The sequence below is a fragment of the Lacerta agilis genome, chromosome 9 (assembly GCF_009819535.1).
Source record: "Lacerta agilis isolate rLacAgi1 chromosome 9, rLacAgi1.pri, whole genome shotgun sequence".
NCBI classification, from domain to species: Eukaryota; Metazoa; Chordata; class Lepidosauria; order Squamata; family Lacertidae; genus Lacerta; species Lacerta agilis.
The window spans coordinates 35,653,463-35,725,551 of NC_046320.1; the positions used below are offsets into that span (position 1 = coordinate 35,653,463).

The 72,089-nt window shown below is 42.6% G+C and overlaps 1 protein-coding gene across 1 annotated transcript; it reads right to left on the reverse strand.

Moving 5' to 3' along the window:
- Positions 1 to 12,908: 12,908 nt before the first annotated feature.
- On the reverse strand, positions 12,909 to 59,608 carry FHDC1 (FH2 domain containing 1). The gene is made up of 12 exons (XM_033159863.1): positions 59,507 to 59,608; positions 45,654 to 46,279; positions 35,835 to 35,896; positions 35,132 to 35,234; positions 28,021 to 28,106; positions 27,832 to 27,932; positions 24,937 to 25,007; positions 24,706 to 24,813; positions 23,685 to 23,755; positions 21,871 to 21,988; positions 18,829 to 18,993; positions 12,909 to 15,345 (listed from the first exon to the last, which is right to left on the reverse strand). Exons 2-12 carry the CDS (start codon positions 46,125 to 46,127, stop codon positions 13,321 to 13,323), a joined length of 3,384 nt encoding a protein of 1,127 aa, XP_033015754.1. The 5' UTR covers positions 46,128 to 46,279; positions 59,507 to 59,608; the 3' UTR covers positions 12,909 to 13,320.
- Positions 59,609 to 72,089: the final 12,481 nt, after the last annotated feature.

Below are 72,089 nucleotides of genomic sequence, written 5' to 3' on the forward strand. Positions count from 1 at the left end.
TCACTGTTGTGCCCCCCAACCCAAGTGATTGACATTGAATGACATCTGAACACAGTGTAGCCATCATGGCCAAGCAGCCATTGACACATTTATCCTCCATGAATTTGTCTATCCCCATTTCAAGCTGTGTACCGCACCCTGTGGCACTGCGGCAGTGAATTCTATCTATTGATTATGTGATAAAGATAAAAGGGACTTATCCATTACTATCACTACAAGGATCTCTCAGGCTTGCAGCAATGTGTGTGTGCAGAGGTCCTTTGATTCATTTCATTCACAAAAAGGCAAACTCCCAAGATTCCAGGCAGTAGGGAGCAGGACAATTAAACCACTTCATGCTTATAATATAGACATCAGAGAGCAAGATTGATTCAAAGTGGGGAGAAGAGTATTGAGAAATTACAGCTCATAACTGATGGCTTCCCGAGTCCTTTCACTTGAGATTGATCCGGATAGCTCAAGGCTACGTGTGTTAACAGCATTCTTAATGAGGGGAAGGGAAAATTAAAGCTTGCTCATTTAAAAAACAAAGCCATGCATTAATGCTTTGGTCAATACCTACTAATTATAGAACTCCTGGCTGTGACTTCTGAAGAGAGAGAAATCATTCCCCATAATGTTCAAAAAGACAAAGTCAGAAGGATAGTGAGAGTGTGTGCAGAGCATGTTTGCTCTCTGCAGAGAAAGGAAGGGAGACAAATAGGGGACTTGGCTATCTAGATAAACAGCCACAGGTGAGGATTCCAATCTGACAGCTGTTACGTTCCACTTATTCCAAATTCTGCCGTATTGGTTGGTATCAGATCACTTTTTTTTAATGTTACTGTTTGCAAAAGATTTGATAACCACATACTATGGACAGCTGCCTGCAGGAATATGTGGATTCCTTGAGAAACTCCCAGAGCAGGTGAGGTGTAAGATGCATTCATTGTGCCTAAGTGGACAGATTGACACAAGCCTCATGTGCTAATTAGCCTTTGAGCACCTGAAGATGGGAGGAAATAACCTTGCTGCAGGCAATATTATGCAGGGGTAGGGAAATCCATACTCTTCCTTAAAGGTAAAGCTAAAGGGACCCCTGACAGTTAAGTCCAGTCGTGAACGACTCTGGGGTTGCAGCGCTCATATCACTTTACAGGCCAAGGGGGCCCGACGTTTGTCTGCAGACAGTTTTTCCGGGTCATATGGCCAGCATGACTAAGCCACTTCTGGCAAAACCAGAGCAGATATGGTTTACTTTCCCGCCGGAGTGGTACCTGTTAATCTACTTGCACTATTTTTTTTTTTAATTTTTGACATGCTTTCGAACTGCTAGGTTGGCAGGAGCTGGGACCGAGCAACAGGAGCTCACTCCATCGTGGGGATTCAAACCACCAACCTTTTGATCAGCAAGCCTAAGGCCCAGTGGTTTAGACCACAGTGCCACCCGCATCCCATACTCTTCCTTACTTATATTTATATTACACACACACACACTTTTACCCATGATTCTAATGCAGCAAGCCCATTAGGCCATGCAAGCAGCAAAAGTGACCTTTAAAGTGAATCTCTGATTACTGAATACATGTACTCTCACACTGTTGATGCAACATTTGTCCGTCTTGGGTCACCACACCTACTCTGTAAGAGTAGAGCAAGGGAGGTGAAGGAATGTGGGAGACAATAAGCTGGCTAGTCCAGATCATCCTGCAAATTTCATGGCCAATCTTATCAGGAAGCAAAAGCTACTTACATTTAGGAGCTGTTGCAAAGATCTGTTCAAGAATGGAGGAAGGTGTGATGTATGCCAACTTGAATGGCTTTAAAAGAAGAGTTTGGATTTGATATCCCGCTTTTCACTACCCAAAGGAGTCTCAAAGCGGCTAACATTCTCCTTTCCCTTCCTCCCCCACAACAAACACTCTGTGAGGTGAGTGGGGCTGAGAGACTTCAGAGAAGTGTGACTAGCCCAAGGTCACCCAGCAGCTGCATGTGGAGGAGTGCAGACACGAACCCGGTTCCCCAGATAACGAGTCTACCGCTCTTAACCACTACACTACACTGGCTCCCTACGCCACAAAGAGGATTCTACAAATTAATGGAAAATAAGGGAATCAATGAATGGCTTTGCTCTATTTCCATTGGGAGTCAGTGTGGTGTAGTGGTTACAGCAGTGTTTCCCGAACTTGGGTCTCTAGCTGTTTTTGGACTACAACTCTCAACATCCCTAACTAGCAGGACCAGTGGTCAAGGTTGATGGGAATTGCAGTCCAAAAACAGCTGGAGACCCAAGTTTGGGAAACACTGGGTGAGTGTGTTGGACTAGGATCTGGGAGATCAGGGTTCAAATCCATGAAGTGGATGACCTTGGGTCCGTCACTGTCTCACAGCCTAGTCTACTGCAGGGTTGTTGTGGGGATTGAATGAGGGAACAGAGAATCATGTGCATCACCTTTGGCTCCTTAGAGAAAAAGGTGCAATACAAATGCAATCAATCAATCAATCAATCAATCAATCAATCGACAGAAGCAATATGCCTCTGAACGTTGGTTGCTGGGAACCATAAGTGGAGAGAGTGCTGTTGCATCCCAGTCCTGACGATGGGCTTCCCATAGGCATCTGGTTGACCACTGGAGAAGAGGATGCTGGACTAGCTAAACCTTTGGCCTGATCCTTCAGGATCTTCTCATGGTCTTGTGTGTGAATAACCTTAAGGATGGATGAGGAAACCCCCGATTTGTGAAAATGTTCAGCTAAGAAGAGTCAGATTACATGGGATGAGGGAGATCCAGCACCAGACTTTCTCTCTTTTCTATAATTAAAAGCAACCATGAAAGGAGTGGCCGACATCCAACTGGATGGGGACTGCAGCCCTGGGGGAGACCTCCCTTCTCTTTTACCACTTTAACTCCTTCCCTAATACAGTGGTGCCTTGCAAGATGAAATTAATTCGTTCCGCGAGTGCTGTCATATAGCGGAAATTTCGTCTTGCGAAGCACGGTCGAAGGAAGCGCGGTTTTATGGGGGGAAATCGCAAAACGTTTTCGTTTTGTGAGTCGCAGCCATAGGGAAATTCGTCTTGCAAGTCACCCTTTCGTTAGCGAATGCCTTTCGTCTAGCGAGTTTTTCGTCTAGCGAGGCATGCGTCTTGTGAGGTACCACTGTAATAGCTGTGGAGGGTGGAAAAGACAGGCCGTCACTTTTCTATGTTATTACTTACATGACTTTATTTAAAAGATTTTTAGCTTACAGAACCCATGATGTTGCATAATGGTCACCCCAGGCGTTCAGCACAAAAATCCCTCGTCAATTTATGTTCTCCTCTCCTGGCACACTGTATGATTATATTATCTAATAACATTTTGTATCCACTCCTCCTCATATGGAGGCTTCCTATTTTCTTGCTTCTTTTACAACATTTTTTTTTTCCTGGCAGCCATTAACTTATTTCCCCAGCAGTGTCTTTTATGATACCTCCCTGCAATACACATCAGGCTCAAGAGCCGATCAAATGCAGCCCTCCAGGTCTCTCCCCCACCAACCCTGCTTTGCACCTTCCCTCACAGTTTTTGCTAGGTTCAGAGGCGCCAACCTGAGCAGATGATTGGGGTGGGGAAGTTATGACATATGCATGATGTGTGTGTGATGCAGGGATGCTGGGAGGAGCCAGGGGTGGAGCCAAACACAGAAGTAGGATGGCTTCAGTAGCTGGTGGTTCCTCATCTCTAGTGCTCAGAGGGGGGATTGGTTTTTTAAAAAAAGGACTTGAAAAGGCAAATTGAGAGGGTAAAATCTTTCCAGAATGCTTGGGAATTATTCAAAACTTCAATAATAGCAGCTCATCTAGAATTTATGATTAGGAAAGGTACCCCCAGGGCCAAGAGGATGCCAGCAAGGTTAAGGAGCAGAGTCAAAGAAGTTATGAGAGGAAAGAAGGCTTTCTTTAGAAAATGGGAGACTTGTCCAAATGCAGGGAACAAAAAGGGAGACAAACTCAGGCAAAATATATGCAACCAAAATATATGCAACCAGAGATGCTTATTATTATATCATATATATATGATAATATATATATGAGACACAGGTGGCACTGTGGTCTAAACCACAGAGCCTAGGGCTTGCTGATCAGAAGGTCGGCGGTTCGAATCCCTGTGACGGGGTGAGCTCCCGTTGCTCGAACCCTGCTCCTGCCAACCTAGCAGTTCGAAAGCACATCAAAGTGCAAGTAGATAAATAGGAACCGCTCCAGCAGGGAGGTAAATGGTGTTTCCGTGCGCTGCTCTGTTTTTGCCAGAAGTGGCTTAGTCATGATGGCCACATGACCCGGAAGCTGTATGCCAGCTCCCTCGGCCAGTAAACCGAGATGAGCACCACAACCCCAAAGTTGTCTGTGACTGGACCTAATGGTCAGGGGACCCTTTACCTTTACTTTAACCATTGTTCAGCATGATGGCAGAAAAGCAATGAAGTGGCAGCTTTAAGCTTTATACACTGTTCCATAAGGTAGTCTGGTATTTTCCCCAGCTTCTCTTCCCTCATATGTTTAGAAGGCTAAGGTCAGTATCATATATTCGAAACTGGAGGATCTTGTGTTCCAGGTTAACAACTCAAGTGTACCAGCTTTGATACCATCAGGTGGCTTGGCTTTGGGGCAGAAAAATGAGAATGAGGATATGAAAAGGCAGCCACACTGTAATGAAGTAGTAATAAACATTACAATCTAGAGATGTGGACTGGATGACAGTTATGTTCAGAATTTAAAATTACCAAACTGCACTATTGTGATGTTTTGTTTTTGGGTTGGGGGGAAGAAAGAAGCCATCGGAGCAAAAAACCCTTTGCAACTTGAACAAAGAAAATATAAGTTACAGCAGGGCTTGTTAGGGAAGGATGGAAAAAAGAGACAATAAAGGGGATGGGAGTGGGAGGAAATTGCCCTGGACATAGTTAAAGGGAGGGTCGGAATTAGAGAAAAACCAAAATATCAGACGGGTAAGGGAAACACAAATCGCACGTGCAAACATTTTAAAAATACTGCAACTTAAAGATTATACACACACACCCCACAACTTTATATAGAATCATTAACAACCTATGCATTGGGGAAATTCTGTAATCAAACACACACAAAAGAAACCTAAACCCAGCAAAAACATTCCTCTTCTCTCAGGCCTTGGTTAATTAAACAATCCATGGTCTTTTAACCTGGGGAGGGTCTGTTGTTTTTGTTTTATTATTATGGTATGTATTTTTACGTTTTTATACTGTAAAGCACCCTGTGATCTTCAGATGAAGGGCAGTATAGAAAATAATTATAATAAATGAGCCCTGTGGTATGTGAAGCATTTTCGCACCATTATTGTTGTTGTTGTTGTTATTTGCAGAACCTTAAATGGGGTCTGCAAAAAAGTTATTTACAAGTGCTGTACATATGAGTAAGCAAAGCTGCAGTAATTCTTGGAATAAATTCTGTTTAAAAGGCCTTGATAGTATGTACATGCCGTGGAATGAATTTTCATCACTCATTTGTAATGTTGTTTCAGCTCCTGATAAGACATTCAAAGCACTTCTTAGAGCCTCAAGTCAGCGGCAGCAACAGAGAGAAGAGGTGAGGAAAAAGGCCATCGTTACCTTGAAGCAGAAAACTTAAAACGTAATCTGAAAGATGACCATCTAGACCCTTCTCAAAGGCCCGACACAGGAAGAAATTCCTCAACATCCCTATGCAGATTTTTGCACTGCTCACGGGCTCTAATGCTTTAGGAAGTTGCTCCTAATATTGAACCTGAATCTGTTCTGTGACATCTTAATTCCATTCACATACAGCCAGCTGGCTAAACAAGTTGTACCAGGTAAAGCATTAGATGTAATCTTTGTTATTCGGGGGGGGGGGGCACTTAAAGTGGATTTTGGTTCCTGGGATTCAGATGAGAGAATGCAATGAACTAAAACCATGCTGCATTAGCTGTGTCATGAAGCGATCACCTAGCCATGTTGGATCTCAGTGCAGTAACCTTGTAGGGAGAATAATAATGTTATTACAATCTAAAATTTGTGTGTGGGAGAAATAAAAATCTCTGTGACACACGTGGGAGGCGTAAATAAAATAATTGGCTGAGTGCCTGGATTCAAAACACAGGGCTAAATGCACCTTTCAGCAGGGGAGAGCCCCAGTAGCAGAGTTTAAATTCACAAAGTCAAGCAGCATGGTGAAGCGTTAGGAATGTACGCTGTTAAACCTTTTGCATATCCCGTTTAGTCTGTCCCTCTTGCAAAGAGCAGACTACACACTGCTACTTACAAAACAAAAGGTCAGATTCATGTGTTTATACAAGCAGCAGCAAGGAGAACACAGACACAATGCAGTACTCTTGGGTAGAACATACAGAATAATAGGTTCAAACACATGCTCTAAGGTTGGAGGTTGCTTAGGCAAGTTCTCCTTGATCAGTTACTGGTACAGGAAAAAGATGAATGGAGAACAAGAAAAAGCTTCACTTTCTGCCTTGTTGGAGAAAGCGAGGAGTTGACCTAACTAAGTCTAAGAACACAACTCTGATTTTAACCCCTTCATACACTAACTAGCACTTATGTATCGTTATGTCTGAATGCAATTCCCCCCTCCCAAACAAACAAACAAAAAACGGCACAGGAGATGGAAGCATTCCCTCCCATCACAAAATTGCCTTTTTAAATTTATACTTTTTATTGAATCTGGTAACTTCTAAACTGCAATGCACTCTACATGGGGCTGTCCTTGAAGAGAACTCAGAAGCTTCAACTGGTCCAAAATGCAGTAGCCAAATTAATGACTGGGGTTCCATTTATAACTCATACTGCCCCCTAAACAGCTGCACTGGCTGCTAGACCAAATTCAAAATTCTCACATTAGTTTTTAAAGCCCTAAAGCACTTAGGTATCAATATCTGAAGGACTTCCTCCTTCCCCAGAGTCTCTTAGGTCTTAAGATTAGCAGAGGGGCCCTCTTGGTTGTTCCACTGCCCTCAGAAATTCATGGGTGGTGACCCAAGAGAGGCCCAGGAGAATTTGTGGCAGAAATTCCCTCCACACAGAGGTGTGTCTGGCACCTTTATTATGTACCGTAGTCAGTTTCTATCATATGCTGAAGACACACCTCTTTGGTCTTTGACACTAGCAATACGCATTTTAAGACGCATCCTATTCTCTTGACTGCAATTTGTTTTGAACTTATTTTAATATGGTATTTTTAATACTGTAACCCACCCTAATGATGTGATATAAACGTTTTTGCCACCAGGAAGATACTGTATAGCTATTTGTATCTGTCATGTATCTGCTAAGGTTAGTGCTCCTTCCCACTCCTCCTTACCCAAGCAGACACCCATATTTTCCCTGCAACACAGGAGCGGCTTCAATAGTTCTTACTATGAAGAGGAAATCCCTGTGCAAATTTCCCCATTTCCTCAGCATGGGGTGAGTGCAAGAGCCATATTCTGCAACAGGATTTAATAACAAACTAATATACACTTGTTTTAGCTAACAGGTGGGTCAACATAAAGCACACATGACAATTTTATTTTATTTTAATAGAATACCACACACTCACCTTGAAAGCTCTAGGGGCTTATTTCTGCTGCTTTCTATGATAAAACTCCACAGCCATGAGAGTAGAGAACCAAACCCAGTTGCAGCTATTCTACCACCAGTTTTTTTGTTTTTGAAATGGTCAACCCTTAGCTGCAATTATATTAATCTGCTTAAAGTGGTCTAGTGTTTTGCTTCTGTTTCCAATCTGCTGCAGCTGGGATTTGTGCACCAGGACAACAAGCTATTTGAATTAAAGAGAGACTCTTTTTAAAGGTCACTTTTGCTGCTTGCATGGCCTAATGGGCTTGCTGCATTAGAACCATGGGTAAAACACCCCACCCCCTGTTCAAACTGATTCTGCATCTGCAAGAACCCTCCCAACATGAAGTCACTATGCTAATGGTCATCTTTGCATTGAAATCCACAATCCAAATCACATGGAAGGAGTAACAAAGAGAAGGAAGTTATCCTGTTGTGGGGGGGGGGAGGATTTTTGCAGTTCCTTTGCTAGTTTCTCAGGGTCAATGGATGTGGGGGTGGGTTTGAAATGATCTTTGAGACACTGTCAGCAAGACCAACAGCTTGATAATGAAATGTTAAGAGTGCTGCAGCTGTTTGGGGGGATGTATTTTTAAAGCATGCCTTAATCTCACAGAAGATTGCCCATGGTTATGGAAGGGCCAACTTTTGTTTAAAACACACACGCTCATCTGTACACAACTGGCATTTTTTGTTAATGCTGTCGATTGCCTTTTTTAGCCCCAGCTGGAAATTGTTCCAAGGCAATTCATCCAGTTGTAGAATATAAGCCAATAGATTTCATGACAGGTAGAAAAGCAGCATTTATAATCACATAGGAATACAAAATCCAGAATTGAATAGGTCCACATGACAGGGATGTCTGAAGGTATTCAGGCCATATAGCGGCTCAAACACATGTACATCTCCTGAGAAAAGGAACTGGCAATGAGTATCCGCTTTATATAAACCCTCAATATTGGTTATCCCCAGATATGAGAGAGAGGATACGAGACCAAATAAAAATAGTACTAGGTGTGATAGACATGGTTAATATTCTCTTGGTTGGCTGGGAAAGGCTTTAACTTTGGCTGCATTGTCCAGGGTTCGTGATCTTTCATTGTTGTCCTTTCTGTATCACGGCCGGATACTGTAGTCCTTCCACATGTAGACCTTTCACCTCAAGTCCTTTGTTACAGGTTTTGCTGCTGTTTAATATAGAATAGCTTTGGGCTTCTTGGCATACAGGCACTATCAACAGGGAGGCGGCTTTCCACCCAACGTTATTTTAAAACCACCCACCCCTTTTTAAAATGACAATTGGCAGTTAACATATCACACTTTTGCAGCTGTGCCTTTTAATCGAAATAAATAAGAGCCATGCCTTTAAAGAGTTACCCACTCAGGTGTGTTCAGATTCTCCAGTTAGCAAGGCTCAGCTGCTTCTAGTATCTTGCTAAGTCTCTACCTGACACACGCACCATACGTTTCAAAAGCATATGGCTTCCCCCCAAAGAATTCTGGGACGGACGGACTGTAGAGCTGCAGTTCCCAGCACCCTTAACAAACTGCAGTTCACGTGATTCTTTGGAGAAAGCCATGTGCTTTATGCTGTGGAAATAACCAGCCAACGGCTACACTCTTAAAAAAAAAAAGATTTTGTGGCTCCATTGACTGTTTTGATAACCTCATTCAAACAAAATAGAAAATTCTTTCCAGTAGCACCTTAAGAGACCAACTGAGTTTGTTCTTGGTATGAGCTTTCGTGTGCATGCATTTCATACCAAGAACAAACTCAGTTGGTCTCTAAGGTGCTACTGGAAAGAATTTTCTATTTTGTTTAGACTATGGCAGACCAACACGGCTACCCACCTGTAACTCATTCAAACATTCTTCCCCCATTCGGGAGGGTGGAAAGAAGAGACGCATTCCCTGATCCTCGGGGTCTAAGTGCTGCCCCCAACAAGAGGAGAGCTCTGGGATGTACCTGTTGTAATATTCCATTCCACCTTAAGAGTAGATATGTGACTGGTGCTTGTTACATGTCTATGTAAGCTCTCTGTGCTTCTGGAACCTCAGGGACATGAAAGAGACTGAATGTGTTCATCTCTTTGTCCTGCTGTTTGTTTAATAAAATGCTTGTTAAAACGTTCATTTCAGCCTCTGTTCTGCCACTTCTGCTGTGAAATGGAATCTGAAGGCATGCCTAGCTTTCTGAAGGCTAAGCCCCTGATTTCTGCTGCTGCTCCAGGGACCAGAACTTGACTGGCAGTTTTTGGCCAGTGGTGAGTGAGCCAACTGAGGGGGCATGCCAGTTGCTCTGGTCTCCCTGGAAAATTACCAACAACAGTACCTAGGTGTTAGCTAGGTTGGCACCCATCAAGGGCTCAGGCCTAGGGTGTGTGTGTGTGTGTAAAAATTACACTTCTCCACTCTGACCTTGAAGCTTACTAGGCTACTACAACACAGAGAGATCCATTTTTTTCTACGCTCTGCTGCCAATCCTTGACAGCAAAACAAGGACACGAATTCCTTCCCCAATCTGGTGCCCTCCAGAAATGTCTTGGACTACAACTCCCATAAGTCTCTGCCAGAACTCATGGTATCTATATGCTACTTTAGGACCAGAGGCTTCAGGACTCTGAATACCTGTTGCTGGGGAGCAACAACGGGAGAGGACTAATGCCTGTTATTAAACGTCCCGTGGGGGCAAGTTGTGAGACTGACCCCCCCAGGTAGGGACGAAGCCTGCGTGCCCTCCTGGCTACTCGAATCCAGGGGCACATTGATAATATGCGATTGTTCCCCAGAGTGAAGAACAACACACACAAGCCATTAAGGCTAAAAACTACTTTATTGCAGATAAAATGCAGAGTATGTCTCTGCTTCCCAGCTCATTAAGTCAGAGCTGTGCATTAGTGTGTCCGGCATCTCTGAACCAGAAATGAAAGTAAGGTACAATAGTACAGTACAAAAACATCACATGTGTGAGAAAGCTGGCAGGACTAGTGGCTTTCTCACAGGATGAAAACAGACACATAGTCATGTGAGCCTCGCTGCTGAGGCTTTTGCAGCTCGGCTTGTAATAATATCATAACAATGCCCTCATGTTGAGTTTGTGGACCTCCTATATGCAGCTGGTTGGCTGAGGCATGGACTAGGATCTAATGCAATAGGGTTCCTTCTGTGTTCCTAGGATGAGGGTGATTGGCATTCAAGATCCATTTCCAGCACACCTCCTTTAGTTTCAGAAGGGCTTAACCATTGAAAAGAAACATGTTCTCAATCCAGCATTTTAGACCTTATTCAAAATGTATTCATTCCCTTTCAGGGACACCAAATTAAGCATGATCTTCTCCAATGTGAGCCTCAAACATTAATCAAAATTACAATGGAATAATGGAAGCATATAGCACAAACCCCCATAAATGGGAACTTTATTAAACTAACAAGATAAACTCAGAAATGTATAAATGGTCCATTAAATACATTCAGTTCATTTTTACAGATACTTCTTATATAGAAATTTACTTACAGTTTCCGAACATGTAACATTTAAATTATTTTCTCTTTTCAAGCTTACTACCATCAAAAGGTAATAAAAAAATCCAACACCTGCTTTTGCAGATGAGTACACAAAAAGATACAGGTAGCGCCAAATGGACAGATTACTGCATTTAAACCATGGAGGGAGGAGTACCCAAAAAGCTTATTACACCAACAAGGATTCCTTCCAAGCACCATAGAATCATAGAGTTGGAAGAGACCACAAGAGCCATCCAGTCCAACCCCCTGCCAAGCAGGAAACACCATAAAGAGGGAGCCCAAGTCAACTATCACACTGAGATGGCGTCTTGTTTGAGAGGGCCCAATAGCACCCTTGGTGACATTCTGGCATACTTTCTGAGGAGTTCCTGAAAACTATTTCTATAATGGGACAAAGAAATAAAAATAAAAATGTAAGGCCATTAACTGAAATTGTAGAATTGGTTGGTTGAGTCAAGTTTAGCATGGTGCCTCTCTGCTGATGAAAGAGCCTGAGCCAATGGAGGCTCCATGAACCGAAATGGAGGGAGTTTATTTTAGCAAATCTCTCCTTTCTCCTGCAGACACCTACCACATCGCTCCCCCACTCCCTTGAGCTGATGTGAGTTGGACAGGGGGCTGCAGAAGGAAGGGAGAATTGTCTTCCTTCTGCTAGTGGAAGCATCTGCTGAGGGACTCAACCCTCAAGATTCAATTGTCACATCAGTGCAAGTGTCCTGTTGCGACTGATTACACTTAGTATTAGGTGAAGGAAGGAAGAAAAAGCGGGGAGTGCTAATGGGGAGGAATGACCAGCTCAATGTCATCTGTCCAACTATTTCCATTGCATGGGTATTTTTCATAATAAAAAAAAGGTTTTCATAGATGACTTGGATGGCAACTATTTAAGTACATAGGCTGAGCAGCAACAGCCAGTTTCCCCACCTACATATATTTATCTGGAAAGGGACCAAAGGGAAGGCAGAACTCGTAGCGACAAGTTTTTCCTCATTCTCTGTATCTTAGTTTGACCTGATGTCATTTTTTATTTTTATTTGCAGTGAGCTATAGTCTTTTTTATATATAAAAACAAAGCTTATCAAAAAGTGAAGTTTAAAAAGTAGTGTTAAAATCTGCACTAGGAGCAAAATAAGCTTCATTTACAAAAAAAATAGGGGGGGGGGTCTTTTTGTCACGCAAAAAAGGAACTTGCATGTTTTATGCCAACTGGTCATTTTGATAAAAGAAAATAGGCAGCAGGGAAATCAAAAGCTCTTCCCACCAAGAGCCATAGCAGCATTATTAAGTCACCTGACAGTAGTTAAAAACGAATGGAAATGAGAATTGGCAGGAAAAGTGCTCTGCTAGAGGTTGTAGCCCTCGTAGTATTTGTGATATGTAATATAAATATGGCACTTTTGTATATGCCAAAAGCTGGCAAGTTTGCATGTTAACTGACACAAAGCAAGTCACCTGTAGCCATTTCCCCCCAGCTACTACTTGTGGTTTCTGAAAGTCACAACCTTCAGGCTAATCCTACTAATTCCAGCACCAGTCATTCCATTGACTATTCTATTTGTACATGCAATGCAGTTTTGACACACACATGGAGAATAAACCTTCTGCCCAGCAGAGTTTCCCCTCCTTCCTACAGACACACATACAATTTAAGACATGCTGCAAATCCCTCAGATGATATTACAACCAACATCCCTCCCCACCAAACACAGCAATATCCTGTTTGATCCTATTGTAGGCCAGAGGTTCTTTGTGTCCAATTTCCAGCAATGGACCCAGCAACAGACACTTTTTTTCCCTTGGACCCAATGAATTAAAGCGATCCACATCTGCTTTCCATACTTTCCCCAAAAAGAATTCAGGACGGCATTTTCAGAAATGCAGTGTTCATACAACTGGCCATAATCCCTAGCTCTGTTTTCCTTTCCTTTACATTAAACAGATGCATTCCTTTAGCGTGTAAAATTCATATAGAGGTACTATCTTCCAAAAGCAAAGGAACTTTATTACAGCAATTCCATCACAGTAATGGTCAATACATTCAGTCCAGACATACAGCAGGATCCACACAATGTACCTTTAGTTTGCATTTGGTATTATTAATACGTTAACGTTAATGTTTGGGGTATTTCACACAACAGGAAAATGCAGTGTTTAAAAGAGCTGGTTTTCACATTCTGTATTGCCAAACACTACACACACCCTTTATTTTCAAAAGTGATTCAGCAGTTTCCCTATTGTAGTCTGATTTCCATCTTTACATTTGAGGGATGTTGATTTTTCCATTATCATTTGTTCCTTTAGCACGGGCTCCGCTTTAACACTTAGAAGGTCACCATTGTCAGTGTTCCTTTTGATAAACCTAGCACTGTTTGCTCGCTTGAGTGTGCCTCCACCACTTTCCCTCGGATAAGAATCGTCAGAGGCTGTTGTCATCTTCATCCTAGGAAGCCTCTGAGACAGAGACCTTGTGAGGGCTGGAGCTTTGGAAGGGGCTGGCAAATCCACCTTGGCGCATTTTGAGGAAGAGGCCACTGTATTCCTTGCAAAGCTCGGAACTGGAGCTGGTGTCTTGGGGACAGGGGCCGTTGTGCTTTTGCTGGCTTCTGTAGGGGATGGGGGTTTGGTCAAAGAGCGGCACATCTTTGTTTCGTCATTCTTCGACTTGGGGACGTACCTGACTGGTTTCGAACTTGGCTTTTTGAAGGAGCCCTTGTGCTGGAGTGGCTCTCTCTCAAAATGACCGCTACTTGAAGCTGCCGTCCCCCTCTGGAATTTTGGCTCCTCTACAGATGTGCTCTGCTTGTACTGAGGTTTTGGCGCTGCATCTATGGAGTTCCCCCGGATGGAGTTGCGACGCGAGAGTCGTGCTTCGGGTGCACCCATGTCTCGGGGTGCTGGCTTAGGATCTGGCTTTTTGGTACAGCTCGGGGGTGCTGCTTTAGTTGATCTGGAAATGGGCACGACTTTTCTCATGCTTGCATTCTCCGAAGAATTCAGCGTTCTGACTGATGGTCTGGGGTGGTTGAGAGGACCACTGCCAGGTTTTGCAGCACTTGAAGATTTATCTTTCAGGGAATTCCTCTTTGGCCCCGCTGCGTCTTTGCTTCTCACAGGTTTTTCCTTTGGCAGACCTGACTTGCTGCCAGAGTCATCCTTATCAGCAGAAAGCGAGTTCAGGCCCAAAACGGCATCACCACCAGCCTGAAGATCATTCCTAAAAGGGGCAATAGCACCGTCTTTGCTGTTCACTTTGTTGTTACCCCCAAGCCTTGGATCATTTCCTTCTGGCAGATCGAACATCAAAGAACAGTCAGAAGTCTCAGATGTATGGAACATTGGTCCATGTGCCTGAATTCCTGAAACACTACCATCTGAGGATGTGGGGCTATCATTGCCTGGTTCCAGAGTTTCAGGGGAATGACCTGCTACTTTGGCTGCATGGTCAGCTTTAGATTTTCTGAAGGCTGGTATAGGAGGAGCTACTATGCCAGGAGTGTATAAGCTTGAGTCACCCAGAGTCTCCAAACCTCTCACATCAGCCTCAAAATGAACTGAAGATAGGCCCTCCACATCATCTGGTTCATGGGGGTCAAGCTTCAGCAGCCCTGGAACTTGTTCATCTTCTTCAAGGGACAAGTCCCAGGGGGCTGCATCTGTGGCTTTCGTACAAGGCACATCAAATCTATACTTGTCATTGCCAGCACTCTCTTGGTCGCTGTAGAGATTAGCATGGGCAGTGCTATCGTCCTCAAGGCCTACCATGTGATCAGAATGAGATGGGGGCAACTGGAAGTAGCTGCACTCCACGTCTTCTTCCGGTGCCTGGTGCAAGTGCAAGTTGGTTAAACCAAGATCTCCAGGCTCTCTAGATTCAGTCCAGGCTACGCTGGGTCTTGCTTGACCTGCATGCTCACGAGGAAGGCTGTTGAATTTGTTTGGATCCTCACCCTTTGAAATCTCCAGGAAACTCAACAGCTCTCTGTCTGCAGTGACTCCCAGGGAATGCCGGGAACGCCTGGTGCTGACATTTCTGTAAGAAGGACTTTGCGGTCTCTGCTGCAAGAAGGGCAGAAATTCTTCAAGTCCTCTCTTTGTCAACACCCCAACATCATTTTCACTGCTGCTCCTGCCAAAAGCTCCAAGATCCCCGGCAACCCATGATCGGCGTTTTAGCTCCAACTCCTTTAATCGCTGTTGCTGTTGAAGTTCTTGGGCCTCCCTTTCCTTGTTTTCCTGTTTAGAAAGAGAGAAGGGGCAGGGGGAAAGAATTCAAAAATTATAAATTTAACATTTTTACATTTTTCATGTTCTTCCCTGTCATTTGAGTTTGGTTCTTGAGTACAAATTACTATGACAACAATTTTCTGCTTAGGTACCAGTTAAAGCAGGAAAACATTCCCTCCCCCAATGGCATCTATTTAGGCCTGGCTGGTGAAGACGTTATGACATAATTGCTTTTTATGCTCAGGTTCATTATCCTGCAGCTTTCTCTGCAATTCAACTTAATTTGAATATTGTTCTGAATCCTAGTTAAATGGTACTGCTTAAGTAAGCCTCCAATTATAAAAACAAAACCATAATGTAGGTCAATGTAATAATGTAATTTACAAGTAAATGTAATAAAATTCTTGGTCAGGTTAAAACTTTCACAAACATAGTATATTGAATGCAGAAGGATACATTCTTAGATATTTATTACTTCTACTCTCAAAGTGCTCTCTCAAATAAGAAGTTGTTTATTTAAAGGGCAAAGGTGCCTATGACATGATTTTTCTTGCTCTTTCTTGAACAGGAAACTCTAAACCTTTGCTCATACATGATTGTATGCAACCTAAAAGCACTAAAGCAAACTAAACATTTTGTGGTTTTGGAAGACTTACAAGTAGAGCATGTGAAGCTGTCTCATACCTGGTCAGACTGCGCGTCTTTTTAGACAAGGGATGCAGCTCCTTTCCCAGGCACACACTTCCATGGGAGAAGGGGATGTTTAAAATTCCCCACTGTGATCTCCTCCTTCCCTCCAGGTCAACTGATTAGGAAGCTGCTGAGCAGTGGCAAATAGAGAGCTGCTCCTTTCAGAAATGTGATTTTGAGGTACCAGCTCCCAAAAGAATAGCAAGGAAAGCCTCTGCTTCCTAAAGCTATAGTAGCTGAAGAGGGAGGCAACTGGAGCATTGCAAACATCAGAAGAGACAGGGCATGTCCAATATCCTCCAAGGCTTGCAATACTCTGCCTATTTCCCACTTCAGCTACTGGTTGAAGGGGTGGTTCCCAAGAACGGCAATTTTTCAGTACCATTTGGACAATCACTGAGGAGAGGCTGCTGGAGTGAGCTAAATAGCATATGGGCCAGATACATCCTGCCAGTTTCTCACTTATTGTCTCATCCGAGGCTTCTTCCAGACTGTTGCTATTTTAAGGTCTGGTTCAATCACATACCAGAAAATTCAGGTTGCACAATTCAGATTGATTGGGTGCTCCTGCACAGCAATCCCACTCCCTTCCCCCTCCCTAAAATATGACTTCTTGCTGTAAGGACCTTGATGGGGAAATGCAAGAAAAGTGTGGGATAATGCTTGAAGTGACATCCTCTAACCTTCCCACAATCAAATCAGAATGAGTGCTCAATATGTAGCCAATGCCTTCAAATCTCCCTACTAACAAATTAGGATGAACAGTTAAGAAGATCACTCTGGAAGTGACTTGAGTGGCAGTAGCTCTCCAGGTTTTAAGGGAGAGATCTTTCCTGTCACCATCTACCCTATTTTTTATTTTAAACTGGAGGCATCAGTCATTGAATGTGGGAAGCATGTCCGCGACTGGACCTAATGGTCAGGGGACCCTTTACCTTTAAACTCTCCTCACCATATGAATGATATGCCCCCATCCAAGCTTCAACAATTGATTAGTTTAGGGCTATGATTGCAAAACAGTATGTCCCCCCACATGGTTAAATTCAATTTCTGAGCAAGCTCAGAATTTGGTAAGGAAAGTCGAATTCAGTATAAGGTTTCTAGGCCATGTGACAATAGGTTTGAAAGCATGTGGACATTGCCTGACGAAAATTCTGAAGACAGAGACTGGCTAAGCAGGAATCCAGGTCAGTTCTTCAGTACCAAATATAACTACTACTACTACTTACTACTACTACTACTACTACTACTACTTTAGTTATACCCCACCCATCTGGCTGGGTTTCCCCAGCCACTCTGGGCAGCTTACAGCCAAATATGTTTTGCTCACACAACTAGTACAAATGTGTAAACTGACCCAACAGATAAAGGATTTTCCGTTTTCTATGCAAATCTATAAATCAAGGAATAATGGTTAGGTTTGGGTTTAGCCTCTTGAGCATCCTTGGATCTATTGCAATACTGTTGCAGCCAGCACTTCTGCCACAGGCGGATTTAGGGGAGTGTGAGCAGTTTGCCTGCAGTAGGTGTCGACATGAGAGGGTGCCACAACAACAATGGACAATGGAAGGCAAGAGGTGGGGGGGCACCAGATTTTGGTGTCACACAGGATGCTGCTGAAATCTTAAAACCCAAAGTCCACCACAGCTTCTGCGGATGGGGTTTGTTAGGTGACTTCTGCCCAATGGGAGGTGTTCAATGCTAGTCCTACAGAGTAGACCAACTGAAGTTAATAAACATAGAATTGTAGAATCATGATTAACCTGGCTCCATTCATTTCAATGGGTGTACTCTGCAAAAGACTAGCATTCAATTCCACCCAGAGGCTTACCAAAGGCATACAAGAAGGACCATGGAGGAGTAGGAATTGCAACCCAGGTTTCCTACTGCCATATGTTCCAAACATAAAATTGCACACGCCATTTTACGTTTTTATTTAAGTACTCTCTTCATCCAGTTAGCAGCATTTTTATTCTGAGAAGCAACACCTGCTGCAAAAATAAAAAAATGTACACCGAGTGCACCTGCTTACACTGCTGTTCAACAGTTCAAGGCCACAGATGCATGACCTTTTGGATCAAAAGGAGCCAAATGCTCTTCAGTATACATACAGTATATGACTCCAGGCACTTTGCCTATTGTCGTTTTAAAAAAGCTCCAGTGTTTGCGTGCCTCAGGCACAGAGGCCAATCATGTGGCCACCTGCAGTTTTATCTCTAGACAATGGCTGGTGGTGTCTTTGCTCCCACCCTAAAAAACTGGGTTACAGCAGAATTCCACCCAAACACAAGACAATGGACCTGATAATGCCCTTTCCCCCTCCCCCATTAAAGACAATAAAAACCAAGAAAAGGCATTGTGGGAATTTGCTTGCAGAGATCTAGAGATGAAGGGCACTATACAAATTTAATAAGTAAATAAATTAAAATAATCCCAAACTGTGCCCAGCAAACAATGAAATTTAAATAGCTACAGTACAGCTTAATAAAATCTTTTCTGTAACAAAATGCTTGGTTTGAGGTTGGAAGAAGGCATTGTTGCAACAACTGTCCTACAACACACACAACTTTGTTCCATTATATCATATGAAGGATTACCACTATTAAAATCATCCAACAGTAATGCAGCTTAGTTACAGAAAAGTCAATGGATATTTCAGGTAATATTCAACAAAGCTTTACTCAGAATAAATTCTTTAAAATAAATCGGCATGATTAAGTTAGATTGGTTAATTTCAAAATGCCAAGTACAACTTAGCTGAATACTACCCTCACAGTTTTTTTTTAGAGATGTTCTTCTTACCTTAACGGCTTTGCTGAACCTAAGACAAAAATCCCTAAATATCTGAAAACACTCTTCCAGTTTCATGGTTTCTTTATCTTCGCATAAGAAGTCCATAAGGGCGTGTGTTTCCTTCAGCAGGTCTCGTTTCCAGCGCTCCAGCTCTTTTATCTCTTTTACAGCAAACTTAAGATAAAACCAAAATACAAATTAGGTCCAAACAGAGACTGACCAATTTTAGCATCTGTTAAAGTCTAGGATTAATGTTAACTGGCTAGAGACTACAGGACTATAGTGTTTGGAGCTGTTTGGCTGAAGCTTTGCTGCCCTAGATGAACATATATACCTTTTCTTCCAGTGGCCGAACAGGTTTTTTGAAACCTTCAAGACCAGTTTATTAGAAGCAATAGTGAATAAACAAATAAAAAAGATCAGAAGAAAAATATTCACTGAGCATATTCAGCACAGTGTCCGGAGTGCAGCGGAGCACATAAAACGCTGGAAACTCCTTCCTTGCAAGGTGGTGGTGAGTGAGCTCAAACTCTTGCTCTCTGGTTGTATTTATGATATCCATTTTGGAAAATGATATTTATGTCCTGTATTTTGCCCAACCTGTCATTTATTTTGCCCAACCAAAGGTGGCAACCCTACTTGCCACAAGCATTTGGTTGGTCATTGTGAGAACAGGATGCTAGACTGATCCAGCAAGCTTATATTATGTTTTTAAATGCACACTACAATTCCATCACAACACATTTTTAGACAGCTTGTAAGAACTCAGCCTTATACCTGCCTTTTAAACATCGTGAGAATTTGCCTATAGGAACACTTGGTTTGAAACTCAAATCCAGATTGAGATTTGACAAACACTGTTCAAGCAATATTTGCTTCATCAAGATAAGATGTTGCAGCCATGGATTTTAAGAAGATTAACTTGTTGTTTTCCTATCCCCCTTTGTTCATAACAAGCATGCACACGGGTACTTGCAAAAACCTTAACTCATCTAATAAAAGAGCATTATTTAACATTGAAGAAGCCAGTGCCAGAAATGTATTAATCTTTTGTTTTCTCGGTGGTTTCCCTTTCAAAGCAAGAAATCAAATGGGGAGCCCAAGGGTTTGCAAATGGGGAGTATGTAAGTGTTGCCTTCAGAAAGGTAGATAATCTTCACTTTGTCAGCCATCCAAAAAAGAAAAAAAGTGTCACTCAACAAGGCATTTATTAAGATAAGCTAAAGGAGCGACATGGAAAATTGGCTCCACCCTTCATATTAGTAGCTTATTCACAAGGATGGGAGAAGCCAAATTTTAAATCAGGTTACTCACCCACCATTTTTAGGAAGTATTATATAAGGTGAACCTTGTAAAATGCAGAGTGAGTCATTTGGAATTACTCCTGATGTTTAAAGCAAAAAACATGGATGCTAAAGAGATTCCAAACATGGCCTAATACTGCAAATTTAGTAGCAATGGGGCAGAATACAATTGTTCAGACACGGTAACAAAATGCTGAGCAGAGCATGGGAACCTATATAGTGGCAACTATAGGAAATGTGCAGCACAGAATCTAAAGTTCTCCGGAGCAATAAACAAATTGCACCTGAATATCTAAAGTGTGAACACAAAAACAGGTTATGAAATTACTGTTTGAACTGGGTTTGTAGACCATGCTTTTGTTACATCTGCTCCAAGCAAACCAGGGCTAGGGCAGCATTCCAGATTCTCCCATCTGCCTGCCAGCAAGCAACGTGACAAGCAGGTCTTGCTCTATAAGCATACCCACCGGGGAATGAGCTTTGCTTAGCAAGCTGAGCCATGATTTCATGCATACTCAGAATCTTAAACCAGGGGTAAGGCAAGAAACCAGAATTAAGCTCTATCTCTTGCACCCAGCCATTGAGAGCAAGATTTGCAGGTCCCCACCCTCAGCTACAGTTGAAGGGTTTTTGGAAAAAATGTGGCTGCTTCTGTTTGGTGCGAAGCCAACCCTTTCTACAGTTTTAGGAGCTATTGCTAGAAAACAGTACGAGCAAATGCTGCTTCCTACAGATGTTTTCAGCCACTCATAAAATAACCTCATTGATTAAAAAAAAAAAAAACAAAAACAAAAACATGGTACTTCACTTTCCTGTAATTCAGAAATCAAAGTTCCATAGAAAGAGAATGATGCAAATTATTTTAAAAAATTGGGAGCTATAAACCAATCAAATCTGATGTGTTAGACACATACCGGTATTCTCTGAGACACTGCCACTGGTGAAGTGTTACTCCAATTACTATTGTACTCATGTACAGAGACAAATGAGACTGTTTCTCATCTCCTCTAACGTCTCCATCAAGCATTTCACAAGAAGCAAACAGGTCTATGGGAAGGGGTCAGGAAGGGGTCAGAAAGCAGCCAGAATCTTTAAGTTTTCCTACATAACTGGGAGAGCTACAAACTTGTTCCTCTTTACAAAAAGCTGGGGTTCTCAGGATGTTACTGGATACCCAGGAAAGCCAAGTTGTGCAATTCACTGGATGACATCAGCATCTTCCCTGCAGACTACCAGTATTTAAACTGAAGCTTTTGTGGAATTGTTTGCAATGGATATCCAAACATATCAAATTAAAATAAAGCTACCCTCTCCAAAAAAACAACAAACGAACCAGCAAACCCAGAGATAAAGGCAGCACATAGGAGGGGTGTCTGCTAGAGGGAAAAAATGATTTTAAAATCTTTACTTCTTCACAAGCGAAATATAAATCAATAATTTAGTTCAGAAGCATTACTGAAATACAGTTTAGGGCCACCTAATTTAAGATGCAATGTGTCCTTGCTCTTCAAAGTAGCAGAGAAAATTGCAACTCTTGATGGCAGTTGCCTAAGCCTGATTGCCCCCACATTCAGCATTCTTCTCTGTAAAAAGGCTCTCTTGAAATGCTTACCAGAAGTATGAAACATTGTGGCAGGGCACTCCTAGACTAAATATTACAGCCTGTTAAGGACATCAGTGAAATTCATCAAGGGTGCAGAATATGGACATAAGAAGGAACTGAAGTGGCAGAAATCTCCCAACAAACCTGGAGGAAGCCTTCCATCTGGTGAAACAGTTCAGAGTCCCGACGAATATTATCCTTAAGAGACTTTGTTTTGACTGAGAGTGAATGGAGCTCTGCTTCTAAACTTTCAAGAGATATTCTGCAAGGAAAGAGTTGTAATTGAAAGCAATTTTAGAGAGAAGAGCTACCCACCAATAAGTGCTGACTACCTAGCTAATTAAAAACACACATATGACAGCAAGTGTTATAACACAACGAGGTGAACAAACTGGACCTGCCAGTTTAGCAGATCTTCCCACAGTAGAAGATATGACCTAATAATTTCCCCTCCCATTATTTTCAGTGATCAAGGTTTTATGCCAAAGCAATTTCATAAAGAAGTTTCAGTAATGGACTCTGACCAAAGGGCAAAATATTTCCCCAGACTACCTGTCACAAAATTAAAAGAGCCTGGGATTCCCAAGTCACAGATCTTGGGCACGCAAGCAGTCATAACAGTGGTGGAACATCTGCAATATTACAACTCCTGTTCTGTGCAGCCCTGTCCATTCTTGGTACATCATCACAGAAACTTAACTAATTTTTAAGGCAGGGGCTGAGTGCACAATGTTTTTTTCTTGAGGGCAATATTCCCTTGGGAATAATCTGTCAGGAGACACAGACCAATGGTGGGAAGAACCAGAGAGTAAAGTGTTATGGATGAACTAATCCAGAATCTGCTTTCATTTTCACCTTAGATTAGAATCCCAACCCTATTTAGCAGCAAGCTTCTTTTTTTGATGGGTAATTTCGGATATACAGAGTGGTTTTTTAGTGCTGTGTAACAGACCAATACAGCTACTGTTCTGATAGGCAAGTGGAAGTTAATTCTTTTCTAACATTAGCATTTTTTGCACACCCATGGCAGAAGCATACCAATATGCTCTCAAACAGCTTGACTGGTGGGGTAGGGTGGGAGTGTTTTTTTTCCCCAACCAGAGAAAAATTAAAAGACGGAAACAAAATGTTAATTAAATAGAGTATTGCTCCTTGTTGTAAACCTACACAGAAAGCGAGAAAACACTTTAGGAAGCCAGGAAAAATAAGGGAGGAATTCTAATGGGATGGAAGAATGTGACAGCTTAGTAGGCATGGTTGCATGTGGCCTCGGGGGGGTCACAGGTTGCCTATCATGTTCTTTAAGAAGCTCTAGTCACTTGTCTCATCACCCCCCCGTAACAGAGCTTCCCATCTGGTGATGAGAGAAGAAAAGGAACGGGCAACATGTATGTTTTCTTAACAGCCACATTATAACTCACTATCAATTAAAAAGAGAACCAATTGTTCTCAGTTCATTAGTTCCCTGCAAATTGATATCAGCTCTCAGTTTTTTTTAAAAAAAATAAACAACTGCACTATTTCTGCTCAACCTTATATAACTTGACTTTGAATTTTGGTTTTCTGCTTGCAGGATTTTTTAAAGGATTTGTCACCAAACCACAGGGATAATTCTTCCCCAAAACAGTTACCCTACCCAGGACAGTTGAGGGAAGTTGTTAAATCACCAAATAATCCCCTGTAATACCAATACTTAACTCTTAATCAGTTGTTCTATCAACAAAATTATGTGGAGACCAATAACCTTGAACAAGTTAGCCCTTAAAGATAAACTCAGAAAACCTCTAAACCTGAAGGCATGCTTCAGGCATCGTTCTATCCACAGTGAAAATGAAACCACAGAGTCTATAGTAAACACTTGTTAAGATCTCAGTTTTCACGCCAAAACTTTGTGCATGTATTGAAGTGCTTCACAAAGAAAGAAGTTCCCAGTCAACGTTCTCAGTTTTCTTGCTTACCTGGCTGCTTCTTGAACGTGCTGTAGTTTGTCTGAAAAGGCTAGAAGAACTCTATCCTTCTTTTGGGCTTCCTAAAACAAACAAGATGACCCCATAAAATTCCACTCCCATTCTGAAACCTACAGAACATAAACTTAAGAGGTCTTTTTGGAAGTGCAGCTGAAGAGGTTTCTGTTTTAAACCTGCTGTGTTTGTTTTAGAAGACTCTCTTTTAGAAGGCTAGGAAGGATCTAATTAAACAAGGTAAGAAAGACATTTTCTATTTTAGAGAGCCTGAGAATTAGTAATCCTTCAGTGAATTCAACCCAGGTGCACTAAGGAGAGCTATTAGGCAAAAGCAGTGTACTAATGCCATGTATGCAATCTAATACAATATTTCCTGCTTAATCTCCACCTAATATCCTCTCTTTTCTCTGTCCCCCTCCCCCGGCGCCTTCAGATTAGCTGTTAAACCTATTTGCACAGGGATATTCACAAAGTCACAGAAACTAATGCTAAGACTTAGAGCAAACTAGGCAAAGATTAACTATAATCACCATCAAGGTTAAACTAATTGCAAATTGACCATTATATACATGTAAGGAAAATCTCAATCTATGCAGTCAGTTTCAAAAGAAATAAGAGGGCATTGCCCTCCTCTTAAATCTTATGAGAATCACATACACCTGTGAAGTATTATCAGCAAGTAATCCATCAGATCAGGTAGCTTCTTCACAAACAACAATTTAAGATTGGCATAGCTAGGTAGACAGGACAATCTAGAACTGGGAATTTTAAATATAATATCCAGAAAGTGCTTGTTCCAAGACTTCTAACTGCATGCTTACTCTGCATGCTTACTCTGCACATTTCAGCATTGCAACCATAAATTAATGAAACCTGTGAAGAGCTTAACAATAACCATAAAAATTAAATGCCGCTCTTAAATTCTGTGGCATGCATGCCCCCCCAGCCTATCAATCACCTCCCCCTGCTGCTTTTCTGCAGCCTGCTATCTTGGAAATGATTGTTATTTACATACCAAAGCAACAAAATGAAGCAGATTCATCCCAGGCTTGTTTGCTTTTGTATCTGCCAACTTGAGTAATGAGGATAGCTTAAAGCCAACTGCATTGCCAGCATATCCTCCCTAAGGAGTGGAGGGAGGGGGGTTATGGAAAAGACAGACAGAAGAGGTACAAGATGTCAATCTGCAATACTGTAAATTCTGATCCTCTCCCCCAATGCCCCAAAATGAAGCTTGTCCACTTACTGCATTCATAATATTCCCAGCCTGAAGGACCAAGTGCAATATGGAATGTAACTCTTCACAGCACATTAGCTCTGCAAAAAAACAACAACATAAGGTTCTGAAACCATGGGCTGTTTTCAAATGGCATCCAAGAAAGATTTTATTGCTCCAGAAAAATTGCAGTCAAACTAGGCATTATTTTTTTTGGAGGGCGATTAAAGGAAAGTTCCCAGGCAAGGTAAGGGAAAAGGCAAAAACCCTACTGCCAAGCCTCACCCTGACTGGAACACTGAGTATTTGGGAATCAACTCTGCAAAGAGTCTGACCAGATTGCCTGTTCACTTAACAGTGATGTACAAACCAGCACTACAGCCTGGTATGGTGCTTGACATTATTTATGGGATAGTTAAGTCAGCAGAGCATGAGACTCTTAATCCCAAGGTCGTGGGTTCGAGACCCATGTTGGGCAAAAGATTACAACATTGCAGGGCTTTGGGCTAGATGGCTCACATGGTCTCTTTCAGCTCTACAGTTCTAGGATTCTATTCCTAACTGTTAAATGTTTTAAGTCACTCGCTTACCAATAAAAGAAGAGCAAGTAATCTAATAAACCTGAAGAGGCAGAATATACCCTGTTTCTCCTAAAATAAGACATAGCCATAAAATAAGCCATAGCAGGATTTCTATGCATTTGCAAAATATAAGCCGTTCCCCAAAAATAAGCCATACCCCGAAAATAAGCCATAGTGACGTGGTACCGCCCATTAAAACAGCCTGGAGAGGCGTGGCTATGCAGCGTACCGATGCGACACGGTTAAAATAAGACATCCCCTGAAAATAAGCCATACTGTGTTTTGTTGAGCGAAAAAAAATATAAGACGGTGTCTTATTTTAGGAGAAACACGGTAGATGCAGTTTTGACTATTTAGTATCACCAAGGCTGTCAGACAATGGGCAACTAACCTGTAACCCTCCAAATGTTGCTGGACTACAACTCTCACCAGCCCAAACTAGCATGGTCAACAATCAGGGAGCATGAGAGATGTACCGGTAATCCATCATCATCTTGGGGAGTCATAGTTCTTTCAATATACTGATTAACCTAGTGTGCAGCATTGGAAGCCAACACATTGTCAGCCTACAAGCACTTTTTATTCCTCAACTTATTAATTTGCACATTTCTGAAAGAGGCCACTATTGTTCTTGTTCAATAGATGTGACCTAAAGGCCAAAAGGTTTTCCTGTAACCAATGCTTATGTACCCAGGCCACAATTAAATTCATATATTATAAGGAGCATGTGGGAGGAAGCAAGAAAATGAAACAGGAACTTGGAATGGTCTGTTTGAGAAATGCTGCAGTTTCTGGGTCAGTTCATGAACTGCAAAATGCTAATTTGGATGTATGAAGTGTTTAGACAGAGCTACAAATATAGTATGATTTATTTTTATTAGATCCCACCCTTCCTCTAGGGAGAGCCTAGGAAAGTTAACCATCATAATAAACACTACAAAACAGTTTTTTAAAAAATCACAAACCACTGACCAGCAAGAAATAAAACATATCAGAAACAGCAAGATGTAGTACCGGAATAATTAACCTATATGCAATTCTTAACATATTGAAATAGTGTACATTATCTATGTACAGCCAAGTCCCTGCTGATGCTTCCCTCCTCATTTTTAAGCGCTTACTATAAAGCCATTAGTGGGACGCAGGTGGCGTTGTGGGTTAAACCACAGAGCCTAGGGCTTGCTGATCAGAAGGTCAGCGGTTCGAATCCCCGTGACGGGGTGAGCTCCCGTTGCTCGGTCCCTGCTCCTGCCAACCTAGCAATTCGAAAGCACGTCAAAGTGCAAGTAGATAAATAGGTACTGCTCCGGCGGGAAGGTAAACAGCATTTCCGTGCACTGCTCTGGTTCGCCAGAAGCGGCTTAATCATGCTGGCCACATGACCCGGAAGCTGTAAGCTGGCTCCCTCGGCCAATAAAGCGAGATGAGCACCGCAACCCCAGAGTCGTCCATGACTGGACCTAATGGTCAGGGGCCCCTTTACCTTTATAAAGCCATTACTCCTTAATGCCAGAACACTTCTCTGTGCACTTGGCAAGTAGCTAGCGATCAATGACCTTATAGCTCTTAAAAGCAGATTCAAGCCTGAGTGGGCACACCTGCCAACCTGGAATGCCGATGAGAAATGCAGTGTAGGAACTGGAGTGATGGTAAGGAGAACTTCTCAAGGCTTTATTGGCTTCATTCATATAGGATACTAACCTATGGTTTATTTTAACTGTGGTTTGCAGTTTTGTAGATGAGCAAGTAACCGTGGCTTGTTTTGCCTAATTGTAACTGCTCTGTAGCCAGGTGGGCATCTAGGGCAGGGCATGAAAATGAACCAGGGTTATGCCAGGAATGCAAAATCAGGTGCGATGAGAAACCATGGTGAAATACAAGATGAAATTTGTAAACCAACTTCAAACCATGGTCTTTGATTTGATCACAACCTGATTCAAGGTGGATCACAATGACAGGACTACAACCACAGAAATATAAAGTGGGGGGAAATGGACATGCGTTTTGGCTCTATGAGGGTCCCAGATGAAGATTACCAGAATGGATGCCACTATTCCCCAAATGAGAAAATACTGCAAGTTATTTCATATACAGGAAAGGGAATATCATCAGTACAAGTGGGAAAATGACTTCAATAATGTGGCCTTGTGATCATAGTTAAGAATTGTGAGACACATATCAAACTGATAACACACACGCACCCTTGTGGAATGTGTCAGAGCTGGCTAGCTTCCTTTAAATAGATAATAGGTACCTGAAATTCCAGATCTCATCTCCCTAGTTAAGTTGATTAACCTGCTAAGAAAAACAAGTGCCTAATGCATGCTGCAGCATGTTTAATTACCCTTTGTAGCCATTCTTATAATTGTCATGTCTTTCTGAAGAGAAGTACAAGATGGGGAGAATTCTTTTTTTAACACCATGGCTTCGAGTCGCAGTGAATAGCTGAAAAACAAACAAATTAAGATTTAGAACTGGTATACAAGCGAGAGAGAATTTATAGTGAATAGAAAAGGGCTTAGCGTTTCCTTACTTTGGCACCTGGATTAGTAGGTACATAAAAGAATCTGCTTGACACAGTTTTGATAGGTCTCCATTGAAATCCTTTAATTTCTTTACCTAGGAATGGGGGGAGGGAGACAAGAGGTTGATAAGAATCAAATTGGTCACTGGTCAAACTAATGTTGGGTTTTTTTGTGTGTGTGCCAAACTAATGTTAAAGAATGAACTGAGATTTAAGAGCTCACCATATTAAAAATTGCTTTTGGTGCTAGGACTAGATCTTATGGCAGATAGCTACATCAAAAACAAACCCATGCATATATTACCAAGTAACATCAGGTTTGCCATTGTCCTTTAGGTTTCTCTTCCCCAGATTCACCTGTCTGTCTACTATTTTTATTTGCAGGAGCAGGATATTTCAGCACAACATCGTCTCATTCATTTTCTGCCACTAACATTTATTGCGCGGGAGAGATAGGACACTGGGCTGCTGTTTCCAACAAGGGTCCTTTGTCTGCTGTAAGATCTAGTTCAAGCCCAAGACACTTTGTTGGGTTTTTTTGTTTCTGTTTCTTGCTTTCTTTTTGGCAAAGCTTGATAGCACACATCTAGAAAGTATGCCACCATGCTCAAAATGTTACATTTCCTAAAACAAGCTTACACTTTCTTTTGCCTCCACATTTATTTATTTAAATGTTTTTATACTACCTTTCATAGCAAGGCACTTCACCAGGCATAGGCAAACTCAGCCCTCCAGATGTTTTGGGGCTACAACTCCCATCATCCCTAGCTAACAGGACCAGTGGTCAGGGATGATGGGAGTTGTAGTCCCAAAACATCTGGAGAGCTGAGTTTGCCTATGCCTGCACTTCACAAAGGAAAGACAGGACAAAGGCTTCCCAGGACCCACACTGTTGCCAACTGATGACAGGAACTTTGCAGAGCCCCTCTCCCCACATGCCAACTGCTGAGCTGTGGTGCCCCATTTGCTCCTTATCAGGGAAAAATGGAATTGTGAGTTATGAGCCCTTGAGTTGCTGTGTGCTCAGGCAGGGTGTATGTGTAGCCCTTGTCTGGAGACTGTATCACAGCAAACCTTCCCAGCTGCTCCTACCTAGCTCTTGGTGTGTCTGGCTCCCTGCAGGGCTGAACTGCGTCTGATAAACCTACTCTTCTTTCAACCATACTTTTTTTGAAAATGTAATTGTGAAGAAAGCTGGACTCTAGAAAAACAACCTAGTTCTCTCCGTGGTTAGAACTAACAAGGTGGCAAAGAGTTGTTTAAAATATTCTTAATATTCTTAATATTTTAAATCTCATGGCAGTGTACAATAAAAAAACACATTAAAACAACCATAAAATAAAAAAAATACAGAACAAATGAACAACACTGAATCCAGTTAATTATCTGGAAATTCTTGGCAAAAACCAACATTTTCAGCAGGTAATGAAATATAAAAATGATAGGAGCCTGGTACATCCCCCCCCCACTAAATTTAACTGTCACTCACACATGCCTCTGTTTCAAACATGGGCTCGAGTCAGACTTTTGCCTGCATGCAAAATATTGCTTTGGGGCAGCAGAAAGCATCAATGAATAAGTGCATTGCTAGGAAAAGCTGAGGTTTCCACAAGCATAAATGTGTTCATTTGACTGCTTATCATTGAAATGTTCTGTCTGACAGGTATCAGGCATGCAGAGGACCACAAGATCAATCTCCATGTTGTCACAAAACTGGCATAAGGCACACACACCTGGCAGTTAATAGTACTGAGCACTACAAGATAGCACAAGACAGCCTGCCAACACATTATGACTGAAATTATCAAAAACAAGTTGTGTCTCATTTCTCCCTCCCTCCCTCCCTTCATTTTTCCTTTAGGGGGACAATTTCACACAAATTTCACACATTCTTGGCCTTTACTCAGACAAGGATATGGTATCTACATTACTTTTGGAAAACGTGAGCCTACATACTTTACAATTTGTGGGTAGGTTAATAGAACATGAAGAGGAAAATAGTTTACTTAAAAAAACAACAACTAACTTTTACACACTTCTAAACTTGCAACACCTAAAGCAAACCTGTAAGAATTTTTAAAACCTCTTAAAAAAGTTAATAATTGCTTTGCTGCACAGATAATTGAATCACTCCTACTTATTATGCAAATTAATGATAGTGATATCTGTTATGTATTTGTTTAGTGCTCCTTGAATCCTTCATAGACATTGACTGTGGAAGCTGTGGGTGTACAGATGGCTTCAGCACTCATAAGGTACTTTTTAAAAAGGCACTCATGCTGAAGACAAGGGTAGGCAAAATACAAATTCAACGTTAACTGGCTATGCATTATCAGGGCAGGTATATTTCATAAGGCATGATGTTAATAGGCTAGTCTGGGCGGAAATGGAGGTGGACAGCTTCTCTCATCCCATCGTACCCTCACCCTTTTGCATACCTGGTTCTGAATTCTAAAACTAGAAGTGAGAGACATGGCAAGAAGTTGCACCCTTTACTGTATGAATCCATAAACTAAATCCCAGATTTGTAAGGGGACAAGGGGGTGGGGTGGAGATACATTGGTGTGATTAGGTATTGTGAAGGCAAAAGCATTCTGCACATGTTCAAACACCCTCTGTATTGTACACATTCAAAAACTGAGCCCCAATGTTTGTTTTCAGATCTGGGATGTGCCCAAGAGCCACTTAAACAAACCCTACCTATATCCCAATGTTTTAAAACTTGGATAACATTGGAGCAAAGCTTCCCTTTGTTCAGTTACCATTATCTTTATAGACTTAAATGTCTGGCTCCCTCACAGTCAGTAACACAGTGATGCTGCTCACATAGGTTGTTTGGATTCCTGCCATTTCCCCCTCCACTGAGACTATGAACATTGGTATGGAAACAGATAATGCAAATATCCAAATGCAGAGCAGAATATATCTGGTGGCAATCTATAAAACAAGGGTGGTTTATGAACTGGGTCTTTGAAAATATGCTACGTCCACCACCCATTTAAGAGATGAGAATGCTTCCAAAGAGATGAATGGAACCCATTTCCTTAGTATAAGAATTATGAGTTGGACATCACATATATCTGAAGAAGTGTGCATGCACACGAAAGCTCATACCAACAACAAACAAATAACAAACTTAGTTGGTCTCTAAGGTGTTACTGGAAGGAATTTTTTTATTTTTTATTTTGTTTCGACTATGGCAGACCAACACGGCTACCTACCTGTAACTATCACATATATTATCAGTTCTCGGCCTGGGAGGTGGGCAACAACTGAATGAAAAAGAATGAAGCAAGTCCTATCTACAGTATATAGTTTCTGCATACAGTAGATCTTGCTACAGGGAAGGTATTTCTATGCTATTAAGTACAGATTTGGCCCAAAAACAGTTTTGCACATTCAGGATTTGGTGTTATTTTGTGTATACAACAATGCAACTCTTGTGAATATTTCTTACCCCCCCCCCAAAAGAAATGTTATAAAGTAAATGATGTATTATTTAATATAACACAAGCCACTTGCCACTTCTCTATCTTCATGCTTGATTTCTATTTTTCTTTCCCCCAACCTATTTGCATTTCAGTTTTGGTACATCTTTTTAAAAGACAACCCAATGACTGAACATTGCTTAAGCACCTTGCTCCAAATGTCACAGACCTCTGACAAATGAGAAATATGCACTTTCTAAATGAGCAGGTACAATAAGGAATAACTGCTCGAGAGAAGAACTTCAGTAGCCTATTGCTTCCTAATGAGCCATTTGCTACTGATGGATAGATAGATACTTTGGCAGGGAATACTCTGCAAAGGAAGTATTTCAAGGGCAGGGACCTGTAAACAGGGTGATTCATTGTTCAACTCTGAATCAATGAAAGTTGAATTCTGTAACAATGTAAACTAAGCGAAACGGTGTAAACAAGAGTCCATAAATTTAGTCACCATGGAAACTGTCCGTTCTTCCTCTGGCAATCACCCCTGCCCTCATCTTCAACTTCCTGAGCTTCAAAAGGTGCTGCCTCTTTCCTGAACCTAAGCTTCTAGGGGGAAGGTTCCCAGTCTCCATACTGCACTTTATAGAAACATTCTGAGCAGCTCCAAAGCACAGTGTGAAATCAGAGATGAGACTCTGCTCCTATCCTGAACCCTTCGGTCTTCTGAGAGCTTAGGAAAGGGGCACAACATTTGTGGACTTCTGTATGTGTTCAGGGAGCTATGCAGGAGGATCCTGTAGTGTGACTGCTGCCGCCTTCTGAACTCTGTTTACATTCTGAACTCATAATAAAAGCCAGAATGTTTTTTACTATACACCCAGTAGCAAATACAGTCGTACCTCGGGTTAAGAACTTAATTTGTTCTGGAGGTCCGTTCTTAACCTGAAACCGTTCTTAACCTGAGGTACTGTACCACTTTAGCTAATGGGGCCTCCCGCTGCTGTTGTGCCGCTGCTGCGCGATTTCTGTTCTGATCCTGAAGCAAAGTTCTTAACCTGAGGTACTATTTCTGGGTTAGCGGAGTCTATAACCTGCAGCGTCTGTAACCTGAAGCATCTGTAACCCGAGGTACCACTGTACAATGGCTAAAGAATTGTAGCACACAGGATATATGGGTAGCTAAAATGCTGGCTTAAGTGCAACAATAGTTTGGGGGTTAACATGCTAGCTTCTTAGTTTGCTCAGATCTTTAAGCTAACACTTCAATAAAGAGCTTGCTTGCATTACAGCAAATTGTTGCCAAGTGTGACTATTTTAATTACTTCTACACTGTAGCAGTAAAACTGTGCAAGTCGAAGCATGTTGGTGTTGAGTTATACCAAAAACATCCATGATATGGCATACATTTGAACGCAGCCCTAATTGCAATACTACTATTCCCTCACTTCCTTCGGCTTTGCACACCACCCTCTCTTCTTTCCCCGTCCATCTGTGTAAAGTCATCTCATCTGGCAGCTCTTCGTCTTTAACAATGCTTACTGTCACACTTCTCATTCCTGGGAACTCACATGCTCATGGAATCAGCTATACTTTCCCTAGAAGACTCCCAAGGCTACCCTTGACATTCCACACTTTTCAGACCCAGACCTTTGTGTGTGTGCTCACGCATGTACACATACATGTTTCTCCCTTCTCTTGCATCTGAGACAGAATGCAGAAGTCATTGCTCAGCTTCCCTCCACCCCCCCCCCAAAAAAACCCAAACACATACACGCATCCTGTTCCTTTGGAACCACCGTTAGAGAAACCTATTTCCCTTTGTTCCTAAATATGCAACTTTTGCCATGTCTTCATCTTTGTTCCTTCCTTCTCTTCTTATACACAAGCTGGAGGAGGAGACACCTTACAACTTCTGGTTCCTCCCTCCCCCCCAAAAAAATATCTAAAAGAAGTCATTTTTCTCTGTTTGTATCTACTGTTGGGATACTCCTTCATGACTGGGTCATCCTGGGCCTCAACTCTGGTCTCCGCTAAAGCCATCTTTCCCTTCAGTGATAACATCTGCAAGCCAGTTTATATATTCAGGGAAGTATCTGACATAGTCCTCCATATGAAAAGAGGTTCTGTATGAAGGTGCCAAGGAGCAATTCCACATGAACATTCTGTGGTGGTCCTGGATGTCAGAGTTGGTTTTCCATGAAATACTCAATATCTACAAACTTCTGTTCTTACAGTTAAATGGACTTTTTTTACTCTTCAGTCCCCAATAATCTATTTATTTTCTCTCTCTTTCTGTCAGCACATAGAACACCTTCTCTCAACCATCCTGCTCTTATGCCTGAAGCCAGTGGCATAATAAGCCTCTGCGCTGCTGGGGGTGGCGGCGGCGCAGAGGCACCACCCTGGGGGAGGGGCACGATGCGTGCGTCGTGACGTCATTGTGATGTCACGACGCACGTGGATGCAGAAAGGGGGAATTTCCCCCTTTCCGCGGCTTTTTTCCAGCGAGGAGTGGGCCAGCGAGGAGGGGGTGTCATGCCAGTGACAAGCGTGACACCCCCCTCGCTGGCCTGCCCCCCCGCTGAAAAAAAGCAGCGGAAAGGGGGAAAAGAGAAGCAGAGCAGGCGCTTGAATGCGCCTGCTCTGCTTCCTTTCCCCCCCTCCCAGCTGTTTTTTTCGGCGGGGGGGCCAGCAAGGAGGGGGTGTCATGCTGGCCCACCAAAAAATAGCCGCTGGAAGGGGGGAAAGGCGACATGCCCCCGTTCGGGGCCCGTCCGGCGGGGTAGGGTGTGAGGGGCCAGCCAAAGTGTCACCCCCCCTCCCCTGGAACTAGGGGCGGCCTGCCCCCGCCCCCCCTTGCTATGCCCCTGCCTGAAGCAACTTCTCTATTACTGTGCTTCAAATTTCCATTCTTCTTTTTAGTTCCTCCACACAATCCAGTTTCCCCCCAGAAATATTTTCCTGGCGTATTCTGTTACTGGCTATTGCCTTCCTACTCCTCAGGGTTGTCTTTTCTTGCCCATCAGCAATGTTTCATCACTTATACAATCCTTCCACTAAGCAAGACTGAATATGTAACAAAAACTGCTCTCAAAAAATGCTCAAGAGCACAACAGGAAAGGAGTAATTAAGATCCCTAATGGATACTGACAGTTCCATAACACCACCTTTAAAAGATATAGCTTTAGTATCCTCCTAAACAACATTTGCTCAAATTTAACATTGCTTTAAGGTTGCTGTAATGTCAGGTTTTGTGACATTACGTAGCAAGTCACAGGATAAGAATTATATTTTTGGTTTAATCCTGACCTGAGTTCAGCAGGGTTCCACTGCTGCTGAAGAAAGGGGGCAGGGTGAGTTATTTATTTATTTATCCCTCCTACTCTCCACAGCCACCAGTGCTCCCTGAAAAACTGCCCCTGGGAGTTTTGGGGACCCCCCTAGAATATTGTTTGAGGTGGTACTTGGGCTGCAGATGGAATAATAAACTTTTGCTGGATCTTAGCTCCCAGAATCAATGGAAGAAACCCTTCCATCCATACAGGATCAAGTCTGGATCAGACTCACTATCTTGGCCAGTTAGAACACACACACACATCCCCAAGACACATCTTTCTCATCTTCAAAAACATGTAGCTAATCGTCCCTGTTCAATTTACAGAAGTTTTTCAACACAATCCTCCTCTTACCTCTTCTGTTTCTGGCAATAACTTGATGAGTTCACGTAGTATCTCAGAACCATAGAGATCACTTCTTCCTGAGTGGAGATCTTCAATTATGGATTCAACTGATCTTGGTGGCGAAATATAACAAAGACATACAGTTTGATCTAGGAAGTTTGCATTTCCATAGGCTAGAACATTAGATTTCTTGCATGTTCAAGAACACAACCAATCTGTTTTTGCTTTATATGCTACGACAGCTTCATTGCTACAACTTTCAGTGGCCATGCATGGTATTCATATAAGTGTCCTCATTGCAGGTTCCACTGAAATGAATACAACTGTCTAGAACAATAATACACTAATGCAAATACAACCCACAATTTTTACTCTTTGCGTTTTTCACATATAAAATAAATGACTTTAGAAAAATAAAACATTAATCTTCAAATTATAATGGGTTTCAATCCTTGAAGAGAAACATTGAGCTCAACTGAAAATGAAGTATCTAACTACAGACTGCTCAACTTTACAAATGCAGTGTTCAGAATGGAATGTAAGATTAGCACATGTATAAGGAAAATACAGTACAAGTAAAGTTGACAAATCTGCACCCCATTTTTAGCTAGATTGGGCTTGTAGCCATATTACTTATGGTGAGGTATTTCTCATTTTCTACCATATTTTTATCACCATTTCTGACAGTTGCAATAGTTATGTAACGTCTTACTTTTTAAACTGCTTAAGAAAGATCCCAATATTCATACTTCTTTTGGCATCCAAAATATTAATCTGAAAAAAAGAGAGCAAGATGCATTAAAAGGCTTGTTCAAACAGAATGTTTTAATAATGCTGGATTACTTTGCTTACATTTCCTGGCATGGAAAAGCAGAAGAAAGTTCTACCCTATAGCAAATACAAGGATAATTCTTCTGTGATATGCAGATCATCCCAAATACTGTGTAAACATTCATACACAATGAAAGAAGTTGCCATTAGAGCCAACTATCCGTAAACCAGAAGTTACTTCTCTCTTTTTCCCCTATACAAACTTTACAATGCATGTATCCAGCACAATACTGTTAACAGTTCATACTGTTACACATGAAACATCATCACCTCTACGAACTGAAGTTGACTTTAAGTACTGCTGCCTTAGAACATAAATAATACACTTTAAGCTTTTTTTAAAATAGTGTTGCATCTTTATGATTCTATTTGTTTAATATCCATCTGACAAAAAAACCCAGATTGGATCCATGGTTTTCACATTCATGCTAACTAAAATTCATTTTACCTTAGCACTAATACTATAATACTATATTGCTAGAGTATAATTCTTATCAGCCCCTGCAAACATTAAGGAATTGTGGGAGTTGTAGCCCAGCCAGGGGTTAGCCAACATTGCTGTGCATGGTTGCACATACACAAATGAATGATAAGAAACAAAGGTGAAAATATTTTTTTTGGGGGGGGAGATACAATACAAATGAAACCTGAAGACTATCCTAACGCTCTAAAGTTTTCTTGACTCCTTTTGATATACCTGCCTACCCATTTGAATCTGTGGCTAGTCTTGAAATGCTAAAAGCCCAAATAAGTATGTGGGTTCCATTTTGCACACTCCAGACTGGGGGTCAGCAACCTTTTTCAACTGTGGGCCGCTCCACCGTCCCTCAGACCATGTGGTGGGCCGGATTATTTTTTTTTTTGGGGGGGGGGGAATGAACGAATTCCTATGCCCCACAAATAACCCAGAGATGCATTTTAAATAAAAGCACACATTCTACTCATGTAAAAACACCAGGCTGGCCCCACAAATAACCCAGAGATGCATTTTAAATAAAAGGACACATTCTACTCATGTAAAAACACGCTGATTCCCGGACTGTCTTCGGGCCGAATTGAGAAGGCAATTGGGCCTCATCTGGCCCACTGGCCTTAGGTTGCCTACCCGTGCTCCAGACACATTACTTCACCACATTCTACACTGGAATCTAAAAAAGCCAGAAACAATTACCTGGAATGATGCCACCTTATGTTATTAGGTAAATACATTGCATTGGTAACTTGGCTTTCATTGCTGCTATTAACCCCCATGCAGTTCATTAGCAGAAGAAAACTGCTTTATGACAACTGTCACCTGTAGGCCAGCAAAGGTGACATAATGTCTTTGTACAAGAATAGACTAGTCTATACACAGTGTAGACTAGTCTAGCAGCCCTCAGTTAAATTCTTCTTAGGATAGCATAACACACCACACTTGGTAATCTAAAACTAAAAATATACTGTATTGTTCAATTCCTTGAAGCAGGGGTGAAAATATGAATTGTGGTTTTTGTGTTGTAAGTACTTACAGGGATGTGGGTGGCGCTGTGGGCTAAACCACAGAGCCTAGGACTTACCGATCAGAAGGTCGGGGGTTCGAATCCCCGCGACGGGGTGAGCTCCCGTTGCTCGGTCCCAGCTCCTGCCAACCTAGCAGTTTGAAAGCACATCAAAGTGCAAGTAGATAAAAAGGTACCGCTCTGGCGGGAAGGTAAACGGCATTTCCGTGCGCTGTTCTGGTTCACCAGAAGCAGCTTAGTCACGCTGGCCACATGACCCGGAAGCTGTACGCCGGCTCCCTCGGCCAATAAAGCGAGATGAGCGCCACAACCCCAGAGTCGTCTGGACTGGACCTAATGGTCAGGGGTCCCTTTACCTTACTTACAAAACAGGACGCGGGTGGTGCTGTGGTCTAAACCACAGAGCCTAGGGCTTGCCGATCAGAAGGTCGGCAGTTCGAATCCCCGCGACGGGGTGAGCTCCCCTTGCTCGGTCCCTGCTCCTGCCAACCTAGCAATTCAAAAGCACGTCAAAGTGCAAGTAGATAAATAGGTACCACTCTGGTGGGAAGGTAAACAGCGTTTCTATGTGCTGCTCTGGTTCACCAGAAGCGGCTTAGTCATGCTGGCCACATGACCTGGAAGCTGTACGCCGGCTCCCTCGGCCAGTAAAGCGAGATGAGCGGTGCAACCACAGAGTCATGTGTGACTGGACCTGACGGTCAGGGGTCCCTTTACTCACAAAATACAGTTGTTTGACTCATGCAAAGTCCGAGTTATCAGTTAGTCATTCCAATGTTATAATGTTGATTGATAATAGAAGTAACATCAGAATTCTCCTCCAAATGACTCTATGGTCTGGAAAGTAGTTACAGGCTAAGTTGCACTGTTCCTGACTCTTAGTAAGGAGTAAAAATAGCCAAGATCCATTGATCCCTGGACATGCAACTCCAGATGGTGGAGATGTCAGGCACTATCCTGACGCCCAGGCATCTTCACTTAGTTGCAAGTGGGCAATAGTCGGGTACAAAATGCGCCTGGCACCTCGCCAATTTTGAACACTGTAACTATTGATAACAAGACCCTAAGTTTCCTGATGAATTACTGTTGGTGCTTATCCGAGAATGTGTAAACATTACAATAGTCCCCACTTGTTACAATATGCTGTTTATAACTAACACATGAATACAAAGTTTTATTTTTTAAATTAGATGTTTCTAGTGCAAGTCCAGTCTTATATAAAGAACAACCCCTTCTGAATATTTGCCAATGCAAGGAGCACGTGATTAAGTGAAAAAGTACGCATATAGTACAGCGGCAGCCAGAACTGTCATTACAGAAGCTGTATCTACTATCTAATCTGTTCTCAAATGTTTTCCTGAATGTACTTTCATTGACCCCTAGAACAGCAATTTCATTGGCTAACTGGTAAACCCATATTAAGATGCAAAGGAATCCTTTATAATTTTTATAAGATGTGTTAAAAGATACCAGATCACTATGTTAAATAAAGGGAGGGGCAAACATAAGCCCCCAGGGGGGTCATATCATACTATCAATTTTGTAGTTACCACATGAAATAGATAAAAGTACACCATCTCCTTGGGTGGGTACACACCTCCTTGGGTGAGTACTAACTTGAGGCATATTCTCTCTTTTGCAAACATCTACCTATCAGACCCTCTTAGTGGGCTGTGCAGTCAGATATTGAAGAGGATGCAACAGGCAAGGTGAAAAGAGCTGTCTCTGTTCAACAAGCATTACTTTTCCACACTCTACCAACAAATTTCTCCCTTTTGCTTACTGATTCATGCAACATGCTTCCCTTAACACTTGCCCTCAGATGTTTCAAGCAAGTACTGTATTTATCAGAAAGCCTCAGGAACTAATAAGCACCCACCCTTTGGAAGTGTTCAAAAATTCAGGAAGACAAGCAAGGACAAAAGTTAAAGCCTGTTCAAGTGTTGCTCAGTACATGGCAATTATCATCTGTGCTTTTACATGTAAATGCCACATTTTTATCACTCCTAAATCCTGTTTGGCATTCCTGACAACCATCACCTCATTCTGGGGCTTGGCTCTGCACTTACTTAAAAGGTATGCCAGCATATTTCCACATTTTCATGACTCTACAGTCCTGAGACTTGAGCATCTCTGCAACCTCATGCCTCCTGACCTAAGTCATAGATAAAGTTTAGTCATACAGATGACCAAGATTAAGCACTTGATATAAACTAAAATTACACTCAGTGCAATGTTGATAGCTCATTTCTATTAAAGATGTTAAACAGATTGTAACTTGATTCAACCTGAAAATGAATACACTAGTTCTTTCCCTGCCTTTGAAGCCAAACTTGCAAGACACATGCACTGGACTGAAAGCTCAAGCTACATTTTTCATCGTGTTTCTCAGTCTTGAAACGGAGCTCAAAGGCTCTTTCTTCATCATCATCTTTTATCTGAGGTGTTCCATTTCCATTCTTTTTGGATAACCAGCTGCTCATAGATTTATTAAGCGTCGTATCTCCTGCTCTTCTTCAAGAGTCATTAAGTGAATCCCACTTTTATCCCATATTTTATGAATGGAAGGAGATAAGGGCAGTCAAACAACTGAGTTATTTGAATGTAGAAAAAAGTGGCTTTTGAAGTAAAGGTCTACGGACAGAAGACCAGATTCTCCTATTTCAAGCCCAAACATCTTTTAGTCTACATAGATTTTTCAATTCGGCATAAAAGTTATGTATTCTTCTAGATACCGGTAGGAAAAATCTGGAATTGCAATTTACCCCAACACACATTAATCTTTTAAAATCTCTTAAATTTGTCATCTGCACAAGCAAAACATTTTGCAATGAAATTCCAAGATGTCTTCTCTTCCATTCATCTCCCCTTCCCCAACCCTTTTGACCAATATCCTTCTTCCTCACTAGCAATGTAAAGTAATATCCACATTCAGCAGTAATATGCACATTCAGCACTACACTACACTACACTCCATTCATTAGGACAGAGTATGTGTATATGTATATGTACATGTATATGTATGTATACACCTATATTCTACTTATATTTGAAGAGCACTCAGTTTTCCTCATCTGCATGGGAATAATTTACTATTATACTCTTGTTGAGTAAAAACTTCCCATTTCTTTCACCTGGCACAAGATGATAGTCCAATAATTATCATTTGGCAATTCATTTTTAAACTGCTTTTCCCACAACATTGAAAAAGTAGATTTCACAGCACTTTGACCCTTGCATGCCTATTTTGGATTCATCTTTATGAACAAGTCTGAAATCAAACAAAAGCCCTCTAGACCACTAGACTACTAATGCATCTTTCTTGAATGTAAAATTGCCTTGGAACCCCGCTACCACCACCTAGAATCCTGAAATGCCCACTAGTGGGTGGTAGGGACCAGGATGACAACCCCTGCTCTAGAGCTATAGATAAAAATCACAAGACAGATAAAGAAATAATATTGAGGCATTAACAAAGACTTGTATATTTCTTTCTCACCTGGGTCACCATTATTTTGGGCCCCATGATCACATCTGGAATTTTGAAAAGGTGTCATAGCACCTCAGTGCCTCTGGTTCATTCTCCCCTCCTCTCCCTCCCTTGTCACTTGTCCAAACAGAAATACATAATATATGCATGTGCATGTGTGTACACACATTCTTCAATTTCCACGAGATCTGGATAAAAATCAGATGCAGCAGAATTAAGTCGGATTCTCTTGAATTTGTGTGATTTCCCCAAAACACCACCAAAATAAAGTTTATGCTGGTAGACTGCAGAGTAAAAAAATAAAAATAAAAATCATATCCCGTGCTTGCTACAAAGACATCAATCCAAAGCACAGATCCACATGGACCTTCGTGATTTTTGCACAGGCTGACAAGAAAACCATCACCAAATCACAGAACTCATATACTGGGTGGCCTACTGTTTAATAGGTGGGATCTCTTGTAAAAATTATGAGGGATCATATGGAGACATGCCTCATATCCATGTTTTTTCATCACGGCAACACTGGAAAGCAGGCATAGGCAAACTCTGGCCCTCCAGATGTTTGGGACTACAATTCCCATCATCCCTGACCACTGATCCTGTTAGCTAGGGATGATGGGAATTGTAGTCCTAAACATCTGGAGGGCTGGAGTTTGCCTATGCCTGCTGGAAAGCATTCAGTCATTTGTGGTTCAGCTGTTCAACTGCTCTCTAGGGGCCTGTTCTCAGGATCGTAATAGTGGGAATCAAAAGCTTCCGATCAATTTCTGCTGCTTTCTAGTCACACTGAACCAGGCACACACATGCCTGCGCCACATACTGAAGACAGCATGGAATGACTTTTAGTTCACCATCACAATTGTATACTGGTGTCTGGAAGTTGGTATGCCTACAATGCATCCTAATTAAATATATGATCCCCCTCCAAACCACGTTTAATCAGGGTTTTAAACTTTATTTGAACATGTGGTTGGGGGGGTGGTAGAAGCATGCCCAATTGCCCAACTGCCTCTCCTGGTATGACAGCCCCAGATCACTCCAGGTGGACTCAACCCAGGGCATTCAAGCAACTGCCTCAGCCTCCTCCGTGGCAAATCCTGGATCAATCCAGTTTGGCCTGATTCGGGATTAGTCCAGAGCCCTAGTATTAACGGTACACCTGTCTTTACCCCAGCCTCTGTCTGCACTCATACAAATCCATATTTTGGTTAAATATTATAGATACACAGTGATGGGCAGGCTATGGGTCAACTTTACATCCTTTGCTCTAGAACAACCTGGTCTTCACTGCAAATTTTTACTTGGCAGGGGTTTAATTTAATCCAACAATTTCACACAAAATATTTAAATGCCTTCAGATCATCACATTTTCCTTATGTGCAGTATGTTTTCTGGTCTAAACCACTGAGCCTCTTGGGCTTGCCGATTGGAAGGTCGGCAGTTCAAATCCGTGCAACTAGGTGAGCTCCTGTTGCTCTGTCCCAGCTTCTGTCAAGCTAGCAGTTTGAAAGCACCCCAGTGCAAATAGATAAATAGGTACCGCTGTGGCAGGAAGGTAAATGGCATTTCTGTGTGCTCTGGCTTCCGTCATGGTGTTCCATTGCACTAGAAGTGGTTAAGTCCTGCTGGCCTCATGACCTGGAAAGCTGTCTGTGGACAAACGCTGGCTCCCTTGGCCTGAAAGCGAGATGAGCGCCGCACCCCATAGTCGCCTTTGACTGGACTTAACCATCCAGGGGTCATTTACTTTTACCTTTTATGTATACATTGGTTTTTCCATGGCAATGAAAAAACTTGTTTTGAGACCTCAAACTATTTTCTGTGTGACAACATCATTAAACATTTATAGAACCACTCTGGAATAAAGTGGTTTGAGGTCAGTTATTAAAATCAACAAAAAAAACTACAGGTGGCAACCTCTCTGCAGAAGGTGGACAAGAACTTGAAGTAACTTTTCAAATGTACACACAGCTATGATTAACACACTTAAGTATATACACCCACTTCCCTACCCTCCCTTTCAATCTTACCAAATATGTGTATGTGTTTAGTCATAGTATACAAACTCCCTCACCAACTTGTAACAATCTGCAGTCAGGCAGTAAGATGCTTCCAAGCAGATTTTTATAAATGTGCTCCTAGAATTATCAGGTGGTTCTTGTTCAGTTCTATATGCATGAACTTGTCTTTTCTGCAAATTCCTACCAGAGACTGCATCATTATTTTCTTCTAATTGTGCTTGCACACTATCTTAGACATTTTTCCCAAACCACATGATGACGTCCCCACACAGACACCCATCCTAGCAAAACCTAACATTAGCAGCTTTCCAAAAGTCTGAGTCTAGATTGCATTTTCAACACAATAGTAATGCTAAGAGGCAAAAGCTTCAAAAGGCACAGGCCAAACATATTGGCGTATTATAAAAAGAGAACAATCACTTTATAGAACACACACAATCATGAATGATAAATAAACAGTGTATCAAGGTATCTAATTTTTTTTTTTAGGGAACACATGATTTGATAAAATATTTACACGAGGATATTTCCACAAAAATGCAGCGTTGTTTTATGGATTTAGTCTTATACATTTGTAATAATCTCCCATAATTTATTTTAGAGACATTTGCTACAAGATAAAAGTTAAATGGGTTTCAATTTTTCAAAAAGAGGTAACATGTTCCTATCATGTGATGCTTTTCAGTAAACATGCTTAGGACTGCAAGTCCACGGAGCTCAAACGAGCTGACTCACTAATATGTGTGCTTAGGATTGCAACCTTAACACAGTTTAGGATGCATGGCAGCAAATGTGCTGCCTACTATCTCTTCTGGCTGCAATCCAAACAACTAACTTTATGAGAGTAATGGCACCATGCACAATTTTCATACAGCATTTCCTGAAAAGAAAGCCATTTCTGACACAAATATTTCTTTGCTCAAGGAAGCCCTTCAGCAACCTCCAAGTGCCCAACCTCCAAGTTTTAGACTGCTTTTACTTCTTTCTACTGTACATAGTTAGTGGCCCAACCTCCTTATCCCTTTAATATTAACCAGTTCATTAGTACAGATCATATAGTGTGCATTCACTAAGCAAGACCTCAATTTTCCTGAATGAAGAAATGAATTATGTGCAAACAGATCTAACAAGTAGCCAAGACAAAGACCTTAAGCAACCAGAAACATGTGTGCCCATACTGACTCAGGAAGGTTCCTTGCTCCAGGAACTAGGGTCACCTCCACTGCCTCAAAGTCAGAAGAAAAGAAGTGAGCTGCAGACTACAGAGCCATCCATTCATTAAGAAAAATACCACCACTCTCATGTAGCCTATTCTGTGTCAAACAATGCAAATGCTATGTGCAAAATAATGCAATAAAACAAACCTGCTTTAGTTATCTATTTTAGACTGCCTCAAATTTTAAAAATTAAATTAATCAAGATGGGTAAAGCACCCCTTCCCAGTAGAGAAACTAACGATAGACTGGTGCTGGAATCTTACTTCATCACTACAGTGGTAGCTCGGGTTAAGAACTTTATTCTTTCTGGAGGTCCGTTCTTAACCCAAAACCGTTCTAAACCTGAGGTACCACTTTGGCTAAGGGGCCTCCCACTGCCACTGCACCGCCACCACACAATTTCTGTTCTCATCCTGAAGCAAAGTTCTTAACCCAAGGTACTACTTCTGGGTTAGCCGAGTCTGTAACTTGAAGCGTAGCAGGATTGGGGGGTGGCAGGAGAGGGGACAGGACAAGCCAAGTAGAAAAAAGACTCTCCACCCACCAACAGACAGGAATGGTTGGGGGGAAGACTTTGGAGAAACAGCCAAGGGAGCTGCCTGCGATACCACCATCCCAACATGTGCCATCTGAGGTGTCACTTCACTATGCTCAATGTACTGGGTGCTATCATAGATCCATTACAAGCCTCTACCTCCCACCTTTAGCTCTGGCAGCTGGGATGAAGAGGTGGAGGCATGAGGGCTCCTAAACACTAGTCAGGCATAGAGGCAGAACCAGCTTCTGCCTCTCCCTTCCAGCTCTGAGCACCTGTTTGCTCAAAGGCACAGCAAGACAGCCCACCTCTGCCTCTCCCTTCCAATGCTGGAAGCTTGGAGCTCGAATGGTAGAGGCGCCAAGGAACAAGGAGCCTCAGCACACTCCAGCTCTGACCTTTTGGGACTTTGAGGAGCAGGAGCTGCATTTCAGGCAAGCCTCTACCCAGTAAAGAGAGAGTGTTCTGGTGACAAATATTGGGTTGGTCAGTAAAGCATAGAGTCAACTCAAGCTCTAACAAATAAAAAACTCGTGGGAATTCTGGAAAGCACAAGTTTTGAGACACTGTCCAAGTTTTTCATGAGAGCTAGGGGCTTGCCCTTTTCATTTGAACCCCACAGTAATATACACAGTCACAACAATCCTTAAATACTTCAGGCAATGCCAAATTGCAAATACATTAACCCCATCTCATTGCATGACACATCTTGATTTACAGACACCTTCAACCATCAATTCTGAGCGACGCACAAATTTAGGCTCTAGCTACAGATGAAGAGTAGTATACAGATTTAATAAACAATCATTTTTCCCTGATAAGAATAAGGCTAAAGCACAAGAACAGCGGGCAAGGGAAATGAAGGCAAGAGGTTCCATAGCAACTTCCAACACATAAGATTTTCTTTAACGAAGAGGAAGTACACTCACACTTACCTCTTGTTTAGTATCTTTAAAGGACCTCCTTAAAGTTTTGGTTTTGGAATCTCGGGGTGGCGTTTCTTCTTGCTGGCCAAAGAACTCCTCCATTGTCTTTGTGTCAATCTGATAATTCTGTTTAGCACCAATGGTCCAGATATTGTTTTTGCCACGGACTTGTTCTTCAGGTATAGTTTTCCAGAAGAAGCTACGTAGTCTCTTTTTCTTGCTCTGGTGGCCATGCCCATTTACCAGCTGCGGCAGTGGAGGTCTGCTCAGTGCTAGAGGTGGAGGGGGTGGAGGGGGTGGCACCACTTCCTGTGAAGAAAATCCAGCTTCTGCGGGTGGACATGGTAGAGGTGGTGGCGGCGGCGGTGCTGGAGGCAATTGTTCTTCTGGTTCTGTCGTATCTCCAATCATTAATCCAGCTTCAACTGAAATAGCTCCATTTTCTTTGTCATTGACCAAAGAGACACAATTCATAACGTGCATTTTACAGCCTCTCTCTCTGTGAGAGAGAGACTTACTTCCTCAGATGTGCATGGAGCACCAAACACACAGCAGCAACTTATTATTTGCACACCAGAACTGTTAATTTACCATCAGCGACGGGAAATGCAGGAAATCAGTCATTTCTCAGAAACCTGCAACAAAATAATAGCAGAGAGAAACAAAATTAGACTGGATATGCTGAGTAGCATGGTTGAAGCATCAATTTGTAGGCTGTGTGCAAATAAGATGACCAATCCAGACATACCAATTACTAGCTCCACCCTATGGCTCTTGGGCTCTAGGAGACACCCCAGTGCCATGTTTGTAAACAACAGAGGCAGGAACCATTGCTTAAAACCTTCATGCCCAAGGCTTGTTAGCTTAGTCTTTGATTGTACAGACTATGATCCAAAGGAGGAGGTCATGCATGTGAGGGACGTCCATGATTTTACTGAAGTAGTTCATTCCTAATGGGCCAAGGTGCTGTTGAAACACCTTGCCTCTTTGGCAGTAAAATTGAACAATGAAATAAAGACCCTACAAATGAAGGCGGCACCTTAGCGAGGGAGACAGCCATGACAATCCACAGGGATACTCAAAGAAGTTTATTATGCAACCAGTGTTAGGACATTGTTACTTATTTTTTAGAAGCATAGGAAACTACCTTACACTAAATCAGACCATTGGTCCATCTAGCTCCAGATGTTTTGGGACTACAACTCCCATCATCCCTAGATAACAGGACCAGTGGTCAGGGATGATGGGAATTGTAGTCACAAAACATCTGGAGGGCTGAGTTTGGGGGTGCCTGGTCTACACTGACTGGCAACTGCTTTCCAGAGGTTCAGGCAAGGATGCTCTTCCAGCCCTACCTGGAGATGCCAGAGATTGCACCAGGAACCTCCTGCATTCAAGGCAGATGCTCTACCACTGAGCTAATATGGAATGTTAATTACATATACAGCTTCGCAAAAGGACAAGTATTCATTCCATTAAGTGAGTAAATATAAAATTTATTTTAGCCTTGGCCTCAGCCCAGTATACCTGAAGGAGTGTCTCCACCCCCATTATTCAGCCCGGACACTGAGGTCTAGCTCCGAGGGCCTTCTGGCGGTTCCCTCAATGTGAGAAGCAAAGTTACAGGGAACCAGGCAGAGGGCCTTTTCAGTAGTGGCGCCCGCCATGTGGAACACCCTCCCATCAGATGCCATGGGAATAAAGAACTATCCGACTTTTAGAAGACATCTGAAGGCAATTCTGTTTAGGGAAGTTTTTAATGTTTGAAGTTTTATTCTGTTTTTAATGTTCTGTTGAAAGCCACCCAGAGTGGCTGGGGAAACCCAGCCATATGGGTAGGGTAATAATAATAATAATAATAATAATAATAATAATAATAATTTGTACCCCGCCCATCTGGCTGGATTTCTCCAGCCACTCTGGGCGGCTTCCAACAAAAATCAGATACAAAAATATCACACATATCTTCTTCTTCTTCTTTATTTATTTATTATTGCTATAGCCTATACTTCAAAAATTAAGACAAATCTCCATTCATCTAATGAGTGAAAATTTGATGCTGTCTAACACTTTTGTTTCCCATTTCCACTTGAAATGCAGATTCCTTGTTTTAAATGCAACACAAAAGGTAATCTGAAAGCTTGATAGCAACTTTTATGATAACTAAATCTACACTGGCTTAATGAAAAAAGGATTGAGGTAGTCTTCTCAAACTCATCATACCAACACTTAAAACCTTGTTATAACTGCATTAAAAACAAAAAGTTAATTGTAGACCTTGGACTCATCACTTCATCATCACTGCTTATCATTTACATTTCTTTCATATCATTAATATCACGAGTATGGATGCCAAGCTACAGTAGGAAGGCATGCTTTACATATTCCATAGTACTATCTAACATTGTTATCCTCAAGCATGCAAGACTCTCCACAAAAGCTTGCCATGGGAACTTGATGACTAATAATAATAGAACAATGAGCCAAACATTTATTTAATTGCATTGGAATTGTTTAGCAATTTAGTCATTTCACCTTGTTCAGAGTAACATTTGTATGGAACAGCAAATTTAGAATTATCCAGAACTGAGTGCAGAAGTCAAGGCTTCCTATGAAAGATATGTACATATAGGAAGCCACAGTTTTCAAACTCTTGAGAAATTAATAAGAAATCTTGTGAACTGTCAACTTTCTGGAGTCAGGTGTTTACCAACTAAAATCCTCATTTTTAAAATTCAGATTTTAAAGGAGAAGTCTGTACACAGCCATAGTCACACACTGACTTTCCGAATCACTGCCCACATACCATACATAGCAGGACTTGAAACTTATATTTAACCAAATGCCGTTTTTCCTGCCTTAGAAAATGGTTCTCTATTACAAAACAGATTTTAAAAAACACCTAATTGTGTAGCCAGTTACCATTATAAAGATTAAAACTGGCTATTTAATTGAAATGTAACAAAGTATACAAAGAAAATGATCTTACCCCTCTGTCACCATGGCAATAAAAGGAAATGCTAATAAACTGTCCAAATGTGATATAGAGACTCTGTACAATGGACTAATTTTTAATTCGTTTGAAGTGTTTATATGGCACTTTTCAGAGCCATGCTCTCGCAAAGCAATGTACACAAGATGTACTGTTTAAGACACATCAGAATGGTACACATTGCTATCTATGCGAAAGCTTCCCTGAATCACATAAACCATGTACACTTAGGTGGTTAATTTTTGGTGCTACAGATGTTGCTGGACTACAACTCACACCATTCCCTACCATTGGGCATGCTAGCTGAGCGCTGGTGGAAGCTGGAGTATCACAACATCTTGAGGGCCACCCGATTTGTACCCTTGGGGAAGGGGAGCACTGAAAAGAGAGGCTGCACTGGGGTCCAGTATACTTCAATCATTCAGAAGGGAGTTCTGTAACTGAGGTGCCTCTACTGAGAAGGCCACTTCTGTCATGCTTGACAACCCTTTACTGGTGGGCACATGAGCATTTAAAATGATAAACTAGTTATAAATTCCTAATATATATTCCACTCTAAATGTAAGAGGCAGTTTATTGCAGAAGCCATGGTCTTAATCTTAAAACCCACACGCTAAGAGTATTAACAATTTTGTAAAATTAATATAATTGTTGAAGGCCAAATTCTAGATATTGGATGAACCAAGGATCCCCAAGCAATCCTGGTATATTTCGAGAGCAGACCAACAGTCCAACACCTGTTGGCAAAACTACGTAATGAAATTCAGCAGCATTGGGTTTAAAAAATATGAATTCCATGGACACACTTCAATGCTTAGACTGCTACTGCAAAGTCAGTAAAATAAATGATCATACGTGGAGAGGAAGATGTGTACCTTAAACTCAGCATATGTGCAAAGCTAAGAATTTACATAGGCAAACCTGTATGTCCAGATTGCCTCATACCAGTTTAATGGGAACTTTAAAAGCTGGGACAACAACCATATAATTGTACTGCTGTCATCCAGCAAGTAAAGGCGGCATTGGAAGCAAATACGTATTTTTAAATGTAGTCTTTTATGGTTTTGAAATCTGAATCATCCTAAAGTGTAGATTCATTCTCTTTTTAAAAAAAAAAACACAACTACTTTATTCTCAGTCTTTACCAATGTTTCAGTGAAACCCAATCTAATTCAAATGATGAAGCAAAAGAATCAGATAAGGAAGAGGGCTCAACGAGGGATGTAGTAAACAGCACAACTGCATTACAGGAACACTACAACATTTGAAAACAGTGAACAGAAAAAGCCGAATGGAAAACCCACAAGAAAACGAATGTAGCAGAATTGGTAGAAAGGAAGCCAGACCAGGATTAATGCAGTTGCTAAGATCAGAAATTTTAGCAACCAATTACCCTACTTGCATTCTCTAAACATGTGTGGAGAAACATACAAAAGTTGCTAAATATTTTCATTTTACTAACATGCAGATGGGATATCAGACACAGTTGTGGCAGAAAAGGGGCACATATTATTAATTTAATTTCTAAACTGCCTTTCCTCCCACGGGATCCCAGGGTGGTTTATAGACAAAACACAAACAAAACAACCGGTTCTAAAAATAATTAAGAGTATTAAACTATATCCATCAGCCAAAACAATTTCCATAACACAGCAAGCAAAAAAAAAAGAGTAACTTTGAGGCTATCATTACCCGCAAGCCCCAGTGAACAGTTGTGTCTTCAGTGGATACTGAGAGGTTGTGACTGAGAGGGACAAACTAGGTTCCACAGAGAAGGAATTCCACTGCTACAGAGAATGCCCTTTCTGGTGTCACTGTATAATGGCCAGATAGGTTTCAGACACATCCAATGAACCACATTTTAAAGATGCATGAGAGGTACAACTTAAAAAAAAAAAAAACAGGCAAAGAAAACTAACACTGCAGTCAATAGTACTGGACTTGGAACTACACAGTGAGTTCCATAAAATGGGAGTAGTAATTATCTATATGGCTGTTGTGAGACTAACTGAACTGAATAAGGGCCCATACATGCTTGACGCAACAGGGTTTTTTGTGCCATAGTAAGTATTATGGTGTGACACACAACTATGCAGTTGTGACAGTCAGAGCATCCAGGTACATGTCTACAAGATGTTTAGAAACATGCAAACCATGGTTTAGATCATTTCCCCTTGCATATAGCAAATGCTTGCTATGACTGTCTCTAAGTGATTGACGCTACCACCACAGAGTTTTTCTTTTATGCTTTCTCCTTTTCTATGAAGAAAGCTATCGGAATAGCTCAGTCGGTAGAGCATCAGACTCTTCATCTGAGAGTTGTGGGTTCAAGCCCCATGTTGGGCAAAAAATATTTCTGCATTGCAAGGGGTTGGACTAGATGACCCACATGGTCCATTCTAACTCTACATTTCTATGATTCTATTGAATGGTGATACCTCTTTATTACTGACCAATTTTATCATAGGCAAGTATTAAAGCAAGGGCAAAGCAATTTACGTAAACTGAAAGACGCGGGTGGGCTTGCCGATCAGAAGGTCAGCGGTTCAAATCCCCACAACGGGGTGAGCTCCTATTGCTTGGTCCCAGTTCCTACCAGTTTGAAAGCACATCAAAGGGCAAGTAGATAAATAGGTACTGCTCTGGCAGGAAGGTAAAACAGCGTTTCCATGCGCTGCTCTGGTTTGTTTGCCAGAAGTGGCTTAGTCATGCTGGCCACATGACCCAGAAGCTGTCTGCGGAAAAATGCCAGCTCTCTCGGCCTACAGAGCAAGATGAGCGCCACAACCCCAGAGTCGTCCACGACTGGACCTAGCAGGGTACCTTTACCTTTAAAGATGAAAACACCATCTGTAAATCGAGTCTGCTATATGCTAGGTTGCATCTCAGTGGCAGAGTTTACTATATACTATACTGTATTTTACTACACTACACTATACTATTGTATACACATACTGTACAATGTTTTATTAGGAAAAAAAATTAAGTTTATCAAAGCAGTTTCTTCCCCTTGCTAGTTTTTTTTTGGGGGGGGGACATTTTACTATACCAGCACATGGTGCTTCCTTCCACAAGCATGAGCTACTAGGATAAAATACTGAAAACTTAATATATCTTTCCACAGTAGTTAGCAGATTCCTGATTTTAGCTTTTTTAATATGGTTTTTATTGTATGGGTTTTTTGCGCTATTGTTCCTACCTAGTCTGAGATTTATGAATAGAGGTATATAAATATTTTTGTATTTTTTAAAAAAAAACACCACCACCACACAACAGTGTTGTTCTGCAGGGATGCACACCAGTGGGCTTTTTTCAGTGTCTAAAGGTACACAGAGCCAAGTTACTAAATTGATGGTAACCAGGAACCAGTTAACAGACCTGAAGAAGGATCCTTATCCTGTAACTTGTTAGATCTAAAAATTCAACTTCAAGACATGATGAAATATGGATTACAAGGATCAAGAAGTGGGTTTGAGGCATATGGTGAGATTAAAACCATGCTGGGCAAAAAAGGCATATTAGCAGGGGTTTTACTCAACTGTGCATGGCAGACATATGTTAATAAGATCACAAGCAAGTCTTGGAGAAGAAAAATCTTGCAGCAGAAAGAGCACAATTACTATTCTGAATTAGCACAACAATGTAGTTCTTTGTTACAGGGATACTGAAAGATTACTAAAACTTCCTGGGAGTGGGGGAGACAGAATGAAGATGTTGGATTAAAGGTAAATACATCCTGGACAAAGATCATCTCTAAGAACAGAGGTTTATTTTGGATTGCTGGGATATTTAAAAAATGAGTTTGATTTTTTAGATTATGCAATAATTATAATTATATCAAGGATTTGCCAGCATGGCAAGTGGCTTCAGAAGCTATACAAATTCAAGACATCCACATAAATGGATATTTCCCCTTATTCTGGTTATTCTCCATGGCTCAAACTCATCTTTTTCTTTGCATGTCACACAATGTTTTTTTTTTTTAATGCAATTCCCAGTCACTGCAAACTTGCATGGGTTTGTGCCCAATTGTTGAAGGGTGCTGTTATTTAACCATCAGCTCTAAAATATGTTTTGAAGAATCATGTTGCTTTTTAAATGAGATTACTGCCATTGTTCCAAGACTGGCTTCTTTGATCTACAACTGATGCATTCAAAAACAGAGCAGGGGTGCTTGACAAAATGCTACTTCACTGAGAAAATCGTAAAGAGTGGTTAAGAAAAAGACATCTAACTTAGGATGTTTTGTTGCAACAGGGAGGACAGAATTGAAGTTACCTTCCACACTAGCTTTCAATATATGCATTAATGAGTAACCATTCTAAATGTATCACACACATACATAACATTCACAGAAGCCCAGTAATCCCAAATTACATCTCGTGTGCAAGATAAGCATGAATGCTACAAATTATTCTCTGCTCTGTCCATCAGTAAAGGAAGCAGGTGATGGATGATCTAAAAGGAAGTGATTAATACATTCTGAATACTGCACTGATGTGCAGAATGAATAAGATGCAAGAGGTTGAGGAAGGAGATTCCTTTATAGTCAAGAGGAGAAGACACAAAACACGCCCCCTGAGCAGCATCTAGAGAAGCCACTGCTTTGTTTAATAATTCTATTCTAAACATCACTTCGATGCAAGTTTTACAAATTGAATTCAAAACTGCCTTCTATGTACATAGCTTTATGATACAATTGTGAAAGAATTCTCTCTGAAGCTCCTCTGCCCCCACAAGAGCTGAGACACAGCAAGGTGAGAAAGAAGATATCTACATACCACCAAAGGAGCACAAATGAACAGCAGAGAACCTGCACAAACAACGCTGACACCAAACCCTACATATATTAAGTAAAATAGAAACATTGTCACCCCACCCCACCCATCTTCCCATCCCGCCCACCTCTTTCCCCCTTTTCTTCCTAATGTCTCAACAAACGAAATTGACTTGTAAAAATGTCACATGGAAAAAATACGAGACAGACATTGCACTACCTTTGTAAATCAAGAAAATCTTAAAAAAAAAATACTTTAAAAAAAAGATTATCTACATACCATGAGCTTTCAGTGGTTATTTGGGCACCATGCACAATTTGCAGTAAGTTCTTTCTGCAGTATTGCAGCCTTTTTTCTTGGCAAAACTAGAGAATTGCCAGATTTTTGGAAATGGTAAGTTAAGGTACCGGTAGTAGTGAAATCACACATGCAAGATATCAGCAGGTGGGCTTCACCATCCCCCCCCACCAAAGACACACCATTCAGACAAGAAGCACAGCAAATGGTAGTAGCTCCCATACATATGGATTTGCCATGGTCACACGCCTAACACTATTTCACATGTTAATTTCTTTTCCCTGGGGGGGGGGGGATTGTGTGACCATCCTCAGAGGAGAAGACTAGAAGACATAACCTATTCTATTTTAAGATTGACACCAATATAGGTTTTATTTTTACTGTAAGCTGCTTTGACACATTTACATCTCTGACCCACTCCAGCTTTTTTTGGAATAGGATAGGAATAATAGGAGTGTAGAGTTGGTAGGGACCCTCAGGATCATCTAGTCCAACCCTCTGCAATGAAGGAATATGCAGTTGTCCCCTATGGGGATCAAACCTGTGACCTTGGTGTCATCAGCACCATGTTCTAACCTACTGAGCTATACAGTTGTCAAATCCACATAATGCCAGCATTTTCAAGGAAATCTAGAGTTTATAATAAAAATGAATTTAAGCAGGCACAGATGAAAATCTGACTTTGGTATTTCAATTCCAGGTTCTGTAGCCAATTTTAGATTTGGGTAGGCTTCTCCTGGTAAAACATTTCAGAGAATAAAATTTAGTATTAAAACAGTATAACCCAATAAATTTGCTTCCAGAACCATATTCAAAGTATCATATTTCAGTTCAATTCAGGTTTGTTACAGGCACGTTTCTTAGTCTTGCTGAAGGTTCGCTTTAGATAAAATATCCAATTTTTGCTTATTGCAGGGTGTGTGTATATACACACACACAAACATGCACGCACACTGTTGTGTCAGTTTTATCTGCTTTAGGCAAGGGTGTACTTCATTGTGGCACAGCACGCAAACCCAACAATTGGAGAAGGCATTATATGGTTTTATTTTGATGCTTTTGTTTTACCCAAGGTCTACCTTAAGGTAAATTCACCATACAGTCCCTAGCGATTCAGGAAAACAAGACTTATCCAACTACACAGGAGCCTGGAAAACTATTGCTCAATTTGCTTCAGCAGGTGTCTCCTACCCTGTAAGCAAGTACGAGAGTAAAATTGGAGGCTATTGCCACACACTTTGCTGCATGTGGGATAACAGCCTGAACAACCAGTCTGAAAGGAACTGGCGTTTCAATTCTAAGAGGTCTTAGGTTTGGTTCCCATACAACCCAGGTGTTCAGGTTACACAGGTGGGGTGCGGTAGTGAGCCTCACATAGGGCCCTGCTTTACATTAAAGGGTGTGAGTGAGTGCTGGGCAGTGGCAGCGGCGGGGGATGTGCTACCCGAGGCTCGCTCTCACAGCGCCATCATACACAGCATATATACACCTGTGTTCTGCACAAAAAAGATACTCTGAGCTGCTTTGCAATGTAAAAGCTGGTGCACAATGGCACAGTTAGGTAATTCTAAACTCTGGACTGGAAGGGGGCACGTTTCAGCTGGTAACGGGTATCACTTCACTTGCTTCAAAACTGTGGTGTGCTAGCTCTGCTATGTTTGGCGAGCCTCTCTGCTCATGCTCATCCTCATCCTCATCCTCCTTAGTGGGACCAAGGACCTCTGTACTGATGGTACCACGCCAGAGGAACTTGAACACCTTCCTGCAAAAGTGACACACAAGGCTGAGTAGAATCACAGAATCATAGAACTGTAGAGTTGGAAGGGACCCTGAGGATCATCTAATCTAACCCCCTGCAATGCAGGAATACACAGCCAGGGATCGATCCTGCAACCTCGGCATTATCAGTACCATACTCTAACCAACTGAGCTATCCATATATTTAAAGCACATGACTTTCCCCAGAGGAATCTGGGAACTTTGGCTTGGGGGGGCAACAGTTTCCTGCATTCTTTGAAGGAAAATGTTTGCTTTAAATGTATGTTGTGTGCACAGCAAAGATCCCTTTGAGTACATAATGCCTAAAGTGCTAAAGGAACAAGACAACTGTGCAATGGAATGGTGCTGCTTAGAATATGTAAGATCAATTAATACTTGATTATTTCATAGAGACAAGACTAATGGGAGAGAACAGAATTCCAGCCTACATCTAAAGCAAGTAGACAACCACCAGGTTTAGGCAACGAATTACAAATAGTTCATTCGCCTGGGTCTGTCTGATAGTAATTAGCACCAGCGATCAATAGACAAATTGGGATTGCACCAGAAATAAGCTACACTTGCCTTTTCACCATTTGTTTATATTCTTCCAACCACACAGGCTACCATTAAAACATCTGTAAAATAAAATAAAAGGTCTACAGCGATATCAGCTGTATTCAATATAATGCGGGCATAGGAGGCAGAGATCCTGTCACAAGCAATGAGTGCAGAATAGACTCAAAATACATGCTTCCATATCAGAACTGTGATGCCATAAGTTTCATATATACCACAGCCTTTCAACTCAGTGTCCCAATAACAACATGGGTAAAGAGAGCAACTAACCACAGATACTGCAGCAACTACTGTTATGCATTAGCAGGAGCTGAATGAATGGCACTTGGAATCCTACTCATTCCCAAAAAGAAAAACACAAGCCTGTTTTGCTTAGCATGATAAAAAGATATAGCCCAATCCTGTACATTTAAACTGGGAACAAAGTCCATGTTATTTCCCTGGAAAAGCCCTGAATCTTTCCATGCAGTGCTAATGCTAATTGTTCCTTGCCAGCAATTCACATAATACCCCATTACACAGAAGCAAATCCATTGTTGGCAATTTTCAGTTTCTCATTGCTGAAAACCACAATATTGTACTAACCAGGTGAATATTACTTCTGGTAGCACAACTACTGAAAGCAAAGTGATGTGTGGATGTTATTGGCAATCTTGCTGCTGGCATCTACTGGCAGGCACCTGTAACCTCAGAGCCCCCTCTTCTCAAATGTTGCTTTCCAAAATTGAATTTGCAAAGTTGGAGAGAATATCCTCCCCAGAAGCCTATGTACAACTCTCTTTAAAGAAGTGTGTATCTGAAGAAGTGTGCATGCACACGAAAGCTCATACCAATAACAAACTTAGTTGGTCTTTAAGGTGCTACTGGAAGGAATTTTTTTAAAATTTTGTTTCTCTTTAAAGAAGATACTGAGATATAATGACACACTGGTGTTCTTTGGGGCTACCACCAGTAAGCCACTAAAAGGATGGGGTTTCAGCACCTTGAATGAACCTTAAGATATCTTCTGGAATAAAAAAAGAGTTCTCTTAAAAGCAACACACTTTGTATAAATAAGACCAAAAGAAATATTATAGTCCTAGCTCAAGCAATTAACCCAAATGTCCCTCTGGCTAGCAGTACAACATGCAATTTAAGGCTACTGGAGGTTGTAAAAAAGCATGTTTTTGCAACAGGAAAAAAATACACCCCACCCTTAAATACTGTATCTGAAAAACAATTTTAATTTCTCTTTCGCTTACTTGCAACCTGCACTTCACAAGCTAAAAGGCACCTCCTCCAGGCTAATAAAAGCAAAAGTAGAGGGGGCATGAACTCGGAAGAATATAATTGTCTTGTCCACCCAAGACCACCCAAGAGGGGCTGAGCCTGGGCATGAAAATGCGACTAGTTGATCATTAAGAAAAAGGTTCACCTACGTTTGCCCCGGTCCTGGTTTGGTTAACAATCGTTGCCTGGATGCAACACTTGAAATTGGAAACTCCATTGTTAGCCAGTGTTTTAAAGGGAGTGTGGTGTGATTTAACCAAAAAACCAAGACAGACTCTTCTCCCTCCTCGCCCCCCCCTTTCAGATGAACGGCAACAAAAGTGTAAAACGCCCCTTCCCTCATCATCACCCTCCCCAACCTTCTTCTTCCTATTATTATTATTATTATTATTTCTTAATTGCTTGTTTTGTTTCAGGTTGGATCCTGGAGGGGGGGAAAGAAAGGAAGACAGAACAGGCCAATTAAAAATAACAAGCCCACCGCCGAGAGACCAAATTGGAGGAGAGCTCCTCTTCTCTTCAGGTGGGGCGAGGCGACAGCATAGACCAGATTGCCACCCCCTCGGGAGCCGCGGCAGCGAAGAGACGTCGACCGCCGCTAGAGCTGCCCAGGCGGTGGACGCCCCGAATACCCCCGCTGCCCCGTGCGCGGTACCAAGACCTCCGCCTCACGCCGCCTCAGGAGTTCCCACACTGGCGTTTCCTCAGCTCGCCCTCCTTCTCCCGGAGCCGCAGCTCCTTTCCCCGCGGGCGGCGGCGGCGGCGTCCTCTCCTCCTCACACCCCTCCCTCGACGGGGTGTGAAAGAAAGCTCGCGCGCCCTCTCCGCAGCCCAAGCAGCCCTATTGTTTTCCCGGCGCTCTCCCCGGGGGGCCTGTCCTCCTCCTCGCCCCCCCTCCCTACACGAGCTCCTCAGGCACCTTGCGGCAGCAGCGGGAGGCGGGAAGGTGGTGGCGGTGGCGGCGGCGGCTGGTCCAAGGTGGCCTCGGCGCTTTGTAATCAGATCTCCGCCGTTTTCCTCCCCTCACACCCCGAGGGAAGCGCGCGAAGCTGGCAGGGCGGGAGGGGGGGCGGCGACTCCCCGAGAAAGGACACCCAGCGGCGGCTTCCCACCGCCAACTCTCGCCGCCAGCCGGCCAAGTCCTCTCACGTGCGCCGCCGTCTCGCTCGCTCTCCCGGCCTCACCCCGTGTCCAACTTTATGGTTCCCAGGAAAAGGGCAATAAGAGCATCGCGTTTGGCAGCCTTAGGTCAGCCCTGAGGAGACAAGAGGCGGTCGAGGCGGCTGGAATCAAAGGGTCACCAATTGCGGCGTATTTTTAAAAGTGTGGAGGGGGGGGGAAGAGGTTTCTTCCTTCCCTCCCTATTTCGCTTCCACCTCACACTAATTGGAGCGGGGGAGAAGCAGCTACAGACTTCCAACTTCAGCGGAAAGAAAATTATCTTTCAACGCCCGGAGAGCCAGGCCGATAGTGCTGCGCTCCTCTGCCCTTGCGGGGGCTTCTCAGCCTCCCCTCCCCTTTCACGCTCGCCAGCGGCGGAGACGCGCAACCCGGCGGGAGGAAAGCCGCAGATTGCCTCCTTGTAACGCCACCAAACATTTCTGCTTCCCTCGAGAAGGACCCAGCAGACCCCGAGCGAGCGAGGAGAAATCTGGGAAGGAGATTCACCCGGGGGGCGCCGAGGATCCCCGGAGAGCCAGCCTGCCGCCGTCTGTCTAATCATAATTACAGGAGCCTCTGCCGGGGCTCAGCGATGAATCGATTTTAAATGGGCCGTGGGGAGGGGAGGTTTCATGGCTTCTGTTATTCTAGAGGACCAAAAAAAAAAGCCGGGTCCTCCCTCGTCCAAGGCCCCGTGCCCGGATTTTAATTTCCCTCCGTACACCTACAGATCGGATTACTAGATTGCAGTGCCCAGGATGTCGCGCGGGGCGGGAGAGCTACCAGATCGCAATTTCGAGGAAAGCAGCTCCGTGGTCCCATGGAAGATGTGCACCAAGACACCCCTACCGGTATGAAGCGAAGGGGTGGGGGCGGGCGTGGGAAGCCCCCGCTTAGCCGCACAGGGCTCGAGAACCTGTCCCTGGAAAGAGCCACTGCCACCCCCACCCCCACCCCCACCCCCGACCCGTCTACGCGCCGCGTTCCCAGACGGAGCGGCTGCTGCTGCTGCTGCTGCCTGGACTTACCCGGCCCCCCCAGATGTGTGCGCGCTGCCTTCGCGGACGCCGGACTCGTTCTCGCTGCCTGTCCAACTCTTGCAAAGAGAGCTGCTGCTGCGCCGCCGCCTCCCCTGCTCTGCCTCCTCCCTTCGCTCTCACTGCGGCCCGGGGAGGAAAGAGGCGGCACCGCGCAGGCGCGGCGTTAGGCGGGGCTGTTTCAGGTAACGACACTAGCCTGTTCGCCGAGTCAAGCCAAAAGGCGCAGTTGCTGCTCCTGCTCCTGCTGCTGGGGACACTGGCTATATAGGTTCTCTTATTCCTCCTCCCAGCCTCTGGGCTCGACCAGGCTCCGGTGGGAATGAATAGCCAAAGTTGAGAGGCAAGCAAGTAGTGCCCCGGATGCGAGCTGGGGGTTTTATACGGAGAGGACCTCCCATTGAACTCAATGGGGCTCACAGATCCTACACTGGGGAGGAATAGGTCCCCACTGGACTCAACGGACCCTTATAGGGTTGCCAGGTCTGCTTCCAAAAAAATAGCGGACAAGCGGGGGGGGGGGAGAGGTTAAATTAAATTAAATTATATATTTTCTTACAAACATTTTAACACATATTAAAATACCATTTCATCATAAAGCTATTGAATAAAAAAATGTCCACTATTTTGTGGGAAAAAATAGTGAACATAATGTGAAAAAAGTGGACTGTCCACTCAAATAGTGGACACCTGGCAACCCTAGACCCTTACAGATTCTGATTTGGGAGTAGGGTCCCATTGAGCTCCATGGGGCTTGCTTCTGAGTAGACCACCCACGTGTACAAGGGCCATTGAGGCAGGCAAGTACAGGGGGAAAGTTCTGGAGCAAAGCTGAGGTCACAACAGTCTCTATAGGGTTGTTGTTGTTCAGTCGTGTCCGACTCTTCGTGACCCCATGGACCAGAGCACGCCAGGCACGCCTATCCTTCACTGCCTCTCGCAGTTTGGCCAAACTCATGTTAGTAGCTTCGAGAACACTGTCCAACCATCTCATCCTCTGTCGTCCCCTTCTCCTTGTGCCCTCCATTTTCCCAACATCAGGGTCTTTTCTAGGGAGTCTTCTCTTCTCATGAGGTGGCCAAAGTACTGGAGCCTCAACTTCAGGATCTGTCCTTCTAGTGAGCACTCAGGGCTGATTTCTTTAAGAATGGATAGGTTTGATCTTCTTGCAGTCCATGGGACTTTCAAGAGTCTCCTCCAGCACCATAATTCAAAAGCATCAATCATTATGGGGTAGTGATTGGTAAAGAGAACAGAACAAAAGAAGCCAGGCCCATTGTCTGCACACAAGCAAGCCTTTTTGCTGCTACATGGTAGAAAAAGGTAAAAGGACCCCTGGGCAGCATCTAGGGCCATTAGGCAGAGTGAAGCAACCACCAATGGTGCCCTGTGCAATGCTACAATTCAGAGGCTCCTGCCATTTGCACTCCATTCTACAGTATTGTTGTGGCACCCTCTGCAGAGCGGCACCCAGTGCGGCCAAACTGGTCGCACTACCCTAAAGCTGCCTTTTGCAAACACCTTAGATGGCTGCTGGTGGTAGGCAGTTATTTTAGTGCTGCACAGGGTGCTGCTGAAATTTTTGGCCCCAAGGTCTGCCACTGCTGTGCTCCCCACCCCCACCCTCCACCATTAGTCTGTTGCGTCAGGTGTGATATGGTAGAGAATGCTTGTTGTTGTTCAGTCGTTCAGTCGTGTCCGACTCTTCGTGACCCCATGGACCAGAGCACGCCAGGCACGCCTATCTTTCACTGCCTCCCGCAGTTTGGCCAAATGCTAGAATGCTAAATTAAATAAATTAAATTAAATAGCCAAATGCTAGAATGCTATCCCATTGCTAATGTATTTTTAATGTATTTTTATTAAAGCTTTTCTTGGTCTACAAAAGTACTGTATATACTTGAGTATAAGCCTAGTTTTTCAGCACATTTTTTGTGCTGAAAAAGCTGCCCTCGGCTTATACTTGAGTGAGGCGGGCGGTGGGGGCAGCGAGAAAGAAGCCCTTTCTCTCCACTCGTGCCACCACCCGCTCTCCCCAGTCAACCATTCCTTAAGAAGTGTACAAGAACAGCGGTTCTTTACTCTCCCCAGGCAGCTTGTTCCATTCCTGAGCTGCTCACATAAATGCAAACTTGGCAAAGGGCTGCTTTCGGGCTGCTCGTTCCTCCTCCTCCTCCACAGCGGCAAAGGTGAACAGGCTTATACTTGAGTCAATAAGCTTTCCCAGGTTTTGTGGGAAAATTGGGTGCCTCGGTTTATATTCGGGTCGGCTTATATTCGGGTATATACGGTATGTGCAATGTCTCTTCTCTCTCTCTCTCTGTTTCAAGTAACATCTTTTACAGATCAGTTTTGTTTGTTGAGACATGAGGAAGAAAAGGGGGAGAGAGGTGGAGGGGGGGAGAGGTGAGTGGGAGTGGGGTGGGGTAGTGATGTTTCTATTTTACTTAATATATGTGGGGTTTTGTGTCAGCGTCGCTTGTATAGGTGAAGTAGGATTCAACTTTCAGACTAATTGGCTTCCGTAGCTCAGAATGTACTCTACATTGGAGAGTAAAATGTCTTGAGCCAGCACTGGCAACAGCCCTGTCATTCTCCACACTTTTGAGAGTTTCTGTAAAATTTAGAAGAGCAATTAGAATGTGACCGACAAAGGATAAGGTAAAGCTACGGTACATCCTCTTCTGCATTTATTCCCTTCACTGCAGTCCTTTTATGCGGGATTTCACTAATGCAAACTGAAAATGGGATTCACCACAGATTTACTGGAGAGGAGTCCACTTACATGCTAAAAGTCACTGAGATCCATGTGGGAATCTTTTTTCAGCTGCGTGCTGCATTCCATCTTCTGCAATGTTTCAGGGACCGCATCCTAGTGGAGGGCGAGGCCAGAGGGAAAAGTGTGTGGAGCAATGGATAGGATTCTTGGTTTTGTACAGAAAGACTGCAGTCCTAACCCCACGTATGTAGGAGATAGCCCCACTGAATTCACTTTACGTTCTGTGTAGACAGGGCTAGGGTTTCACTGTGTAAGCTACAAGCTATGACCTAAACCAATGGATTTATGTTACAAGAAAAAGGGTTCTGACTAAACATCAGGAAGAACTTTCTGACAGTGAGAGCTGTTCAACAGTAGAGCGGTCCTCCTTGGAAGGGGATGGACTCTCCTTCCTTGGAGGTTTCTAAGCAGTGGTTGGATGGCCATCTGTCATGGATGCTTTAGCTGAGATTCCTGCATTGCAGGGCGTTGGACAAGATGATCCTCAGAGGTTATGCCCAAAACAAGTACAAGACATATTTGTGCAAGGGGCGGGGGAGATATTTGAAAGGGGATTTGAGTGAACCACCTTGTATATAGCTCCACAGGAAAAGAAGCAGAAGGCTAAAATAGGAGGAATTTGAATCTAAAGGGGATGGGTGGTGGATTGACAAATAAGAAACTTCTACCAGGTCTGTCACTGTGTAATATTTTTGTTGTATAATATGAAGCAAACGCAGAGGGATAAAAATGTATTACACAATGTGATGGAAATTAATTATGTCTGTGGATACCTGGTTGCTTGGTAGTTGAATAACAATTTAAATTGCAATTAGCATGCATTCCTGACATTCCACACTTTGTGCTCAACCAGCCTGACAATTACATGAAAGCAATGCCTTTGAAATCTATAGGCTACTCACATACAAATAAAGTATCATATTGGACAACTGAAAAGGGACCTTGATGGTCAGTGTCAAACTCTCTCCAGGGATGAAATTTCCCACTACAGTCACTCCCAGAAGATGCTTATCATCCCATCTCCTGAAGAAACTCTAGGATAGATAATTTCACAACTTCTGTTCCAGGCTCTAATGCATTTCATTATTATTCCCATTTGATGGTCATACTCACGAGTAGATCCACAGAAAGAAAAATTGATTTTAAGTCTATTGATTTCAGTATGTCTGATCTGAATCAAAGCAAAATAAAAAATAAAAAAATCCTTCCAGTAGCAACTTGGAGACCAACTAAGTTTGTTCTTGGTATGAGCTTTCGTGTGCATGCACACTTCTTCAGATCACACACACAGCTACTGCAACCTGAACCCATTCGTACTTCATTATGTGTACCCCACCCATTGCCATGAGGTGCCAAGAATGCTTACCCTTCCCTTCCCCCTTGAAAAGTGCTGAAGGAGGAAGTTCAAAGAGCAACATTCTCTTCCACTTCTTCTTTTACCTTAGTTTGCTTCTCAATATGTTCAGGTATGCTCCTGAACATAAAGCAGAGTGACGAAGGGGGCCTAGGAGGGGAAAACAGAGTGATCTAAGAGGTTGGGTGGCCATACTACTACTACTACTACTAATTTGTTATTTGTACCTTGCCCAGCTGGCTGGGTTGCCGCAGCCACTCTGGGCGGCTCCCAACAAATATAAAAGCATAATAAAACTATCAAACATTAAAACGCCCCTATACAATAGTATGGAGCAAATGAATGAAATGCCACAGGGACCCCCACCCACCCACTCCACATTGGATCCAGTTATGCTATGCCATGTGCCACTTCTCACTAATTCTTTTTGCACTTGGGTGCCCCTTACTCAAATTCTCTGCATTTGCTAGAACACTTGGAGAAGTCCTGGTACCATGTAAGAGACCCCAGCCCTAGCAGCGCTCCCTCCCCCTCCACTCCAAAAAGCCTCTGGTTTTAGTACTTTGAATATGTAAAAGATCTTGCACAGTAGCTCACATAAACATGAGAGAGGAAAAGAACTGTGTTTCACAAGCTGAAGCCACTGCAGCTTCCATTCTTGCTTCCAGTTAAATATTGTTTCCCATTTCATTTTCAATTCCATATCCCTTCAGTGTCAGTACTGAGGATTCCTAGGTTCCATACAGTTCCACACAGCAGACCCAGCCTATTTGTGTGGATAGGCAAGGCTGGGACGCAAATTAATGCTGGAGGTAGTAGCTAGACCAAAACATGTTACACCGGATTCACAATGGGAGGGGAGCACCTGCTGCCAGGTTCACCTTTGTAAACAAAGCACGCTCACATTTATAAGCAGTCACCCTGATCACAGTATTGTGATTTGGGAGTCTGCAGTGTGCACTTCCTACACACCTGACCACAAATATATGCCTTCCCCCATTTTAGCTATTTGGGTGGAATTGCCCCTTGGTGCAACAGGAGGGTTGCAGCTCTTACACATGCAGAAACACTGCATGCACATCAAGAGATGAACTGGTTTGGGGGCAAGTATTTCACAAAACATTACATTTATGCGGGAAGTATATAGAAAAAATAAAATAGGAGAAAATTAGGACAGGCTTAAGTTTACCTCGGTTTACGAACTTAATCCGTTCCAGAAGTCTGTTCTTAAACTGAAACCATTCTTAAACTGAGGTGCGCTTTCCCTAATGAGGCCTCCCGCCGCCAGTGCCTTTCCACCGTTCAGCTTCCGTTCTTAGACCAAGGTAAAGTTCGCTAACCGAACACTACTTCTAGTTTTGCGGAGTTCATAAACCAAATCGTTCATAAACAGGGCTGTTCTTAAACCAAGGTACCACTATATTGCTTTTATTACCAAACGGGAATACAAAAAAAAATCAGAAAATGAGTGGGACCTGCAACAAAATGTTGCAGAGTGAAGAATTCCTGTTCAGGATTCTACCCATGCTTTCTTCACAGATACTGTATTGCACAGTCCATCTCCCTTAGTTTTCCAGTTCCCCCATTCCCACACAGAGACAGCGTTCCATGGCCACCAAACATCAGGTTGCTCCATGTTTCAGGTTTTCCACTCCTATTTTTTTGTTGCTGTGGCTCTTGTTCTTCTAAAACCTTGGGATTCCCCTGAACCTGCTGACAGTGCCATTTTGCCTGCAGTCAGATAACTGATGGTTTTATATATGTTTTTCCCCTTCTAAGGTAAGATTCTTATCTCTGGGGAGAAAGCACATCTATGACCCGGGAGCATTTAAGATTAAAACTCAAATGTTTTACAGTATTTGAAGAAGCTGAGATAAATATAGCTGCCATGGGCAGTGCACATATGGATCAGACACACCTGGGTAATGTAAAACCACAGCTCTGTCCTCCAGCCTCACCGGGTCACCTTATGCAAATCAGTCGCTCCATCTCAGTTTCACATTTGCAAAGCAAGCTGTCAAATTGTTGAGACCATTAATAAGGCAGTTTGCAGACTGGGAAGTATTTAAGAACTGATGATATGCAAATACCTTAAAACACATTGGCCCCCAGTACAGAGATGCTCTCTCCCTCTCTTCCCCCCCTAAAGGTAAAGGGACCCCTGACCATTAGGTCCAGTCGCAGACGACTCTGGGGTTGTGGCGCTCATCTCCCTTTATTGGCCGAGGGAGCTGGCATACAGCTTCCGGGTCATGTGGCCAGCATGACACAGCCGCTTCTGACAAACCAGAGCAGTGCACGGAAACGCCGTTTACCTTCCCGCCGGAGCGGTACCTATTTATTTACTTGCACTTTGACGTGCTTTCAAACTGCTAGGTTGGCAGGAGCAGGGACCGAGCAACAGGAGCTCACCCCGTCGCGGGGATTCAAACCACCAACCTTCCGATCGGCAAGCCCTAGGCTCTGTGGTTTAACCCACAGTGCCACCCGCGTCCCTCTCTTCCCCCCTAAATAAACACAAAACACACTCAAGTGCTGTGCAGATGAAACAGCAGGAGAGGTATAAGCCTTTCTGTAGATGCAGACTTTATTGCCAGTTCAAGTGCAGATAGCCTTCTTTGGCTAAGGCCAGATCCTGGAAGCCAGTCTTGGAAGACAAGCTAACATTTATAAACCACTTTATATATTTAAAATCTCTAAGCAGTGTGCAATATAAGAACAATATCATTAAAATGTAAAAAAGACAACCAAAAGTCAATAGGACAGCAGCATAACTGCAAATAAAATAGGAATTCACTGGGATTCTGATACAATAATCAGGGGTAGAGAAAGCCTAGACCAAGTCTTTACAAGGTACCTGAAACTACCTCACATATGGCAGAAGATGTGGAGACTCCATAACACGGGCAATAGCAGAAAATGCCCATTTTGGGTCACTACCCTTTAAATATCCTGTAAGGTGGGGTGTCACAAGTAGCGATCATACAGGTTTTCTACAGGAGTGAGCAGTCTTTCAGGCAACCTGGTCTTGAGTTGTTCAGGACTTTATATGCTAAGAACAAGACCTTCCACGTGGCCTGGTAACTAATCAGCAGACTATATCACACTGGGTCTGCAGGCACATGCAGCAGAACTGTAGATCCTAGGGCTGGGAGAACTCCTTCATGAGTTCTCCCAGCCCTAACCCCTAGTATGCAGCAGGACCCTAGATATCGGCCCTCACTAACCTTATTATCAATTTATCATCATCATTGGCAAAGGCTGTTATATAGGTTTTTGCATGTGGAATAGACAACATTTATACACACAACAGAATTAAGAACAGCAGAAGAGCTCTGTTGGATCAGCCAATGGCAATCTAGTCCAGCAGCCTGTTCTCACAGTGATCAACCAGACGCCCCCTATGTAAAACCCACAGACAAGGCCAGAGCACAGGAGCACGCTTCCCTCCTGTGGTTCCCAGCAACTGGTGCTAACAAAATATGTACTCCCCATGGCTTCAGCAAGACAAGCTTTTTGCCTTCACCCTCCCTGGAACTGGGAGGTATACCAGACCACAGAAACATATATCTTCAGAAAAGATGAATGAACCATCATAGCACAGAAGTTTTAGACTGCAAGCTTGAGGACAGGCTCTGTCTTAGAAATGATTTTTGCAAGTCGTTTTGGGAGCCTTTTTTCGGTTGCCTAGGAGCAAATTCCTTCGAACTCAGTGAGACTTACTTCCAAGTAGGCATGTATAGGACTGCAGTGTATCACCGACTGTGAAGAATCTTGGTCGTTAGGTGGTGATACAAGTAGCCTGTTAATGGGAGTATTCATACCTAATGCACGTTTACATCCACATCTGCCCTCTTTGAGACATCTTTTGTTGTGACTGTATTTGCTTTATTGAAGACCGCCTTCTCCAGCGTTGCACCCTCCTTATGGCACTGCCTGCTTGTAGAGTAGCATTAGGCGTTTTCTCTATTTCAGCTCTGGATATTGCTTATGAAGCACCTTTTTATTGGTGTCTGCAACTGCTTGCGAGCATGTGAAATAATCTGATTGTGAGCACTGTGAGAAGTGTTTTTTCCCTGCTGTTGTTTTTAGCTTAATATATTTTTAATATTATTTTTTACATATTTTCTAAGTCTGTTATTATTAATTAATTTAATTTCTAAGTCTGTTATTATTAATTATTAGTTATATTCCATCTTTAATGAGGCTTATTGTGCATCGGTAGAAAATTGGGCCATAGGGAAACTGATGTATAGAAAAAGTTGATATGCATGCATTTTTTACCTGTACATCAAAATATTGTACCTATTTATTATTATTACATTTACAGTCTGCCTTTCCACCAAGGAGGTGTAAAATGGTGCACAGGATTTCCATCTCCCCATTTTATCCTTGCCTCATCACAACCTTGTGGGATAGGTTGGGCTGAGAGACGACTGTGTCCTGAACATTACATGGTTCTGTAAATGCTTCTTTCCTTTCTGCAGTGCTCTCTCTTTTTAGAATTAAAAACCGTCTAACTAGAACCATCTAACTAGAAGTGTAAACACAGTTCCGAGGACAGAACTAGAAGTTGTGTTACTTTGAATGCATTAATACAGTGTGCATGGATGTCTGCTTACACTAAGTACAGTGGGTTATTAATGCTGAAGGAGAATGAAGAGAACTCAATTTTTGCAAGTATTCTGGTTTCTTCCAGTCACCACCTCTCAGAAAATCAGCCCATTACTGCACGCCCTTCCCCCAAGTCCCTAAATGCTAATAATTTCTGACAAATTCCCAGAGTATCTGGGAGGCCAGGGTATGCTACGGGAGAAGCTTAGACAGTTCACACAGGAGCAGCACATAGTGAGTATAAGAGAGGAGTCAGCATTTCAAAACCCAGAAAGAAAGAACACAAGCAGTGATGGCAGAGGCTGCTCAAGGTGAAGGGGCCAGCTTGCCATCAGGCTTATGCAAAAACCCTTTAAAAGGAGTTCAGATTCTCACACAAACATCACCACCTGTATATATAAATAACTCTTAATTATTTTAAACCAGAATGTGCTTCTGTAGAGTTCACACAGCCCTGCTCTGTACGGGCTGTTGTTTATGTTTTGTTTTAAAAAAATGTTACTAACATTATAGTAAGTCTCCTTAATAATTAACAACTACAGCTAAGGGGGCATCACCTTTGTTGATTTTTACTAGACACATGTCAATGCTTTGCAATCACTCCAAGTCAAAGCACAAATCGACCCTGCTGTTAATTGCATGAACTTGTGCTATCTGCGTGATTCCAGGCCAGCATTCCCAATCCAGTGTTTAGTATCTAGGATTGCTGGATTTTGTCCACTTGCACAGAGACACACCATAGAAACTGAAATCAATGCATTGTAAGCAGAAATGATATTACAACAGCAAAGCATTCTTATTGTCCCAAAAGCAGGGAGAGGGGCCATCCTTATTTACTCTGTCATTTTTTCTGCAAAAAAAGGGGGTTTCCTTTATGAGAGGAAATTATTTCTGACATATTGAGAAAACAATCTAAGCAAAACAACCTAACCAAAGCCAAACACTTACGTCTTACTGCATTAAAATCAATTAAGTGCTTTAATCTCTCCCATTGTGATCAAATGAAATCTTAAAGCACTTAACATTGGTAGATAATGTATATTTCACAATTAAATCTCACAACTGATAACATTAATTATCCAGACCAAGGACTAGCTCCAGGTACCTTTCAGGAGTCTGCACAGTAATATAGCACTCAAGAGGCCACACTCAAAAATGTAATACACTTTCTAAGAAAATACAAGCTTACGGTTAAGATTAGAAAAAGTAGACCTATTTGTTCATATACTGAAATTGTGTCAGGGATGGTAATGCAATAATGATTAATTTCTGCTAGTCATCATTACGAATATTCACAGCCTAGAGGAAAATTTCCACTTGGGTTTGTGAGTTTGTGTTATGGGCAGTGGCCAACCGCCCACACAGTGCACAATTCTTTGTAGGCAACATTCTGACCTTCTGCACACTTACGACATTGTCTTTAGAGGGCCAAGCTCTGAGGATGATATATACACGAAGGCCTCCCTTTATCATTTATGCAGACGGCAAACTCCCACCAACATCAGTAGCTGCAACAAAAATGGTAACAGTATGCCACTCTACCAAGGACAGTTTATTGTTCACAGGTTTAACTGTAATACCAATCCAGCTAAGCCATGAATTACTTAGTAGTTTTGGATAATATGTGCCGTCTGAACCTCAAAATGTGCCTATCTATGCAACAGCAGAGAGCATGTCAGTAACCTATTTCAAGATTCATGTGAGGAATTTTGTATTTAACTCCTGCATCTTATTTGGTACATGGGGCACTCCTAGTGTATAATGAGTGGTTGTGAAATCCTTCACTATCTCCTCTCAATTTCCTTAACAATGAGATAAAGAACACAATCTGTACTCCTGGAGGGAAGTAGTGAGTGATGGAGTCACTGCGGCATCTGGTGTTCCACCGTTAGTGGCAGCCAGAGTAGAAGGTGGGGCGCGAAAAGTATACATTTGTTGCACCAGCTCCAGGCTGGCGCAGCAAACAGGTTTGGCTCAGACTCCTCACAAGATTTGTCAATAGATAAGAGCACCTTAGGGTCCAGTGGCTCCTTGGCTAGATCAGTTCCATATTCCTTCATTCCAGGGTTATCTTATTTTGCCACATAACAGTCACATTTTTAATGCCAATTTTTCTTTTCAAAAAAGAGGGGTGTGACTTATGCGGTGGCAACCATTACGTGGTGAAATACAGTAAATGCATAGCTTAGCCTAGGTCTCTTAACCCCGTCCTGCAAGCCCCCCATGGAGAGAAGTAGGCCCACTGCAGGGGACCTGCCTCAGGCGCACACCCCTCTAGAGCAGGCAGTTTACAGTTGCTGGGCACATCCGCGGGCCCAAGCCGCATGCCTCTGGCCAGGACCTTGCCACCACATTTCTCTTCCATCTCCATCCTCCTCTCAGGTGAGGCCTCCTCAGCTGCCACCTTTGCTCCTCGCATGAGGCCATAGCTGTCAACTTTCCCCCTTTTTAAAGGGAAATTCCCTTATTCCGAATAGGATTCCTCGCAAGAAAAGAGAAAAGTTGACAGCTATGCATGAGGCTGCCTCATCCTCCATCCTCTGTAGGCTGAGGGCTGGCTCAGCCAACAGGCAAGTTCCACAGGTAGGAACAGGAAGAGGCCGGGAAACAGCTGTGCTAAGAGCAATTTCATTTACAAAAGCAGGCAAATGCTGTTGGGCAAAACTCATGTCCCACCAGCAAGGCATTTTCACCCCTGCGACTATTATGTGGGGAATGCTCTGGGGACGGCTTTTAGGGTCCGAAAAAGAAGGGGTGGTGTGACTATTATGCAGTGAAATATGGTACATTGACTACCACTGGTAGTAGCTTCTCCTGTCCATGCTTTTGGTGGTTAGAGCACCACAGACTTCCACAGTAGGCCACTGCCACATCTAAATCCACTCCAGGTTTGGATTCATTTATCTTTATTTCCTTTCAGTGGAGAGAAGCCAATGCTCCTAACAAAGTTCAAAAAATTCCTCCCATCCGAAAACACCCACTTCCCTGATCCCAGCTTTCTAACATATCCAAGTCCCTTTATTATCTTACAAACCTTAATTTTTTTAAAAAATAAAAGCACTAAGCATCCTTTGAAACATTCCATTTTATTGCGTCCACATCAAGCTGGGTTTGATCTAGTCCCAGTGTCTTTGATCTAGTCATAAAGAACTATACTTACAACTAAGAACTTAGACACTGCAATGTTTACTAGTGCACCCTTCATAGAACCACTTAAGTTTGCACTAGAAAAGTGGTGGAATCTAGTGCATTTAGTGGGATTGCATTGTGCCTTACTGTTCATAGAATCATAGAAGTACAGAGTAAGAAAAGACCCCAAGGGTCATCTAGTCCAACTCCCTGAGACAAAAGTGATCCTGATTTCTCTTCTATTTCAGTTACTACTGATCTATGCTTCTGACACCCTAGGGCAGTATGACAACCTGCACCACTGTAAAAAAAAAAGTAGATTGCATAATACAAAGTACCGGTACCCTGTTCAAATTACACCTATTTGCATATGTTGATTATTTTGCAAAAGACTGTTGTAATGTACATTTTACAATTTTCCTTGTGTGATGAATTCAAATTCTTCAGTGAAATTCTTCAGTGCAGAATTTGAAATTCTTTGATTTCATGACCTGTACTTCAAAATACAGATCCAGACCATTTCTCAAAATGATATACAGTGGTACCCCGCTAGACGAATGCTTTGCTAGACGAAAAACTCGCTAGACGAAAGCATTCGTCTAGCGGGAGGCTGCCCCGCTAGACGAAAAAGTCTATGGGGCTGCCTCGCAAGACGAAAAAATTTCGTCTTTTTTTTTTTCGTTTTGCGGAGCGCGGCT

Excerpts from the sequence above, each read along its gene's own strand:
- FHDC1 (XM_033159863.1), bottom strand. The coding sequence starts at position 46,127 with ATGCACGTTATGAATTGTGTCTCTTTGGTCAATGACAAAGAAAATGGA. Across the intron at positions 28,107-35,131 it reads TATTGCCAGAAACAGAAGAG|GTAAAGAAATTAAAGGATTT; the intron begins GTAAGAGGAGGA and ends CCCCATTCCTAG. Across the intron at positions 18,994-21,870 it reads AGATGGAAGGCTTCCTCCAG|TTTGCTGTAAAAGAGATAAA; the intron begins GTTTGTTGGGAG and ends TTTTATCTTAAG.